Source organism: Pelobates fuscus, chromosome 3, assembly GCF_036172605.1.
Source record: "Pelobates fuscus isolate aPelFus1 chromosome 3, aPelFus1.pri, whole genome shotgun sequence".
NCBI lineage: Eukaryota > Metazoa > Chordata > Amphibia > Anura > Pelobatidae > Pelobates > Pelobates fuscus.
Window position 1 is genome coordinate 168,121,725 of NC_086319.1, and position 72,089 is coordinate 168,193,813.

The 72,089-nt window shown below is 44.4% G+C and overlaps 1 protein-coding gene across 1 annotated transcript; it reads left to right on the forward strand.

Annotated features, from left to right (window-relative positions):
• Nucleotides 1-34,659: 34,659 nt before the first annotated feature.
• Nucleotides 34,660-36,543, forward strand: LOC134601689 (tubulin polyglutamylase TTLL5-like). Its single transcript, XM_063446204.1, has one exon. It carries the CDS (start codon nucleotides 34,660-34,662, stop codon nucleotides 36,541-36,543), a length of 1,884 nt encoding a protein of 627 aa, XP_063302274.1.
• The last annotated feature ends 35,546 nt before the right edge of the window (nucleotides 36,544-72,089 follow it).

Below are 72,089 nucleotides of genomic sequence, written 5' to 3' on the forward strand. Positions count from 1 at the left end.
TAATTGGGTGAACTATAATATGTATATTTCGTACAAAGCATTACAGTTTTTTTCATCTGGGGTTCAGAGCTAGCGTGGCAATAAATCAGAATTATACGTGGTTACCATATATGTTATGGCCAGTTTATAAGAGGAAATATAGTACTAAATATAAAATATATTACTCATACTTTAAACCAGCGTAGAGTAATTAGCAGACACTCATTTACCACAGGGCAAAAAAGGTGGCTGCCCTGGGCCTAATATTTACAGGGACCCTTGGCATCTATCACTTGGGCCCTTTGACAAACATTTCATTCCCTTAAAGGGACACTATAATCACCAGAACAACTATAGCTTATTCCATATGTTCTGGTGAGTATAATCGTTTTGCTGTAAACACTATCTTTTCAGGGAAAATGCATTGTTTACATTACAGCCTAGTAATAACTCCACTGGCCACTCCTCAGATGGCTGCTAGAGATGTTTTCAGGGGCAGTGCTGCACAATGAGCAGCACTGCCATTCAGTGTCTCTACCCTCTGCATGCAAACACTGAACTTTCCTCATAGAAATGCATTGATTAAAATTCATCTCTATGAGGAGATGCGGATTGGCCAGGGGTGTGTTTAAATTGTGCTGGCTCTGCCCCTGATCTGCCTCCTTGCCAATCCTGTGGGGAAGCACTGTGATTGTCTCAGACCACCACTTCTGATGATGTCAGCAGACAGCAGGCAGGTCAGTGGCAGACAGGGGCATAGCAGGCAGCTGCTGACTTGAATTCAAGTAAGTTTCTATATTTAGGGAGGCAAGAGGGCTAGATGGTGGTTTTAACACTATAGGACCTGAAATACAGACTTGTGTTCCTGACCCTGCAGTGTATCTTTAATAATAATAATAAAACACTCCTTTTGCGATTGCAACCTTGATCTGACTACCTATCAGTATGAGCCAAGCACAGGCTCACAGCTCTATTTTCAGTTCACTGATCTTCATAGTAGTCAGTGATGCTCAGTGGCCAGAGTACCTTCCAATCAGCAAGGTACTGATTTAGGTGGATTTAGATGCACCATATGGCTATATTGTGTTACGTCCAACACTATGTCACAGTCAGGGCCGGCGCTACCATAAGGCGGCTCAGGCGGCCGCCTTAGGGCGCACCGGCCCTGGGGGCGCAAAATCTGGCTGACCGGAAGGAGGGAAGCGCACTGCGCTCCCCTCCAACCGACGACCTATTGTAGCGTGGCCGAGTGCCCAGTTCTGCGGGTGCGCGAGGGAGCACTCTCCCATGTGTGCTTCCTCTTCAGCTCCCTCGCGCGCCGCATACTGATACCGGAGCCGGAAGATGACGTCATCTTCCGGCGCCGGCATCCCTACGCAGTGCGCGAGGGAGCTGAAGAGGAAGCACACATGGGGGAGTGCTCCCTCGCACGCGCGTGCCGCCAGCCTGCCTACCCGCCCGCCCAGGAGCCCAGCAGCACCACTGGACCCCAGGGAATCCCTTCAGCACTCCAAAAGGTAAGGAGGCTGGGGGATTAAATAAAATAAAAAAACATGTGTTAGTGTGTGTGTCTGCTAGTGAGTGTCAGTGTGTGTCTGCTAGTGAGTGTCAGTGAGTGTGTCTGCTAGTGAGTGTCAGTGTGTGTGTCTGCTAGTGAGTGTCAGTGTGTGTGTCTGCTAGTGAGTGTCAGTGAGTATGTCTGCTAGTGAGTGTCAGTGTGTGTGTCTGCTAGTGAGTGTCAGTGTGTGTGTCTGCTAGTGAGTGTCAATGAGTGTCTGCTAGTGAGTGTCAGTGTGTGTATCTGCTAGTGAGTGTCAGTGAGTGTGTCTGCTAGTGTCAGTGAGTGTCAATGAGTGTCTGCTAGTGAGTGTCAGTGTGTGTGTCTGCTAGTGTCAGTGTGTGTGTCTGCTAGTGAGTGTCAGTGTGTGTGTCTGCTAGTGAGTGTCAGTGAGTGTGTTACTGTGTGTCTCTTACTGAGTGTGTTTGTGTGTGTATTAGTGAGTCTGTTTGATGTCTGTTAGTGAGTGTGTGTTTGTCATTGAGAGTGTAGGTTTTGTAAGTGAGTGTGTATGTATGTCTGTCGCTGAGTGTGTCTGTCAGTAAATGTGTATGTCTGTTAGCTGGTGTGTATGCATCTGTTCATGAGAGTGTGTGTGTGTCTTCAGCACTTACCTTTCTCTAGCGCCGGACTCCCTTGGCGCTGGGGATCCCTCCGCCTCTCAGCTCCAAATGCTCTTGCCGCGCACGCATTCAAACCGCCCATAGGAAAGCATTACTCAATGGTTTCCTATGGACGTTCAGTGTTTTAGAATAGCGGAAGCTCCTCTAGCGGCTGTCAGTGAGACATCCACTAGAGGCTGGATTAACCCTCGGTGAAACATAGCAGTTTCTCTGAAACTGCTATGTTTTCAGCTGCAGGGTTAAAACTAGAGGGACCTGACACCCAGACCACTTCACTTCGCAGAGTAAGCGCGAGAGGTGGGGGGGGTCACGGATCAATTTGCGCACAGGGGCCCAATGGGTCATGTGTACGCCGCTGCAAATACCCTGGTGTCTGCCGCAGGCTGTGTGGAGGGGGCGAGGATATGAATGACATCATATCCCTGCTCCTTGTGTACCACACAGCGCGGCTGGCGCCCTGTGATGGGGCTGGGCTGCAGGAGCCAGACAGCATGCATCCAGGGGACAAGATTGAACTGATGTAAGTATGTAATTGTGTCTCTGTATGTATGTATGTCTCTGTATGTATGTATGTATGTATGTATGTATGTAGGTCTCTGTATGCCTGTATGTCTTTGTATGTATGTTTCTGTATGCCTGTATGTCTCTGTATGCCTGTATGTCTCTGTACAAAATGTATGTGTCTGTATGTTTCTGTATGTACAAATGTATGTGTCCGTATGCCTGTATGTCTCTGTATGTACAAATGTATGTGTCTGTATGCCTGTATGTCTCTGTATACCTGTATATATGTATGTGTCTGTATGACGGTATGTCTCTGTATGCATGTATGTCTTTGTATGCCTGTATGTATGTATGTGTCTGTATGCCTGGATGTCTCTGTATGTATGTTTCTGTATGTATGTTTCTGTATGACGGTATGCCTCTGTATGTATGTCTTTATATGCCTGCATGTCTCTGTATGCATGTATGTCTCTGTCTGTGTCTGTATGTCTCTGTATGATTATTTCTGTGTTTGTATGAACCTTATTTTAAACGAGGGTGGGGGGCACCAAAATGCATCTTCGCCTGTGTAACTAAAAATCCTAGCACCGGTCCTGGTCACAGTACCCCAATATTGGTGGGTCTTACAGTAATTTTAACGTAGGAGTTGATTTTGCTTAAAGCAATATTTACTGCTTAAATTGCTTCTAGAGACCCTCCTCAATTTATGATTTCCTGTGGTCACCTTGAAAGGGGCACCTACAGTGGATGGGTAGGTGCTCGGCCCAAAAGGAATCTGGTCTGGATTCCAAATCTACACAGATTAAAAGGGAATTGGGGGAACACCTAAAATAGGCATTTCTAAGTAGTGTATTAACACGGGGCTATAGCATTAGGAATACAGGTTTGTATGCCTTTAAAAAAAACATAAAGCCCTTACGATAGCTAGTTTGATAAATGTAAATAATTATGCTGGATGTCATGTATAATTGTATAGACACATCTATATATTCTCTAAAATGTTATAACATTTTCTCTTTAGATTTCCACTGATCAAATTTTCCTGTCTCACAGTCCTCCACAGAGTTTCTCTCATTTGCATGACAAGTAAGTGCTAATATGTGGTCACGGACCGGAGTAGGATATAAATCAGTGTCAGTTAAGGCATAACTAGGTGATCTATTATATGTATATTTCTTATAAAGCATTACAGTTTTTTCCATCTGAGGTTCAGAACTAGCAAGGCACTACATCAGAATTAGATGCGGTGACCATCTATGTTATATTCTGTTTACAAGAGGAAATATAGTATAAAATCAGAAATGTATTACTCGTATTTCATACCAGGGTTGGCCAAATGGCAGACACGCTTTTCTTGAAGATCTACAGCTATTCAGTGATTCAGTGGTCAAAATTCTTCAGTGGTGCAGCTTTTACCTCTGGGCAAAAAAGGCGGCTGCCCTGGGCCCCATAATTTACAGGGACCCTCAGCAAATGTCCATTGGGCCCTTTGTCAAACAGTCCATTCCCTTACTGAAAGCACTCCTTTTTTTAATTAATTTTTTTCTGTACTTTATTTTTGCAGTGCATAAAGATACAAAAAAGGCCTGCAATGCCCCAACAGCATCATAGTGTCATAGTGTACATAAGAGAACAGTTTGAGTGGCATTTGATTGTGATGTACCATTTTTTATATATTATTGCATGTATTTAACTCACTAGTGTGAGGAGTTCAAGGCAGTGCATACAGCAATAATACAGTTGTCCCAAAAATGAACCTGTGAGTCGAGTTTTTAACCCCTCGTGCTGGGCAGATTATTTACCAGCCTTGTACAAGGTTATCCTAAAGGAAAGCTGCTCTGCGATAACAAATACTGGGGTTAGTAATGGTATCTCGATGAGCAAAGTGATGAGCGAAGACCAGCATGTGGAAAGTAATTAGAATGGGCAGTAGGAAGGAGGAGAAATAAGAGAGTGACTAGAATGATTATGGAGCAGACCACTCAGGAGTACACCGGCCAATCAGCTATTCTATACTGTAGAATCTTGGCCTTAAAATGAAGATTAGGATTAACGCCTCCAGGTTTCGTTAGAGTATGTGTCAGAGTGATGCGTAGGTATTTAATCCTGGTATAAATGGCAACAAGTGCATTTTAAGTCATGTTCTAAATTAAACATAAGTGAACTTCGAACCATTAATAACATACAATCCCCGTTATGGGGGTCTTGGAAACAAAATGTCTCGGGTGGTGACTGTGGCATAAGTGTCCGAGAGGACCTTCCGTGGTGTGAACAGCGTGACTTTTGCTGGATCCCATATGGGAGCTACTGCAGTCCCGGAATGTCCATGTCGTGGCATAGAGTCTTCTGGTAGACCCAAGGTTCCCAGGAGCGTCTCATTGCTTCTTGCAGGTCATGCACTGAGTGGGTGGCCTCTACTTGCTGGATTTGTAGGGAATGTGTCAAGCGCCATCGGTATCGCAGGCCATTGTAATGCTCAATTGTTGACAAGATGGAAACAACTGCAGATTTCTGAACTTGATATTGTTTATTGCTTTTAAATAAAAAAGATAATCAATTTGAACTGTCTCTTTAATTCCTGGCAGGTTATAAACAGCAGCGGAGTTGAAGTTGTTTTAAGATAAGGCAAATTTAACACAACCAGCGAGAAGTTCCAAATTAGGATGCAGATGATTAATTAGTAGGTGTTGAAAACAAGGTTAGGAGTTTAGGTGGAGCAGATAGCGAACCACTTAGAATTAGGATGGTTATATATTAAGCTTGAGCCAATCTGGTTTACTTAACTTATGAAGGAGCAATAATCCAAATTGGTGATAGAGATTCCACAGAGAATCGAGGTTGCAGCAGGCAAGAGAATATCCAAAAACAGTCCGAGGTCGTAGGAGAGGAGAAGGAGGGTAAACGATTAAACAGTCCGGGTCCGATACACAGTAGAAGTAGTAAATATTCAGTTTGAAGTTCGCGGGAGCTTTCGAGTTGATCCAGCACTGTGGTGTTGACGCGGTCTCTCTATGAATCCTGGGAACGACCGCGTCATAGGAGGGGGAGTGGCCGCGCTCCGAGAACCCGGAAGTCCACGGTTAGCGAATGCCGGAAGGTCTGACAGAACCCCCCTCATAAGAAGCAGCCACCGGATGCTGTCAACGAGGTCTGGATGGGTAGCGAGCATGGTACGCATTGACAAGTCGACGAGCATGCACCGCGGAGGACGACACCCATGAATCTTCGTCAACTCCGTAGCCCTTCCACCGGACAAGATATTGTAAGGAACCACGATGGATTCGTGAATCGAGAATCCTCTGGACCTCGTATTCCTCTTCACCTTGTACCAGAATGGGATCAGGAGTGGTAAGAACATCCCTCATGAAAGGGTCGGAGTGGTGTGGTTTAAGCAATGACACATGGAAGACTGGATGTAGTTTCATGGTAGGTGGAAGTTTCAATCTAACCACGTTTTCGTTGATAAGCGACAATATACGGAAAGGGCCAAGGAAGAGTGAGCTCAGTTTCTTTGAGGGACGGTTGGTGACAATGTTTTTTGAAGAGAGCCATACTAGATCACCAACCTTGTAAGTAGGGGAAGGTCGTCTACTAGTATCGAAAAACTTTTTCTGAGCAGATGATGCATTTTTAAGGTTATCACGTAACCTGAGGAAGAGGGCAGACATGAACGAGTTATGGTTGGAGACGTATGGATTAGAAGAAGGAAGTCCTTGATCAGGGAATGAAGAAGGATGGAATCCAAAATTTGAGAAGAATGGAGTCATTTTGCTACTAGCGTGTACCGAGTTGTTGTATGAGAACTCTGCCATTGGTAACCACGTGATCCAATCATCTTGTAAGTGAGAGCAATAACACCGCAAGTATTGTTCAACACATTGATTAACTCTCTCTGTTTGTCCGTTGGTTTGGGGATGATAGGCTGAAGATAATTTACGTTGAATGTTGAGGGAGGAACACATCTCATTCCAGAATTTGGAGGTGAACTGTGTTCCTCTGTCTGATATGATTTCTTCAGGAAGACCATGGAGTTTCACGATGTTGTTGATGAATATTTTTGCAAGTTCAGATGAAGAGGGTAATTTCTTCAAAGGAATAAAATGGGACATCTTGGTGAAACGGTCTACCACTACCAGAATGGTGGTATGATGTTGCGAAGGAGGGAGTTCTACCAAGAAGTCCATTGAGATGGACTGCCAAGGTCTTTCTGGAACAGGTAGGCTCAGTAATTGACCGAATGGTGGATGATGGTCAGATTTTGATCTCAGACAGGTTGGGCAGTTTTTGACATAAGATTCTATGGTTCTGTCCTGGCGAGGCCACCAGTAATATCTTTTAGACAGCTCCAGTGTTTTCCTTGTACCAGGATGACCAGCCAGAGGGGAATCATGAATCAAGGAGAGTATTTTATTCCTAAGCAAGGGAGGAATGTATAACCTGTCTTTGAAGTAGTACATACCGTCCTTTTTTGATAGATTGCTTTGTTTGGGAAGTTCAAGATCTTCTTCTTTAAGATGTTTAATATCATCAATTAATGACGAAATAATACCTATGATTTTAGGAGGTTGAGTTTCGTTTACAGGAAGATCTTGGTGAATTCTGGACAGGGCATCTGCCTTTTTGTTTCTGGATCCAGGTCTGTAGATGATTTGAAAATTGAAACGGGAAAAGAAAAGATTCCAGCGTACTTGTCTGGCAGAGAGTGTTTTGTTGGAATGAAGATATTCAAGGTTCCTGTGGTCTGTATAAACAATTACAGGAGTGCGTGTGTCTTCAAGTATGTGACGCCAGTTTTCGAATGCAGCTTTAATACTTAATAATTCTTTTTCTCCTACAGGATAATTTCGTTCAGCAGGAGACAAAGATCGTGAAAAAAAAGCTACTGGATGGAGAGGATCTTGAGGCGTTTGGTGTTGAGAGAGGACAGCCCCGATAGCTGTGTCAGAAGCATCCGTTTCCATGACGTAGAGAAAAGCAGGATTAGGTAGTTGAAGAATGGGAGCACTTGTGAATCTCCGTTTTAATTCATCAAAGGCTGCTTGAGCCTTATCGTTCCAAGCAAAGGACCGTTTACTGCTATTGAGCAGGTTGAGGGGATGAGCAACCTTGGAGTAATTTTTAATGAACTTCCTATAGAAGTTGGCAAATCCCAGAAAACGTTGTAAGTCTTTAGTATTAGTAGGAGTAGACCAGTTGACAATGCAATCTATTTTGGAGGTATCCATACTTATTGAATGAGGGGAGATAACGTATCCCAAAAAAGTGATTTCATTGACTTCAAATATACATTTTTCTGGTTTTGCGTATAATTTGTGTGTTCTTAATCTGGATAATACCCATCTCACGTGTTTTCTGTGTTCTTCAAGGTTGTTGGAGTAGATGAGAATATCATCTAAGTAAATGATGACACAAACGTCTAGGAGATCTCGGAAGATATCGTTAATGAAATGCTGAAAGGTTGCAGGGGCGTTACATAGCCCGAAGGGCATGACAAGATATTCGTAAAGACCATATCGGGTCCTGAACGCCGTTTTCCATTCATCATTGGCCTTGATTCTAACAAGGTTATATGCCCCACGAAGGTCAAGTTTAGTGTAGATGGTAGCTGTTCTTAATCTTTCAATCAACTCATTGATCAGGGGAAGAGGGTAACGATTCTTGATAGTTATTTTATTTAAAGACCTGTAATCGATGATTGGCCGTATAGTCTGGTCCTTGTTTCTTACAAAAAACATGCTGGAAGCGGCTGGTGAACAGGAAGGTCTAATGAACCCCTTACGGAGGTTTTCATCCAGGTATTCCTTGAGGGTTTTTAACTCTGATTCAGAGAGAGGATAAATATGTCCAAAAGGGATAGGAGCACCAGGAACAAGGTCAATCGGACAATCATAGGGTCGATGAGGAGGAAGTGTCTCTGCTTCCTTTTTACTGAACACATCAGCGAACTCTGAATAGCTGGAAGGTATAGTGGATTCCCCAGTAACATGCAAAATGGGGATGTGTTGTAGACATGTTCCCTGGCAATATGCAGAGTTAAACGTGAGAGAGAAAGGAGCCCATGTAATAAGTGGGTTGTGAGTCCGTAACCAGTCTATCCCTAATATTATTGGATAAAGAGGAGAATTTATGACATCAAAAACAAGAAATTCAGAATGGATATAATTAGTAGTAGTCCTTAAAGGGACAGTTTCAAGGCGAATGGGCCCCGAGGAGATTAAGGAGCCATCAATAACTCTGACAGAGACGGAATTACGTTTTTGAACACAAGGAATTTTATTTTTTGTAACAAAGGATGAGTCCAGGAACACCCCATTAGCACCGGAATCAATAATGGCCTTAGTCGTAATTCTTTCTTTGTCCCACTGTAATATGAGAGAAACAGAGGAGAAATGAGAGATTGGTTTAGAGGGAAGCACACTCATAACAATTGTGGTGGAACCATGCTTACCACCTCGGGGACGTTTCAATAGGGGACAGTCTGGGACCACATGTTCTTGCGAAGCACAGTACATGCAGAGGTTCATTTGTCTTCTTCTGGTTCTCTCTTCTGGAGTAAGAGGACTTCTCACAACCCCTATTTCCATAGGTTCAGCGGGAGTTATAGGTTTCTCCGGTGCCTTTGAAGAGGTGAAGGGTTTTTTCCATAGAGAGCTAGTGAGTGATTTCTCAGCTTTTCTTTCCCTAAGTCTTCTGTCGATACTGATTGACAGTTGGATAAGTGTATTTAGTGTAGTAGGTAGTTCAGTTCTGGAGAGCTCATCCTTGACAGCTTCAGATAACCCAATACGGAACTGGTTACGTAGAGTTATGTCATTCCACTGAGTTTCTGGTGCCCATCGTTTGAATTCAGCAATGTAATCTTCGACAGGCCGGTTTCTTTGCTGCAGTGTTCTAATGGTTAAATCTGCAGTCGCTTGTTTGTTTGGGTCTTCGTAAAGAAGAGACATGGCTTCAAAGAATTCATCCAGAGAATCCAATATGGGATCATCATTCTCAAGAAAGGAATGAGCCCAGGCCATGGGTTCACCTCTCAAAAATGAAATAACAGAACAAACTTTAGATCTTTCAGTGGGATATGATCGGGGTTTTAATGCAATCAACAACTTGCAAGAATTGATAAACTCTCGGTATTGGGACCTGTCTCCAGAGAATTTTTCGGGGTTGGAGACAGCAGGGTCACTAGCCGAGTGTGTAACTGTGTGAGGAGTATGTGTTTGCAAGTCCCTTACATAAGTAAGGATTCTTTCATTGGTGATCTGTAGATCTTGCATGCCTTGAGTAAGCGTATCCACTCTTTGGTTTAATCTGGTGATTTCAGAAGTGAGATCTGCTGTATCCATTAATTAGGCTGGATCAATCTGTAATGCTCAATTGTTGACAAGATGGAAACAACTGCAGATTTCTGAACTTGATATTGTTTATTGCTTTTAAATAAAAAAGATAATCAATTTGAACTGTCTCTTTAATTCCTGGCAGGTTATAAACAGCAGCGGAGTTGAAGTTGTTTTAAGATAAGGCAAATTTAACACAACCAGCGAGAAGTTCCAAATTAGGATGCAGATGATTAATTAGTAGGTGTTGAAAACAAGGTTAGGAGTTTAGGTGGAGCAGATAGCGAACCACTTAGAATTAGGATGGTTATATATTAAGCTTGAGCCAATCTGGTTTACTTAACTTATGAAGGAGCGATAATCCAAATTGGTGATAGAGATTCCACAGAGAATCGAGGTTGCAGCAGGCAAGAGAATATCCAAAAACAGTCCGAGGTCGTAGGAGAGGAGAAGGAGGGTAAACGATTAAACAGTCCGGGTCCGATACACAGTAGAAGTAGTAAATATTCAGTTTGAAGTTCGCGGGAGCTTTCGAGTTGATCCAGCACTGTGGTGTTGACGCGGTCTCTCTATGAATCCTGGGAACGACCGCGTCATAGGAGGGGGAGTGGCCGCGCTCCGAGAACCCGGAAGTCCACGGTTAGCGAATGCCGGAAGGTCTGACAGCCATTGGCCCAGTGAAGGGCTGCATAGATTTGCTCCATAATAGGGTTTCTCCAGAGAGATCCTAGTAGAATGCGAGGGTCATATTCTCAAATGTGAACGGGGCTCTACCCCTGAGAGCAGCCTGAACCGTTATCTTATCAGCCATGTTCTGATATCACACCACTAAGTCACTAGGTGCTGTTGTCGGCGCCCTTTGGGCTTTAGGAATTCTAAAGACTCCGTTGAAGGTAAGGTTCTTTGGGTGCCAGCAGGACCCCCATCATCCGTCTCAATAAGTGTGGGAGTTGCGCCACAGGAGTATCCTCTGGTATGCCCCGGAGATTAAAATTTTTGCGGCGCCGCATATCCTTGGCGAAACGCTGGTCAGTGAATGCCTGCTGTTTCTTCAGTGCTTGTACTTCCAGCTTGCTTCTCTGCGGAGGTTTCCACCACTCCCAGGTGGCCCACAAGGTGAGTCAGGTCAGTGCGGAGCTGCGCCACGTCCACCTGGATGCTTTTTTGGAGGGCTCTCAACATATCTCTGAGCCGCTCTGCTGTCACAGGGACAGAGTCTTCACTCCTTGGGGCAGGTGTAGGCTGCATGGGTGTTGGCAGCTCCATGCTCTCACTGTCCGAGGAGTCGGAGAAGTCCTCAAGGTCGGCGGCCAGCTTGGGCTCATAGGTTCCCTGCGCTTGTCGGAACAGATCTCCGATATGCATGCTCGATCTGAGTTTGTCTGCTTTTTGTTTTTCGACCCATTTTGGTCTTATGCTTGAGATCTGCCGTTTCCAAGCTCTGATATAGGTATATGTCGTGTTTAAAGTGGGCCAAAGTACAGAGCCCATGAAACATGCGTCTTTCCAAGTCAACCGCTTAGCTCCGCCCCGAAAGCATTCCTTTTGCGATAGTAATTTTGCTAATAGTAATACTTACTGCTTAAACTGCTTCCAGAGACTTCCCAGACAAATAGAAATCAGGTATGGATTCCAAATCGAAAAAGAAAAAAAGATGGAATTGGGGGGGCACAGCCAGAACATGTATTTTTAAGTAGTGGAGCTGCTATAAAGACCAAACTATATACAAATTATACCTATTGAAAAACACAGCTAAGGAACATCACGTTATTCACTACATAGCATAGCGTGAGGACGTCCAGCGTCGTTTAAAACACTTTTCGTGTTCTAAGAACACGGAAGTCACTTTAGTGGCTGTCTAATAGACAGCCACCAGAGGAGGACTTAACCCTGCAAGGTAATTATTGCAGTTGATAAAAAATGCAATAATTACACTTGCATGGTTAACAGTGATGAGAGTTGGCCTGAAGTGTCCCTGTAAGTAAGTGTAAATTTGGCATGTCACACATTTATATTTCATATGACTGAACTCTCCAACTTCCTATAAGTTGACTACCAATTGTTTAATATTACTGCAGATGTGTGAATAAAGAACAATATAAAAATCCTGTTTTAGAAAATGTTGTTTCATGTAACCAATGTTCCTTTTAAACAACTGTTATTTTCTGTGTTTTATTACAGTGCTTTGTCCCAAAAGGGAAAACAACGAGTATATGGAAAAACTGGCCATGATAACTTGGATATCTAAATATTAGCGATGGGCTTCAGACTTACATGGACCCTTATTCAGCATAATATGAAGCTGACTTAATTAAAAAAATGTAAAACTTAAAACAGTTTTTCACAAGGTTTTGTATTGATTTTAAACTGAAGTATGTACGTTGAGTACATAAAAAAAATAAAGGGTGTATATAAGACATCAATGCGCAGTTGAAGAATAACAATGAAATGGTTCTGTTTTACATTCAAATTCCATATGGAAATATGCACATTATACCTGTGAGAAGGCATTTCTAATAGTGCTTATTGATAGGCAACCAAGTAGCACAGGTAATAAAACATAGAGCCTAAATTTGCTGTGAGTCATTATGTCTATGAGATAAATCAATTCAGTGACATGGGCTATCAGGGTTTTCAACAAAAGTACAATGCTTCTGCCAAGGACTCCATGGAATCAGGCAAGTTAGGGCCAAGCTTGAGTGTTTAACCGAGAGAGATGTCACCAAATGCTACAGGCTATATGTTAGGTCATGAATATGTTTGCAATTTCAAATAATATAGGCTCTGTAACGGAATGCAGTACATTAGTCCACGATATCCGTTGGTATCCTCAGGAAATCCACAGTCAGAGCAGAAAGCACGGCAATATTCCCCATCCTCCCAATAACCGGACGAAACACAGTTTGGGAGTCAACTAACTCAGTTTATTCACAGGCTGGCATATTTAAGCAGTTCCCCATGCAAGGGGTTTCCTTACAGATAATCCAGGGGATTTCTCCCAACATGCATTGTTCTTTTCCCAGCAGGCATTGCTGCACGAGAGGGATACTCCCACTAAATTGGACGATTAAGTGGATTATCCCCTCGTGCAGCAGAACTGACAATTTACTTTAAAATACATATTTTCCACAATATTCGGTATTTTAAGATGACTGAACGTTCGGTAGATAGCTGGGGTCGAAGCGCATACTTCGTGGGAATACCGCTTCGATCCCAGCTGAATTGACCGAACGCCGCACAAAACACATTAAAACATTGAGTTCGGTTTAAAAGTACCGAACAGCTAGGGGGAACAGAATGTGCCGAACGCTCTGGAAGTCCAGCGGTGTTCGGATCATTGAGTAGCCGTTTTCAGTTCCAGGCTCTCGACGACCGAACACCGCTGCAGAGACAAAGGATCCAAGATGGCCGACCGCCGCATGGTCGGTAGCCGAACGGCGGCCACCTAGGAGAGCCCTTAATTACCGATTGCAACATTGTTGCAATCGGTTAATTGGTGCCACACGACTTGTGAATGGGTGGTCTACCTGGGGAGCCCGCATTCGTACGGCGAACGGCCGGGATAGCCGTGTTTCGTCGAACGAATGCTTTGTATGCTGGCAGCGTACGGCTGCCAGCATGCGAACGGCCATAACACAGCACATATACAGGTAAGGACACACAGTATGCATTCAGCCTATGGACAACCTACAGTAAATATAGTTCAGAAGTGGCTAGGTTTGCCACAATGCTCCCCCAGAACCAAGCCGGCATACACAGTCTGATCCCAACGGATCGGCTTGGGGATGTCCGGGAGAGTACTCACAGATCACTTCTCGAGTTCAGTCTGTCTGGATAACCCGTCAGCGTTACCGTTTTGTTTTCCTGGCCGGTAATGGATGGTAAAGTCAAAGGGCTGCAGCGCCAAACTCCAGCGCAGCAGCCTGGCATTGTCTCCAGACACACGGTTTAGCCACACCAACGGGTTGTGATCTGTGGGTAAGGAAAAAGGTTGTCCATACAAATACGGCTGTAACTTTTTAGGGGCCCACACCACGGCCAGGCATTCTTTCTCAATGGCGGCGTAGCTCACTTCACGGGGCAACAACTTGCGGCTTAAGTAGGCTACGGGATGTTCTCCGCCATCGGCTCCCACTTGACTCAGCACTGCCCCCAATCCAAACATTGAAGCGTCTGTGTGGACAACAAATCTTTTAGTTGGATCAGGAGCAGTTAACACAGGAGCATTAGTTAGGGCTGTCTTGAGTTGTTGGAATGCCTGCTCACACTCTGGGGCCCAGACAACCAGTCGGGGAAGGTTCTTTTTGGTCAGGTCCGTCAGGGGTTTGGCCAGGGTGCTGTAGTCGGGTACAAATTTCCTATAATACCCTGCAGTCCCTAGAAACGCTAGCACCTGAGTTTTGGTCCTTGGGGTAGGCCACTTAGCTACGGCCTCAATTTTGGCTGGCTCGGGTCTCTGCTGCCCACACCCTACTCGGTGTCCCAGATACTGCACCTCGGCCATACCTACGTGGCACTTACTAGGTTTTAAAGTTAACCCGGCTTCCCCAATACGGTCTAAGATCGCCCCTATATGGTGTAGGTGATCTTCCCAGGTCTGGCTGAAGATGGCTATGTCATCCAGATAGGCACAGGCATACTCCTGGAAGCCGTCCAGTAGCCGATCTACCATCCGCTGAAAAGTAGCCGGAGCGTTTTTCATTCCGAAGGGCATGACCTTAAACTGGTACAGGCCAAACGGAGTGACAAACGCCGACTTGGGGATGGCATCATCGGCTAGAGGAATTTGCCAGTATCCCTTACACAAGTCAATGGTAGTGAGATACTGACCCCGTGCCATCTTATCTAGCAGCTCGTCTATCCGAGGCATCGGGTAGGCATCAGACACTGTCTTATCATTCAGCCTCCGGTAGTCAACGCAGAATCGGGTAGTGCCGTCTTTTTTAGGCACCAGGACTACCGGCGATGCCCAGGGGCTATCTGAGGGTTCGATAACCCCTAGCTGCAGCATTTCATCTAGCTCGGCCTTCATATGGGTCCGGACTGATTCCGGAACCCTATATGGAGCCTGTCGCATAGGTAGCTGTCCCGGGGTTTCGACTCGGTGGGTGGCTAGCGGAGTGTACCCAGGTAAATTGGAGAAGGTAGCCCCTTTAGCTACGATCAGCGCCTGTACCTGGGCACGCTCGTGAGGGCTTAGCCGCTCCCCCAGCTGGACTCCCCGGGAGGGCTCTATCGGTTCTTCCGGTTCTAGTAGATCAGGTAGTGTCAGGTTCTCCTGATCTTCTAAGGCGGAGGCACAGATTGGCGTCACATCCTCTATCCTCTCATGGTAGGGTTTGAGCATGTTTACGTGGAGCATGCGTCTCTTCCCTACCCCTGAGCAGGGGCCGATCACATAGGTAGTGTCGCATCGCTGCTCTACTACCTGGTATGGGCCTTGCCAGATGGCCTGCAGCTTGTCTGTGCGGACAGGTTTTAAAATCAAAACCTTCTGTCCCACTTGAAAGCTGCGGTCCCTGGCTCCTCTATCGTACCAGCGTCGCTGACGTTGCTGCGCCGCCTGGAGGTTGGTGTGCACAGCCTGAGTTAGCGCCTCCAGACGGTCTCTGAACTCCAGTACATATGATACGATAGGGGTTTCGCTAGCCGTACTCTCCCCCTCCCAGTGTTCCCTAATCAAGTTCAAGGGTCCCCGTACCCTTCTCCCAAACAATAGTTCAAATGGGGAGAACCCGGTCGATTCTTGGGGAACCTCTCTATACGCAAAGGGCAGGTGAGGCAGGAACCTCTCCCAGTCTTTGTGGGTTTCCCCGAACGTCCGAAGCATCTGCTTCAGCGTCCCATTGAATCTCTCACATAGTCCATTGGACTGGGGGTGGTAGGCGGAATTGACTATTGGCTTAATGCCACATACCTTCCACATATGTTGGGTGACCTCGGCAGTAAATTGGGTGCCCCGGTCGGATATTATTTCTTGGGGGAATCCTACCCTGGAAAACACTTTCATTAAGGCTTCAGCTACGGTTTCAGCATGAATGTTAGTGAGGGCCACCGCTTCGGGGTACCTGGTGGCGTAGTCCACCACGGTTAAAAAATACTTTTTGCCAGAGGGACTGGGTTTTGGCAGGGGCCCTACTATGTCTACCGCTACCCTGCTGAAGGGTTCGGCAATAATGGGTAGGGGGCATAACTTGGCCTTGTGGCGATCCCCTCGTTTACCTACTCGCTGGCAAACGTCGCAGGAGGTGCAATACTGTCGCACATCCTGTGAGATTCCGGGCCAGAAAAACGCATGCGTCAGGCGGTATCGGGTGCGGGTCATCCCTAGGTGTCCCGACAAGGGGATATCATGAGCAATTCTAAGCAGCTCCTGCCTATACTTCTGTGGTACCACTAACTGTTTGTTAGTCAAGGTGACAGATCCCCCCACGTCCTTGGCCGTGACACGGTACAATAACCCTTTCTCCCACGTGTAATGCTCCCCCTCTAGCCCTGTCTGGTCAGCTTGTGCCCGGTCCCTATAGACTTGTAGAGTGGGATCGGTCTGTACTTCAGTGACAAAGGTAGTCGGGGTATCCCAGGACATGGGAGTTGGGTGGGGGTCATGGTTTCTTACCTGAGCCTCAGAGTGTATTGGTGTAGCCGTGGTGCGAGCCTGTTGCCGTGTGGTTACTGGATGGGCTTCCTGGTAGGGAGCCTGTGGAACAAAGGCAGAGGTCATCTGGCCCAAATCATTCCCTAGCACAACATCTGTTGGTAAGTTCTGCATTAGTCCCACTTCTACTGTCCCCTCTCCCGCACCCCAGTTCAAATGTACTTTCGCCGTGGGTAGTCGGTATACGGCTCCCCCGGCTACCCGAACGGCCACAGATCCACCAGTATGCGTGCCCTCCGATACCAAATGGGGTGCTATCAGGGTTAAGGTAGCTCCCGAATCCCGCAGTCCCTGAACCTCGTTCCCCTCAAGCGTTACCAGCTGCCGGTGATGTTGCCGGTTGTCGGTGGCTCGGACCGACATTACCTCGTGCAAGATACCCAGGGGCTCCTCCGCATGAACACTCCACAACTCCTGAGTGGCTGGTTCCCTCTGATAATGGTGAGCAGCCGCCCTGGGTACGGGGCTTGGACGCCCCTGATTCTAGGTGGGCCTGCCACGATTCTGGGTGCATTCTCGGGCCATATGCCCCCATTGTTTACAGGAATGGCACTGGATGTTGGCCCGCCCGTTGTATCTGGAAGGGGGCGGTACATGTCCTTGCGAAGGACGGAACGGGGTGGCTGTGGGCGCTAGAGGTGGTGGAGCGCTAGGTAGTCCTGTGGGTCGGGAGTAGCTTTTGGCTACAGGTCCCTGGTGCCTCCGGGCATCAAAGTGTTGATCGGCCAATCTAGCTGCTTCAGGTAGGGTGAGGGGTTTCCTGTCCCGCACCCATTCTTGAGTCTCCGGGGATAATCCATTAAAAAATTGCTCCAGCAACATCATCTGACGCAATTCCTCCATGGTGGTGGCGTTGCTGGCCTGTATCCACCCTTGGGAGGCCTGATCCAGTTTGTGTGCCCATTCGGCATGCGAATCTCGCTCTGGTTTGCGTAAGTGTCTGAACTTGCGCCGGTATGCCTCTGGGGTAATGGCATACCTCTCCAAGATTGCGCGCTTTACTTTTTCGTAATCTTTGCTGTCCTCACTGGGCACAGCACGGTAAGCTTCAGCTGCCCGACCTGCTAGTTTGCTTGCTAGCAGTTGCACCCATACTGACCGTTCTAGCTCATGTAGATCACACAGTCTTTCAAAGTCCTGCAAGTACCCATCGATTTCGTCCTTTTCCTCGCAAAAGGCTCTGAAGGCCTGGTACGGGAGCTTGGGCTTTACCGGGTTGTAAAGGGACCCTGTGTTGGACTCGGTTCGAGTCAAGGCGTGCTGCGGGCTGTGTGCCATTACGTATTCCTGCACGTTGGCCATCACCATATTCAACATGGCATCCGATATCGGCTGCGGCAAAAATGCTAGCCTGGTCCTCATCTCTCTTTCATAGAGCGTTTCTTCCATAACTACTGGGGGTGTAGCGCTGCGGGCTTGGTCTCCCTCCATCAGCTCGGCAATTAGTACCGCCTTGGTTTTGCTGCTGGCTACTTTCCCCCTGGCTTCCAGTAGTTCTTTTAAAGTCTGTCGTTTCAGTATGGTATAATCAATCTCCATACGAATTGCCCTTGCTTTCCTTGTTCGGTAGTTCCAGTTACACGAACTCTGCTTTTCGGCTGTAAGGTTCGGATCCCGTCGCTTGCCACCAATTGTAACGGAATGCAGTACATTAGTCCACGATATCCGTTGGTATCCTCAGGAAATCCACAGTCAGAGCAGAAAGCACGGCAATATTCCCCATACTCCCAATAACCGGACGAAACACAGTTTGGGAGTCAACTAACTCAGTTTATTCACAGGCTGGCATATTTAAGCAGTTCCTCATGCAAGGGGTTTCCTTACAGATAATCCAGGGGATTTCTCCCAACATGCATTGTTCTTTTCCCAGCAGGCATTGCTGCACGAGAGGGATACTCCCACTAAAATGGACGATTAAGTGGATTATCCCCTCGTGCAGCAGAACTGACAATTTACTTTAAAATACATATTTTCCACAATATTCGGTATTTTAAGATGACTGAACGTTCGGTAGATAGCTGGGGTCGAAGCGCATACTTCGTGGGAATACCGCTTCGATCCCAGCTGAATTGACCGAACGCCGCACAAAACACATTAAAACATTGAGTTCGGTTTAAAAGTACCGAACAGCTAGGGGGAACAGAATGTGCCGAACGCGGAACTCCCGAACGCTCTGGAAGTCCAGCGGTGTTCGGATCATTGAGTAGCCGTTTTCAGTTCCAGGCTCTCGACGACCGAACACCGCTGCAGAGACAAAGGATCCAAGATGGCCGACCGCCGCATGGTCGGCAGCCGAACGGCGGCCACCTAGGAGAGCCCTTAATTACCGATTGCAACATTGTTGCAATCGGTTAATTGGTGCCACACGACTTGTGAATGGGTGGTCTACCTGGGGAGCCCGCATTCGTACGGCGAACGGCCGGGATAGCCGTGTTTCGTCGAACGAATGCTTTGTATGCTGGCAGCGTACGGCTGCCAGCATGCGAACGGCCATAACACAGCACATATACAGGTAAGGACACACAGTATGCATTCAGCCTATGGACAACCTACAGTAAATATAGTTCAGAAGTGGCTAGGTTTGCCACAATGCTCCCCCAGAACCAAGCCGGCATACACAGTCTGATCCCAACGGATCGGCTTGGGGATGTCCGGGAGAGTACTCACAGATCACTTCTCGAGTTCAGTCTGTCTGGATAACCCGTCAGCGTTACCGTTTTGTTTTCCTGGCCGGTAATGGATGGTAAAGTCAAAGGGCTGCAGCGCCAAACTCCAGCGCAGCAGCCTGGCATTGTCTCCAGACACACGGTTTAGCCACACCAACGGGTTGTGATCTGTAGGTAAGGAAAAAGGTTGTCCATACAAATACGGCTGTAACTTTTTAAGGGCCCACACCACGGCCAGGCATTCTTTCTCAATGGCGGCGTAGCTCACTTCACGGGCAACAACTTGCGGCTTAAGTAGGCTACGGGATGTTCTCCGCCATCGGCTCCCACTTGACTCAGCACTGCCCCCAATCCAAACATTGAAGCGTCTGTGTGGACAACAAATCTTTTAGTTGGATCAGGAGCAGTTAACACAGGAGCATTAGTTAGGGCTGTCTTGAGTTGTTGGAATGCCTGCTCACACTCTGGGGCCCAGACAACCAGTCGGGGAAGGTTCTTTTTGGTCAGGTCCGTCAGGGGTTTGGCCAGGGTGCTGTAGTCGGGTACAAATTTCCTATAATACCCTGCAGTCCCTAGAAACGCTAGCACCTGAGTTTTGGTCCTTGGGGTAGGCCACTTAGCTACGGCCTCAATTTTGGCTGGCTCGGGTCTCTGTTGCCCACACCCTACTCGGTGTCCCAGATACTGCACCTCGGCCATACCTACGTGGCACTTACTAGGTTTTAAAGTTAACCTGGCTTCCCCAATACGGTCTAAGATCGCCCCTATATGGTGTAGGTGATCTTCCCAGGTCTGGCTGAAGATGGCTATGTCATCCAGATAGGCACAGGCATACTCCTGGAAGCCGTCCAGTAGCCGATCTACCATCCGCTGAAAAGTAGCCGGAGCGTTTTTCATTCCGAAGGGCATGACCTTAAACTGGTACAGGCCAAACGGAGTGACAAACGCCGACTTGGGGATGGCATCATCGGCTAGAGGAATTTGCCAGTTTCCCTTACACAAGTCAATGGTAGTGAGATACTGACCCCGTGCCATCTTATCTAGCAGCTCGTCTATCCGAGGCATCGGGTAGGCATCAGACACTGTCTTGTCATTCAGCCTCCGGTAGTCAACGCAGAATCGGGTAGTGCCGTCTTTTTTAGGCACCAGGACTACCGGCGATGCCCAGGGGCTATCTGAGGGTTCGATAACCCCTAGCTGCAGCATTTCATCTAGCTCGGCCTTCATATGGGTCCGGACTGATTCCGGAACCCTATATGGAGCCTGTCGCATAGGTAGCTGTCCCGGGGTTTCGACTCGGTGGGTGGCTAGCGGAGTGTACCCAGGTAAATTGGAGAAGGTAGCCCCTTTAGCTACGATCAGTGCCTGTACCTGGGCACGCTCGTGAGGGCTTAGCCGCTCCCCCAGCTGGACTCCCCGGGAGGGCTCTATCGGTTCTTCCGGTTCTAGTAGATCAGGTAGTGTCAGGTTCTCCTGATCTTCTAAGGCGGAGGCACAGATTGGCGTCACATCTTCTATCCTCTCATGGTAGGGTTTGAGCATGTTTACGTGGAGCATGCGTCTCTTCCCTACCCCTGAGCAGGGGCCGATCACATAGGTAGTGTCGCATCGCTGCTCTACTACCTGGTATGGGCCTTGCCAGATGGCCTGCAGCTTGTCTGTGCGGACAGGTTTTAAAATCAAAACCTTCTGTCCCACTTGAAAGCTGCGGTCCCTGGCTCCTCTATCGTACCAGCGTCGCTGACGTTGCTGCGCCGCCTGGAGGTTGGTGTGCACAGCCTGAGTTAGCGCCTCCAGACGGTCTCTGAACTCCAGTACATATGATACGATAGGGGTTTCGCTAGCCGTACTCTCCCCCTCCCAGTGTTCCCTAATCAAGTTCAAGGGTCCCCGTACCCTTCTCCCAAACAATAGTTCAAATGGGGAGAACCCGGTCGATTCTTGGGGAACCTCTCTATACGCAAAGGGCAGGTGAGGCAGGAACCTCTCCCAGTCTTTGTGGGTTTCCCCGAACGTCCGAAGCATCTGCTTCAGCGTCCCATTGAATCTCTCACATAGTCCATTGGACATGCCACATACCTTCCACATATGTTGGGTGACCTCGGCAGTAAATTGGGTGCCCCGGTCGGATATTATTTCTTGGGGGAATCCTACCCTGGAAAACACTTTCATTAAGGCTTCAGCTACGGTTTCAGCATGAATGTTAGTGAGGGCCACCGCTTCGGGGTACCTGGTGGCGTAGTCCACCACGGTTAAAATATACTTTTTGCCAGAGGGACTGGGTTTTGGCAGGGGCCCTACTATGTCTACCGCTACCCTGCTGAAGGGTTCGGCAATAATGGGTAGGGGGCATAACTTGGCCTTGTGGCGATCCCCTCGTTTACCTACTCGCTGGCAAACGTTGCAGGAGGTGCAATACTGTCGCACATCCTGTGAGATTCCGGGCCAGAAAAACGCATGCGTCAGGCGGTATCGGGTGCGGGTCATCCCTAGGTGTCCCGACAAGGGGATATCATGAGCAATTCTAAGCAGCTCCTGCCTATACTTCTGTGGTACCACTAACTGTTTGTTAGTCAAGGTGACAGATCCCCCCACTTCCTTGGCCGTGACACGGTACAATAACCCTTTCTCCCACGTGTAATGCTCCCCCTCTAGCCCTGTCTGGTCAGCTTGTGCCCGGTCCCTATAGACTTGTAGAGTGGGATCGGTCTGTACTTCAGTGACAAAGGTAGTCGGGGTATCCCAGGACATGGGAGTTGGGTGGGGGTCATGGTTTCTTACCTGAGCCTCAGAGTGTATTGGTGTAGCCGTGGTGCGAGCCTGTTGCCGTGTGGTTACTGGATGGGCTTCCTGGTAGGGAGCCTGTGGAACAAAGGCAGAGGTCATCTGGCCCAAATCATTCCCTAGCACAACATCTGCTGGTAAGTTCTGCATTAGTCCCACTTCTACTGTCCCCTCTCTTGCACCCCAGTTCAAATGTACTTTCGCCGTGGGTAGTCGGTATACGGCTCCCCCGGCTACCCGAACGGCCACAGATCCACCAGTATGCGTGCCCTCCGATACCAAATGGGGTGCTATCAGGGTTAAGGTAGCTCCCGAATCCCGCAGTCCCTGAACCTCGTTCCCCTCAAGCGTTACCAGCTGCCGGTGATGTTGCCGGTTGTCGGTGGCTCGGACCGACATTACCTCGTGCAAGATACCCAGGGGCTCCTCCGCATGAACACTCCACAACTCCTGAGTGGCTGGTTCCCTCTGGTAATGGTGAGCAGCCGCCCTGGGTACGGGGCTTGGACGCCCCTGATTCCAGGTGGGCCTGCCACGATTCTGGGTGCATTCTCGGGCCATATGCCCCCATAGTTTACAGGAATGGCACTGGATGTTGGCCCGCCCGTTGTATCTGGAAGGGGGCGGTACATGTCCTTGCGAAGGACGGAACGGGGTGGCTGTGGGCGCTAGAGGTGGTGGAGCGCTAGGTAGTCCTGTGGGTCGGGAGTAGCTTTTGGCTACAGGTCCCTGGTGCCTCCGGGCATCAAAGTGTTGATCGGCCAATCTAGCTGCTTCAGGTAGGGTGAGGGGTTTCCTGTCCCGCACCCATTCTTGAGTCTCCGGGGATAATCCATTAAAAAATTGCTCCAGCAACATCATCTGACGCAATTCCTCCATGGTGGTGGCGTTGCTGGCCTGTATCCACCCTTGGGAGGCCTGATCCAGTTTGTGTAACCATTCGGCATGCGAATCTCGCTCTGGTTTGCGTAAGTGTCTGAACTTGCGCCGGTATGCCTCTGTGGTAATGGCATACCTCTCCAAGATTGCGCGCTTTACTTTTTCGTAATCTTTGCTGTCCTCACTGGGCACAGCACGGTAAGCTTCAGCTGCCCGACCTGCTAGTTTGCTTGCTAGCAGTTGCACCCATACTGACCGTTCTAGCTCATGTAGATCACACAGTCTTTCAAAGTCCTGCAAGTACCCATCGATTTCGTCCTTTTCCTCGCAAAAGGCTCTGAAGGCCTGGTACGGGAGCTTGGGCTTTACCGGGTTGTAAAGGGACCCTGTGTTGGACTCGGTTCGAGTCAAGGCGTGCTGCGGGCTGTGTGCCATTACGTATTCCTGCATGTTGGCCATCACCATATTCAACATGGCATCCGATATCGGCTGCGGCAAAAATGCTAGCCTGGTCCTCATCTCTCTTTCATAGAGCGTTTCTTCCATAACTACTGGGGGTGTAGCGCTGCGGGCTTGGTCTCCCTCCATCAGCTCGGCAATTAGTACCGCCTTGGTTTTGCTGCTGGCTACTTTCCCCCTGGCTTCCAGTAGTTCTTTTAAAGTCTGTCGTTTCAGTATGGTATAATCAATCTCCATACGAATTGCCCTTGCTTTCCTTGTTCGGTAGTTCCAGTTACACGAACTCTGCTTTTCGGCTGTAAGGTTCGGATCCCGTCGCTTGCCACCAATTGTAACGGAATGCAGTACATTAGTCCACGATATCCGTTGGTATCCTCAGGAAATCCACAGTCAGAGCAGAAAGCACGGCAATATTCCCCATCCTCCCAATAACCGGACGAAACACAGTTTGGGAGTCAACTAACTCAGTTTATTCACAGGCTGGCATATTTAAGCAGTTCCTCATGCAAGGGGTTTCCTTACAGATAATCCAGGGGATTTCTCCCAACATGCATTGTTCTTTTCCCAGCAGGCATTGCTGCACGAGAGGGATACTCCCACTAAAATGGACGATTAAGTGGATTATCCCCTCGTGCAGCAGAACTGACAATTTACTTTAAAATACATATTTTCCACAATATTCGGTATTTTAAGATGACTGAACGTTCGGTAGATAGCTGGGGTCGAAGCGCATACTTCGTGGGAATACCGCTTCGATCCCAGCTGAATTGACCGAACGCCGCACAAAACACATTAAAACATTGAGTTCGGTTTAAAAGTACCGAACAGCTAGGGGGAACAGAATGTGCCGAACGCGGAACTCCCGAACGCTCTGGAAGTCCAGCGGTGTTCGGATCATTGAGTAGCCGTTTTCAGTTCCAGGCTTTCGACGACCGAACACCGCTGCAGAGACAAAGGATCCAAGATGGCCGACCGCCGCATGGTCGGCAGCCGAACGGCGGCCACCTAGGAGAGCCCTTAATTACCGATTGCAACATTGTTGCAATCGGTTAATTGGTGCCACACGACTTGTGAATGGGTGGTCTACCTGGGGAGCCCGCATTCGTACGGCGAACGGCCGGGATAGCCGTGTTTCGTCGAACGAATGCTTTGTATGCTGGCAGCGTACGGCTGCCAGCATGCGAACGGCCATAACACAGCACATATACAGGTAAGGACAAACAGTATGCATTCAGCCTATGGACAACCTACAGTAAATATAGTTCAGAAGTGGCTAGGTTTGCCACAGGCTCTAAAAAGGTGTCTAGTGGGCAGGAAGCACTAAACTTGCTATTGACTGTTACCTGTATGGCACTGAATTATATAAGCAATTTGTATGAATGATCAGAACTCTCAATAAGGGTAAATGTGACATGAAGTGTCTTATAACATGAAATAAAACATGCATAAATAAGTCACCATCTCCTATATGGGGAATTGTTGTATCATCATAACCTTCTTAATCGTATTTAATATAAAACTGGCCTCCAGGTCAATGGTATGTATAAAGGATAGATCATCAGCTATTATAGTGAGCAAAAGGATTAGATTATCGAAGGAGAAAGATCAGGAGATGATTAAACACACAGCCAATTTCCCATTTGAACTAGTGGGCTATGTTCAAGGCTGTATGTGAACATAAAACTTAAACAAGAGTCCCTTTACAAGTCTTGGCATATTGTATATGTGGCGAAACAGATAGCCTGAAACTCTGTCCTCCATCTTTTGTAATTATGATACTGGTTGTTTTTTGTTTTTTTTCTTATATATTTCTAGTCAAAACATATGGATGCGTCATATAAAATTATATTTTAGTTTTATTCCTTTCATGCTGCTGTAGGTCTGTGTGGCAAGATGGTCTGATGGCTTCAGGAGACTCACTGCTGCTCTAAGTGCCTGCGAGGTGGTGTAATGGGGAGCAGACCTGTGGGTAGGCTAAGGGGTGGGCTATGTATGTGGATGGCAGCTGTATAAGGAACCCTGATGGTTTTGATACACCTATTACCTAAGTCCAGACATTCTAAAGGTCTAGTAAGAATTCTTTATATGCCTTTGTCTTCACCTTCCATTAGGGTTAGATTTTACCAGCGTTTACAATTCTTGAACTTCAATTTGTTCCAGGTGTGGCTCAGCCTCTAATGACCTCACCAAGGCAGACATATAAAGCGATGTTGGTGAATCTTGAGGACAGGTTTGAAGAATACTGACCACTGATATAGGTAATAAAAATGTATGAGAAGCAAAGAGAGAACTATACTACTCAAGAAAGAAAACAAAAGAAGGTATAAATGAACCAAGAGAGGGTCAGAGTACCAGAGGGGTTATTGGATAATGATTGGAGGTGAGGATGCTGGATTTGGAGGTAAAATAAAATAAATACTGTGAGTCTTATTCCAGATGTGCAAATTGTCACATATAAAATGTTCTCTTATTCGGAAGGTAGGTTCGACTGAGGTTCCTAGGTTCTTTATACCTGGAGGGTATACTCCGTATGTGAGTAAAGAAGAGACAGAATAACCTGATGCAGTAAGTCAGGTATAATCCCCACTTATGGGTTATGGTGAGGGTTGGTTTCAGCTCGTAGTTGTCTAAGTGCTCGGAGAGAAAATAAGAATAGCCACAGGTAGTGCTCTCAGTAAGACAATAATAGTTGTGTTGAATATAAAAAATCGTACTTGCAAGTGTAAGGCTCACTGCTTTGTGGTGACAGAGTTGGTGGTATAATCCCCACCTAGGATTTGCTTGGGAGTAGTAGTAGATGAAGTGAAAGAATAAAAGGTAAATAAAATAAAAATAAGTAAAATATGCTAGTCTTAAAAAAGGCAGACGGGGCTAAACATCTCTGAAAAAAAGAATATTAAGCCACAGAAACTGCATTAATATGCCAAACAAAGGCCACCAAGCAACAGAAGTAACCGGGACACACACGGAGATACCCGTCTAGCAACAATTGAACTGGTATACACCTGACACTATGATGAAGCCTACCAGCATGGCAGGCGCAGGAGAGACGGCCGCTCTCTCGTCGCCAAGAATGGCTGACAACCTGACCTGAAGCCCTCATCCCCCCCCCATAAGATCCCTATGCACAGCAGGGAGAACATGACGGTGCCATGAAGGCCCAAGCCTGCCACCAAGAAAGCGCACAAAATGGCGGATGCCTCCCACACCACAGACTTAGACAGTGCAGGATGAGCAACGGAGCTCCGGCTGAACAAAATTTTTGCCTCCTTCTGGAGGAAATTGGAGGCTCGCGTGCGACCCCGGGTGCCTGAGTCTATGTCCTATAACTTACCACAGAGCTCACACCGGGTAGACAAGCAAGGTGAAGCAATAACCACCCCTACCTACACGCACACAAGTGGCCAGCACCAGCAAAGAGCTGTCTGGGGCCTCGCTCCTGGACCCTTAAGGAGAGCAGCAGTAAACCGGGGTCGGCGCCCTGCAGGCGCGTAAGAGACATCGCCCAAGGCCACTTCACTTGGAAGCTGAGGCAAGACATAAGACCCGGAGGGGCATAGCTATCCAGAAACGACCAGAGAAATGGCAGGGCAAGAGACCCGATAAGGAGCACACCTCAAAACAGGCTGTGAACAGGCTTACTCTGCGTATACGAAAAGCAAGCCCTAAGAGTTCCAAGCGACCAGCAGCCAGAGCTACCCAGAGGAACACCCATAAACTGGGATACCTGAGGATCCGAAATCCTGCTTATCCTAATGGGGGGTCCCATTGCCACTGGGCACTGCTTACCACCATGGCCTGGAGCCGCAACTCCGGGGAGCGGAGGCACTGCAACTCACGTTACACCCAGAAGCTGGACTCTCGGCACACCATACATTGTCCGCTCATAGAGAAGAGGGTTAATCACAGGCATCTTCCTACTAGGATCGGCTGAGATAAGCTCCAGTCTCATCACCCATGTGGTCCTCCAGTGTATAGCTAGCAAATCGTAATTCAAGATTTTCCTAGTCTTGACGTCAGAAAATATAGATTTTATTAAAGACAGGAGGCGAGTATTAAGCATTAACTTTCTTTACTTAACTCCAGCAGCAAAGAAATTTTTTCAATAAAGTTTAGTGAATAAAAAAGGTAAAACAACAGAGTAACTGAAATGGAACGTTGGTAGCCAATCAGCATCCAGCATAGTGAATGATCCCCCAATATTCTCCCTCTTTCGAGCTGCGAATGTAGAAGAAGTGTCTAGTAGAGTAACTCCAAGGATAGAATGATGAAACTCCAAACAGGATTAAGCTGAAATATAAATATCAGGGTGGGTTAATGGGAGGGATAATACTCGCCTCCTGTCTTTAATAAAATCTATATTTTCTGACGTCAAGACTAGGAAAATCTTGAATTTTATAACAAGACAGGAGGCTTGTATTATGCATGTTCAAAGCTATGTAGTCATAATATAACATACATCAGAAGTTATTACAATATTATTTTTGAAACATGTTGGCTAGGTCTAAAATAAAACTGTTTAAATATAGATTCTGAAGACCAATCTGCCGTTTTTAATAGATCTGATAAAGAGCCTCCTGCTTCAAACACTTTAGTAGTCATAGCTCCTCCTGATGAGTGAGCTCCAAACATTGAAATATTAATACCTGCCATAGACATAGTTTGTTGTACCCATCTAGCTAAGATGTAGAGGAGACAGGCAGAAAAGGTTTACGAAAGGAGATTAGTAATTGTGAGAAATTAGAATTTCGAATCAAAGAGGTTTTAAACTCATATGTTTGAAGACAACTAACAACACATAGAAGAGGATGGTCAGAAAATGAAGGATAGAATACAGTACGGAGATTAGTTTTGGTACGTCTAACAATAAAAAATTTAACACCATCAGGAGTATATTGTCTATTATTTAAGTCTAAAGCCTTAACGTCAGAAACTCTTTTGAAAGAGATGAGACATAGTAAAGTGGTAAGTTTAACCCCTTAAGGACACATGACATGTGTGACATGTCATGATTCCCTTTTATTCCAGAAGTAAAAGCAATTTTAAGGATAATGAATCATTGCCCCCCCATGACTCTATCAACTGGAGTACCAAAGTAACATCCCAGGTGGAATTATATTTAGGGCATGGAGGACGTTTAAATCTTATACCCTTCATAAGTCTGCAGACTAGAAGATGTTTACCCACAGGGAAAAATTCAATAGGGTCGTGATTCGCTGAGATAGCGGATCTATAGACATTAATGGTGCGATAAGCTTTACCTGAGTCAAAAGAGGCTGACAAAAAAATTTAGAATGTTTGCTAAATCTGAATGTATGAGATCCACTGCCCGTTCCATGCACCAATTAAGCCAAATTTTCCAGGCTGATCTGTAATTTGCACAGGTTCCCGGTGCCCATGCTTCTGAGAGAATGTTTCTAGTAGTGTTTGAAAATTCACTATGAGATTCGAATGACCCGAAATGAGGGATGCAATCAAGGGTAGTTGGCACCAGGAAAGTTATTTTCTTGTCTCTGAAGTTAGAGAAATCTCGTCTGAATAAAGGAGACCATTGTTTAGATGTTCTCTTTTCAATCTTTGAAGAGCCCGATAGTGAAGGGGGGCTGGAAAGATAGCCTGGATCGAGGCTGATAAAAGTCCTACAATGCTTGCTAACGACCTGATGGAAATTAATTCCTTCTTTAGAACTGAACTGATCTCTTTTCGAATTGTTTTCAACTTTCGTGATGGAAGGCTGAGAGTGGCTAAATTGGAGTTTACTATAAATCCTAAAATTATATCTCCTGAGAGGGAGTTAAAATCGATTTTCCGTAATTGAAAGGGATTTGGGGGATAAATTGAAAGGGAGGGGGTGAAATTAAAAGGGGGGGGGGAATTGACAGGGAGGGGAATTGATGGGGGAGGAAGGCAGAATAAGAGTGGAGAGGGGAGAAGAGAGTGACAACAGGGGGAGAAGAGAGTGACAAGGGAGGGGGAGAAGAGAGTGACAAGGGAGGGGGGAGAAGAGAGGGACAAGGGAGGGGGGAGAAGAGAGGGACAAGGGAGGGGGGAGAATAGAGTGACAAAGGAGGGGGGGAGAAGAGAGTGACAAGGGAGGGAGAGGGGGGAGAAGAGAGTGACAAGGGAGGGGGGAGAGATTGACACCCATCACACACACAATGCACCCCTTACACACAGAAAAATACACAATGCATTACACACACAGACACACACACACACACGCAATGCATCCCTTACACACACAGAAACACACAATGCATTCCTTACACAGACTCAATGCACCCCTTACACAGACTCAATGCACCCCTTACAGACGCACACACTGCATCCCGTACATACACAGAAACACACCTTGCAGCCCTTACACATACAAACACAGATTCATACAATGCATTCCTTACACATATCAGGACATCCCCTACACACTCCACCCCCTGTGAACAAACTCATTGGTGGAACATGAAGGTGGACCCTGGGACACAGACCTTGAGCGGTGTAAAGGGCCCCCAAAAAATGGAGCTGCTTCCCGTTCTCCCAGAACATTGATTTTTGTGACCACAGTTACAAACAGCCTCCAGAGATAGACGTAAGTCTTCAGCAGATCGTAAGGGCCTAGACGGGACATACTTGTGTATAAGGGAGGATAGATAGGTGGCAGCAGCATTATGTAGAGATTTGAAAGCAAGAACCAGAATTTTAAATTGAGCTCTATATTTTATAGGAAGCCAATGTAGGGACTGACAGAAGGGTGAGGCATGGGAGGTGTGGGCGGACAGGAAGATGAGCCTCGCCGCCGCATTCATTATGGACTGTAACGGCGCAAGTTGGAAGCACGTAAGACCACTGAGAAGCGGATTACAGTAGTCAAGGCGAGAAAGGACAGTGGAATGGACCAACACCTTAGTCGCATCTGGTGTTAACTAGGGGCGGATGCGCACAATGTTTTTGAGATGGAAATGACAGGATTTGGCGATAGATTGAACATGAGGCTTGAAGGAGAGGTCAGAGTCAAAGAGAACACCTAGGCAGCGAGCCAGCGTGGTGGAGCTGATGGTAGCACCGTTGACTTGGAGGGAGGCAGACACAGGAGTAACAACACTTGAGGGAGGAAAGACCAGAATTTCAGTTTTGATCAAGTTTAGTTTAACCCCTTAAGGACCAAACTTCTGGAATAAAAGGGAATCATGACGTGTCACACACGTCATGTGTCCTTAAGGGGTTAAGGAAGTGGGCAGCCATCCAGTTAGAAACAGCAGAGAGGCAGTCAGAGACACTAGTCAAGAGCGACGGGGAGAGATCAGGAGAGGACAGGTAGATTTGCGTGTCATCTGCATAGAAATGATATTGGAAGCCAAAGGAGCTAATGAGTTTACCAAGGGAGGCAGTATAGATGGAGAACAGTAGGGGACCAAGGACTGAACCTTGGGGGACACCAACAGAGAGGAGTTGGGGAGAAGAAGCAGAGCCAGAGAAAGAAACACTGAAAGAGCGCTGGGAGAGGTAGGAGGAGCACCAGGAGAGAGCAATATCTTGTAGACCGATATTGCGGAGGATGAGAAGAAGCTGTTGATGATCAACAGTGTCAAAAGCCGCAAACAGGTCAAGGAGAATTAGGATAGAGTAGTGACCACGAGATTTTGCAGCGAGTAGATCATTGGATACTTTGGTTACTTTGAGATCTCAACAAATCCAATAATTTCCATTAGGAAAGCATTGGGGCGCTATTGCGCATGTGTGGCTGAAATTGTCAATTTCTGTTTAGCTAAATCATAAGATAAGCAACCTTGTAAATTACAAGGACGTCATATACGGTGGTGTACAGACAATCCATGGGGACCTGGTGCGAAACTGATCGGTGGGTCCCCCCCCTCCGATCCGTGGCTGCCACCCCCCAACACATACATACATACAGACACACATACATACATACAGACACACACACACACAGACACACATACAGAGACACATACACACAGACAGACATACACATACATACATACAGACACACACACACACCCGGCAGACACATACACACATACAGACAGACAAACAGGCACATACAGACACACACACAGACACATACACACATACAGAGACACATACACACAGACAGACACACACACACACACACACACATACAGACAGACACACAAACACACACAATGTTTAAGTCACCCTCCTGTTTCCTACCTTTTTGGTGCAGGAGGGTGACTTTCCCTGGGGTCCAGTGGGGGCTCAGGCTGATGGGAGTCAGAGTTCCCACACTGACTCCCTTCTCCTTCCTCCTGCGCGGCTCTCGGATAGCTGGGAGGAGTGACCAGCGCAGTCACTTCCTCCCAGCTCTGTGTGACCGGGGCCCCCCGGAAATCCATACCCCCCTGGAGTGACGGGCGCAGTCACAGCTGCGATCCTTGCGACCGCGGTATGAACGCCAGTGGTCATATACGTAGTTTCTTCTTTGCACATAACCATCTTTTCTCCCCTTTATTCTAAGAAGACCCTATATCTACACTCTGCTATTCTAAGAAGTCCCTACATACTAATGTCCCCTAGATATGTTGTGGATCAATGATTTTTTACATGCTTGCACCATGTTGCTTGCAGAAGCTGTCCATTATGTTAGTTAATTGTTGTCAATATTTGATTGGTAATTAATGATACTTCCCTAGAGTCCCCTTTATCCCATGTTATTATAAAATAAAGAGAGCAGACATTTTCTAAAACTGACTCCCTTGTATGTCTTCTAAAATGTCCAAGTGCTTGAAGGGCGTGGCTCGAGCTAGATAGAACTGTAAGACCATGGTAGGTTATTGTGACAGGACAATGTTCCAATAGTGTCAAAACGCTGTACCAATCTGCATCTCCTCAAAGAGATGAATTGAATCAATGCATCTCTATGAGAAGCATTGAGCACCACCATGCAGAGCGTAAAGATGCTGTACAAAGGTCCTGCAAAGATTGCACAATCTAACCCAGGAAGTCCCTCTAGAGGCTGTATACCAATTGAAAAAGCCTGCACGGCAAAATTACTTTTACCGGTACTTTGAGTTTTAGATTTTATGCTCTGTTTTAATCCCGTTTTTATTTGGAAATAAAATTCCTTTACAAGTCCCACTCTACATCTTTATTTCATCAGTTCCTACAGGGAAGTGTCACCATACAAATTGACACTACACACAAAGTTGGGAGCCAATTATATTAACAGGCTCCTAAAAAGGTGAGCACATTTACTGCCATATTTGATTATCTCTACCTACTGGGTTCAAACTATCTGCACCTAGATTGCTGTATCTCTTCTATTTTTCATATATACCTGTGAAAGAAAATCGATATAGAAGAAGGTCTGGGAGCCACCTTAAAAGGCCCTAAAAGCTACAGTGTTTAGAGCCTATACCCCCCAAAAAGGCTCTAAAAAAATGTGAGTGTGACTATACATAGATTTATTCACTCTCACTGCATATTTATAAATCATATTGCACAATTTTGTATATTTTTCTCTTTTATTACATGTTATTCTACCCCATACAATTTGAAGGGGTAAGTAAAAATTTGTACAGCGCTGCACTCGCACTTTTATGTTTAGGTGGTGGGACATATCACCTAAACAACTAGAGTGTTTGTTTTAGAACTGTAAGACCATGGCAGATAATTCTGGTGACATGACAATGTTCCAACAGAGCCAAAATGCTGTACCAATCTGCATCTCCTCAAAGAAATGAATTGAATCAATGCATCTCTATGGGGAGCATTCAGCACCACCATGCAGAGCGTAAAGATGCTGAACAAAGGTCCTGCAAAGATTGCACAATCTAACCCAAGAAGTCCCTCTATAGGCTGTCTAAATGACAATTGCTAGAGGTGTTAGAAGTGTAATAAGGCAGCAATGTAATGAGACACTTTAGTGTTAGTAATACACCAAAAAAACTTTAGTTTAAAGAAGCAGTTTTGGTGTATACATCAATCCCCTGCACTCTAACAGCCTAATTCTCTACCATTTTAGAGTTGAAGAGACACTAAGGGCACCAAAAAAACTTTAGTTTAATGAAGCAGTTTTGGTGTATAATCCATGACCCTGCAGTCTTACTGCTCAATTCTCTGCCATTTAGGAGGTAAATCACTTTGTTTATGCAGCCCTAGAACCACCTCATGTGACTCACTCAGCCTTCCAAAACACTTCCTGCAACTCTAATGTTTAAACTATCTTTATTGCATGGTCTGATTACTTTAGCATTTATCTCCTGCTCTGTTAATAGCCTGCTAGACCCTACATAAACCTCCTGTGCGCTATTCAAGTTCAGTCTACAGAGCAGGAGATAAGAACTTCTAATGGAAAATTAATATTGTGTGTGGCAAGGGCTGCATGGACAGAAAGAAAAAGGGAAATAACTGTAGACTGAGCAGTGAGACAGCAGGCAGAGCTAATCATAGGGCATGTGGACCACCCAGGTGCTCTGTATATATGCAGGTTGTACAGCACTATGCTCCGACACACAGATAGACATGCTATCATTAGGCCCTACCCCCTCTGATACATGCACCGATCTGGGTGCAGAGCCTAACGAGAGGGGTGGAGTCTACCTATGGTGGCCGAGCCTAGCGCTGTACACCCTGCCTATCTACAGAGCTCATGGGCGGTCCGCACTCCACCAGGATTGACCCTGACTGCAGGAGCATAATCTATACACCCAAACTGCGTCATTAAAGGGTTACTTGAACCACCATGATCACTTCTGCTTTTTTAAGTGGTCATGGTGGTAGGAGTCTGGATGTGCGGTATTTCAGCTTGAAACACTGCACATCCAAAGTTATTTGGAATTATGTGCCAGGGCTATTTACAGTAATTCTTTTTTGGTAGTAATTCTTTTTTGGTTGTTATATTTGACAGTACAATAAACTGCTTTATTATATACTTTGGTGTGATTCCTTTTGTATTTACACCATTTTAAACTTAACTCATTGGTGATAACTAGGTAAATCTGTTTTTATGTGCTTGCTATGCCCCTCCCACTCAAAAAACTCCCACAAAATAGCCCCTCCCACCTAAACTATGCAGCACTGACATCACAATCAACCTCACAATTGAAAGTGCTGCTCCTGCTCCAGTAAGTCATTGTACTGCATAGCAGGATAAGCAGCAGGTGGCTAACACAGCAGCACTATATTTAATATATCAAATAATTTATAACTATAACCTAAACTTATACCAGCCAAACATAACATGGATATAGAGCAGACTAATAGTGAAGAGACACCTGAGTCCCAGGAGATTGAGGACCAGGAGAAACCTCCCTGCATCCTTTGGACTGGGAGTTTGAAGAAAACACCAATTGTAAGATTTAGAGCAGAAGCCTTAACTAATGATCCACATCTGCACAAGGTGGGGACTAAGTACAAAATGTGCTTTAAGATGGTTGATGCTGGATCTTCCCTTGTTCGCACCATCCTCTCTTCTCATGGATTTCAAGAGGTCCATCCCATCAGCAGAAACTTCAATGTGATGTGGACAGGTCCCCTCAGAAGCACATCTGTTTTGACTAATCTGACCAAGTTCCAGAGAATCAACCACTTTCCTAAATCCTCTGTACTAGGCCAGAAGGATCTCCTGTACAAGAATATTCAGAACCTGCAGCTCAAGCACAGGAACCACAGGTTTGACTTTATACCACCAAGCTTTGTTCTTCCTGATGAATACAATCAGTTTAGCAGAGTTATTTCCAAAGATCAAGGCCCTTGGATTGTAAAACCGGTGTCATCCTCTCAAGGTCAAGGAATACAGCTGATTAATTCACTGTCTCAAATAACCAGAAAAGATAAGCTCCTGGTATCAAGGTACATCCAAAATCCTCTTCTAATTGATGGGTTAAAATTCGACATTCGCCTCTATGTGTTGGTAACTTCCTATGATCCATTAACTATTTATTTATTTAAAGAAGGGATCACCAGGTTTGCCACAAGAAAATATAAATTGACAAAAGAGAACTTGAACAACAGATTCGTTCACTTGACCAACTACAGTGTAAACAAGAAAAGTGCATCTTTTGTGAGCTGTCATAATCCACACGTGGAGGACTATGGCAGCAAATGGAGTATGAGTGCTTTGCTGAATTATTTAAAGAAAAATGGAAAAGACACAGCAACACTCATGTCTAAGATTGAGGATGTTATCATCAAAACTATTATTTCAGCAGAAGGCACTATTGCCTTAGCAAGTAAATCAATGCTTGCGCACAGAAAAAATTGCTTCGAAATATATGGGTTTGACATCCTCATTGATGAGAACATGAAGCCTTGGATGCTGGAGGTTAATTTATCTCCATCCCTCACTTGTGATGCACCACTTGATTTGAAAATAAAGGCTAATGTGGTGGCAGACGCTCTCACTATAACTGGTGTGGAGTGTAAGGATCCCTGTGAGAGGCAGATCAAAGGAGGCTGCACAACATCTGAGTCCAGACCTTGCCAGACAAGAAACAGATCACTTGCAGAGAGATTGGAAATCTTTGAAGGGGTCAAGGATGAAGAAGAGAGGAGTGGGGGTTACATACGGATATTCCCCAGGGAAGACACCTGGAAGCGGTATGGTTCCCTCCTGACTAATACATCCTTGAATCAAGCCCTGGCTTCACATCTTTACCCAGAGAAGCCAGTGGTACGAGAAAGCAGCACTTATGAACCTCAGCAGCAAGTACCTGCATATGAGTGCCAGCTGCCTCCCTTGAAACAAACCGTACGTAAATACCAGGAGATGACACGCAAAGTGTCCAGAGTTGCCAGAGAGGTGCGCCAGAAAATTGAAAAACCTGTCCTGGTAGCAGGGAGCGGTAGACCTTCCAATACTACTGAAAAATGCCACCACAGAAGAAGAGAACCCAGCCAGGACTTAAACAAACAACCCGATGATCTGCGGCCTAGGGTGTTATGCTCACACCATGGCTCTGCTGGCAGTGTACAGGTGTCAGAGGATTTACTGAAAGCTAGGTTTGAATCCATGAAACAGCAGGAGGAGGCATTAATAAAAAGACGTTCCATTGAAGTTTCAAATATAGTTGCTGGCTTCTCCAGTATTTACAAACAGGCTTTCGGTGAAACAAAACTCTTATAGTGCAGGATGCAGGTAGCTCTCTATTAACTGAAAAACAGGATGCACACTATCCCAATGTTATGGCTGAGCAGTTTGTAAGACAAATTAATGGAAAACTTTAATTCAAGGTACGTACCCATCTCATGTATTTTTTTCAATGGGAAACCAGTAATAGGTTAAGAGTGTCAGATGAATCCGAGTGGATGGGCTCAGTCTGGATCACTTTGGAGTTTAACCGTTTGGCCCTATAACCATTTCATCCGATTTAATTAGTTATAGTGCTTCTAATTCCCTGGTACTCTCTCTTTAGTGACTAAAGAGTCAGTTGACTAGTAAGTGTCAACCCATTGTGACTAGTCAGTGTCAACCCATTTTTGAGTGCCCTGCCACCAACAGATTGCCCCCTATGGCATAGGCAGAGCTTACACACCATCAATACCAATTCATGCCAGCAATGGATTCTGTGATAGACTGAAAGCGGTAAGCTGGTACTGTCAGCCACTCACAGCCACACAGTGCTTCTCAAGCTAACTCTTGTTTAGCATTCAGAGGGTTATATGCTAAAATTTTAAATGTACCGTCAAAGCAATCGATCTGAAAGCATCGCTGACTTACAGAAATTTTCCACTTTGGCTATTTTACCTTACATTTGAAATTTACTTTGAATCCTAATTTTAGGGAATAACCGTGTAAAACACGATACATGGTGTAATGCCAAATACAGAGATAGCCCAGGGTTCTCCAGACTCTATAACCACTCCAATGATATGAAGGAGTTGCAGTGCCTCTTTGTCCCAGTCACCCAATACTTCCAGGCACCATAACAACTAAATTTAGATACTTGACTGTCTTATATTTGGCAAGTATGCTAGTCTTCACAAGGTGTATTCCCTTTATATAATATATAAAATCTTGGACAGGGTTAATTTTAACTTAACTCCTTGACTGTAAGAAGTGAGAGAGGCTCAAAACCCTTACTTTTACCCTAAATGTCCCATTACTTTAGTGAAGGGCAGACTTGGTTCACAGGGTTATTATGCCTAGCATTGTGCCAGCTGTGGTTTAGTTGGCTGGATTTATCGTTACAGGTGCCAGCCCAAACAAGCATAAACACCAATATAATTTGGATCCCCCGATGCCACCCATTGCCTGTGCCGACTGCTGTCCCCTCCATTATGCTGAGCTAGCTCTACATGTTACAGTCTCTGTGCTCCCTCTTCCAATCACTTACTGGTGCAGGAAGTGACGTCATTTCCTGTCTCGCTTCACACCAGTGCAGTGGACCAGTCGCCTCCTGTATGTGGGAAGTACAATAAGTCATTAGATGGCACCATGTCCCTACATTGGGCTGCCAGGGACTTCCTGCTATTCCAGTAAAGCAGACAAGAGCAGGGAAGACAGAAAACTGACAATTAGATCACATTTTCTGTGTCTATGTGTATAAGGCAAAAGGAGGGAGAAAACCATTAACAGGGATGACAATTTGGGACTTTGGAGGGATTTATTGCTAGGAATGTGAATGACTAAGATAGGGGTACATTCTAAGGAAATCAGAGGTTGTTTTAATTTGGGAGGGCTTAATTGCAGAGTTTGTGGGGATCTACATTGGGGAAAGATGGGGTTGATTGGCAGAAAAGTATATTGCTCTAGTTTGGGAAGCAAGGGGTTAATTTTCTTGGGTCTTACATTGAGTAATAATCATTAATTAGCAATTAATATTGGATGGGAACATTTGGGAGAATAAATGATTAGCAGTGAGTGTCTTTATACTGTACACAGCAAATTGTAAACCTTATGGTTGTGTGATGTAATTCCAGTAAAATACAAGTTTAGCAGGCTAAGATTGCCACAAGGCATATGTATGTATATGTGTTTGTAGTATCAGTTGGTTAATTACACGTAGCTAAGATACTGTCATCACTGTACTGACCAGGTGCAGGAATGTAAGAACTGGAATTACGCGTCCCTCTCCTTTGTATCAGATGAGCCACGTGGTTAGACCGGATGGATGAGTTTAGACTCTATTCATTAAATAGGTTAAGGGTATGTGTGGGTGTAGTTAATTGTGGGAGGAGCTACAGTGCTATATAAGGAATGTACTCCATGTATTCAGTACTCAGACTTTGCTGTATTTTGGTGACGCTAGTCCCTCTGAGTCCCGATCGGTGATCCAATAAAGAATCTCTTCCTTCCTGAAGAAACCTGTGTCCATCTCTCTGTGCTTGGCTTCCGTCAGTTTCTCCGGTATCATTTGGTGCATTGGCCGGGAAGCTCATCGTTCAACGGTAGCTGAGAGGCAGAGGCGTGAGACGGTCTATCTTTGCCCACGTTCTCTACGGCTGCACCCCTGAACTTCTGCGTGGACCTCCCTTCGTCTCGGCGCCACTGGTCTGTTGTCCAGGAGATCATCGGCCTCTACGTGAGAAGTGCTGGGGTGTCCCCGTCGATGAGTGTGAACTCAGGTTCAGGAACGAGGAGGTAAGATAACTGCTGTTTTAGACGGCAGGACCCGCTAGGGGTATACCGATTGTGCGGTAGGCCCAAAGGGGTTTTTGAATCTGTATCTGCCCCCTCTGTCGGAGGGAAGGAGCGAAGGCGCACCGCTCGATCGAACGCTCTTTAGTCAGACCGTTTGATTTGGTTAGTCAGGCGGGGTCCTGGTGTAAATAGCCCTAGCCGGACACCGGTGTCTTGTCTAGACTAGCGTTCTAGGGTGTATATTACGTTCGCTAGGTCGGAGGGACCGGGAGACTAAGCGGCGCCTGTGTAAATTCGGTTCGCTAGTTCTCATCCTATCTGGGCTAAGTGGGAAGGCGTGTAAATTTGGAACCCACTAGACTTTTGATAGTACGACTAAGAGGCGCCTGTGTAAATTCGGATCTCTAGCTCGTTGTATAGTGCGACTAAGAGGCGCCTGTGTAAATTCGGTTCTCTAGCTCGCTATGTATATGTGGTGATTGGGCAGTGTGGCTAACCAAAACGGGTGTATATAGTTTTAGGTAGTCCATTCAAGGTACTGGCCAATAGTTTAGTTGGGAATTGTAAATGTGTTAATGATTGTTTAGTAAAGTGTATATCTTGTTAGATAGCGCGAGCTCAGCCGTCTAGCGAGAGTGTTAATAGTGTGTTGCTGTATTATAGTGCACGGTACCATAACCCTGTATATTTACTGACACTGTATAATAAGTACTAATCATTGTCGTCCATTGCATGTTTAACACCATAACCACTAATAATTGTATTGTGACCTTAACTTGTGCTTTGACCTATGCTAACCGTACTGTAACCGCTATTTGTAAAAGACGATGTTACTGGGGTGTGTTATAGACGGGTAATTCGTATATAGAGAATTATAGCGTGGGTGACTGTGTAGTTACGCCAAAGGGCATAATATTGATTATATAGTGACTGGTGTAGCAGCTGTGTGTGTACGGGAATTCCCTGAGTGTTTATTGTTATTGTGTACGTTTCACTTGGTAACCGTACCACGTGGTGCTGTTGCCAGAGGAAACGGGTGTGACTGTTGAATAGTACGCGTGTATAGTAATCGTTGTCGACGACGTTCCACTGTTAAATATGGGTGCGTCGCAGTCAACGATTCCGGATCCCTTAGGATGTATGGTTAAGAATTTTAAAAAGGGATTCAAAGTTTGTGATTTTGGGGTTAAGATGTCCCCTGTACGTTTGGTCACTTTGTGCACTAGGGAGTGGCCTACTTTGGTTGCGGCATGGCCGCCACGTGGCAGTTTGGATCCAACTCTGGTACAGCGCTTACACGTGGCTGTATCAGGTAGGCCTGAACTTTACGGCCAGTTTCCTTATATTGATTGTTGGAGACAGGCCGTAAATGACTCGCCAAAATGGCTCCGGACATGCCACGAGGAACAGTGTCGCCTCATGGTAGCTAGGACTTGTTCGTCCACTAGGGCTGGTGTTAGGCCCATTTTGGACACGCCCCCTGAGTCCGAGATCCCTTTGCCGCCCCCTTACTTTCCGGTAAGAGGAAGTGACGCAAATACAGGAAGTCCTGTAACCCTTCCCTCATTACCCTCATCCACTTCCGCTTCCTCCTCCAGTACAGGATCCACCCCCCCTCATACTAAATCTCCCCTTCCGGAACCAGATAGACCAACCTCCATTAAAAATGAATATCCTGATTTGGCGCCACTTCAGACTTCCGGTCAAGCTTCATCTAGCTCGGCCCGAAGTGTTCTATTCACTACCTTTTCCCAAAACCAACCTCCCACATCCCCATACCCTATATCTCCCCGACCGGAACCCATGACTGACGCTTCCCTACGTAGCCCCATCCAAACCCGACAGTTGACTGGTGCCCAACAATTAAAGCACTATCAGATGCCTCTTCGCTTAAATCCCGGGTCAGCTTATATCGATGCCGCAGGTCAAATGGCACACGCTGACCCTGTCTTCGTATATGTCCCTTTCACCACTACCGACCTTTTAAACTGGAAGACCCATAATTCCTCGTATACTGAGAAACCACAAGCCATGACTGATCTGTTCACCTCAATAGTACAGACACATAATCCGACATGGGCTGATTGCCAGCAGTTATTAATGACTTTATTTAACAATGAGGAAAGGACAAGAATAAATCAAGCAGCCATTAAAGCATTAGAGGATAGAGCCCGTGCTTTGAACCAAGCTAATCCAGCAGCATGGGCCGCAACACATTATCCCAAAACTGATCCCGATTGGAACGTAAATGGTGCTGATATGGTTCAACTCAGAGCCTATAGAGACGCTATAATTGCTGGCATGAAAGCCGGAGGAAAGAAAGCCATTAACATGTCGAAGACAGTTGAGGTGATCCAGAAAAGCGATGAAGCGCCCAGTGTCTTTTATGACCGATTATTGGAGGCGTACCGCTTGTACACCCCCTTTAATCCGGAAGACGCAGACAATTCCCGAATGGTTAACTCCGCCTTTGTCAGCCAAGCTTACGGAGATATTAAGCGCAAGCTACAAAAGTTAGAAGGGTTTGCAGGTATGTCAATCTCCCAACTAATGGAGGTAGCTAATAAGGTCTATATGAATAGGGAAACAGAAAGCAAGAAAGAGGAGGAGCGCAAGATGCGTAAAAAGGCTGATATGCTAGCGGTAGCGATCGCAGGCGTAGATAAACGGGGCCCAGATAGAGGCAATAATAGATGGAGTAGGGAGCCTTTGAGTAGGGATCAGTGTGCGTATTGCAAGGAAGAAGGGCATTGGAGGAACGAATGTCCGCAAAGAGAGCAGTACGAGAGAGACCAACCCAGGGCAGGTTACGGAAACTTTAGAGGCAGAGCGAGAGGTAGAGGAGGTCCCGGAGGGAGTAATGGTTATAGAGGGAGTAATGGGAACAGAGGAAGTGTTAGGGAAGACAGGTATATTCCAGCAGCGCAAAGGTCTCGCGATAGAGAAGGTAGGGACTTTGTAGGATTGGCTGACACGGTCATGGAGGACTATTGATACCGACCGGGCTCCATCCCCCTTGGTCGAGCGGAGCCTATGGTCGATGTATCAATAGGGGGGAAAAGGAGTGCGTTCATGATCGACACTGGTGCTGAACATTCAGTGGTGACTAATCTAGTTGCTCCTCCATCTGGAAGGACTATTACTGTGATAGGAGCAACTGGAAGAAGTGCTGAAAGACCGGTTCTTAAAAGTCGACTCTGTACATTGGGAGGCCACGTAGTAAAACACCAATTCCTTTATATGCCTGAATGTCCAGTCCAATTGCTGGGACGTGATATGCTATCCAAATTACAAGCGCAGATTACGTTCCTACCAGATGGAACAACATCTTTAAAGTTTAATGGACCTTCAGGTATTATGACTTTATCCGTACCAAAGGAAGAAGAGTGGCGACTTTATACAGTGTTGACTAGCCAAAACCCTAGGAGTGATGAGACATTGTTTAACATACCAGGAGTTTGGGCAGAGAACAACCCACCAGGACTGGCCCGCAATATTCCACCAATAAAAATTGAACTGAAACATGGGGTTTATCCAGTGAGCCTAAGACAATATCACATTCCGCAGAAGGCTAAGAAGAACATCCAATCCTATCTGGATAAGTTCATACGGTATGGTATCCTAAAATTCTGTACTTCCCCCTGGAACACCCCATTGCTGCCTGTTCAAAAGCCCGGCACAGATGAGTATCGACCTGTGCAGGACTTAAGAGCAGTCAATGATGCGGTTGTTAGCATACATCCAGTTGTACCCAATCCATATAACCTGCTTGCTTTAATTCCGGGCGGGGCTACTTACTTCACAGTTTTAGACCTCAAAGATGCCTTCTTTTGCCTCCGAATTGCCGCAGAAAGTCAATGTATTTTCGCTTTCCAATGGGAGAACGCTGTAACGGGCTCAAAACGCCAAATGACTTGGACAAGACTGCCCCAAGGGTTTAAAAATTCACCTACCCTATTTGGTTCAGCCCTAAGTCAAGATCTATTGGATTTCGAGTCCATCCCAGGAGAGTGTGTATTGTTACAATATGTAGATGACTTGTTGATAGCAGCAGTTACAAAAGAAATCTGTCAGCAAGCAACGCACGATCTACTACACATTCTCTGGAAGGCAGGATACAAGGTGTCTAGAAAGAAGGCTCAGTTGTGTTTGCCAACTGTCAAGTATCTAGGATTCCATATCTCTGAAGGTCAAAGAATTATGGGGCCAGAGAGAAAAGAGGCTGTCTGCCAAATACCAATACCCAAGAATAGAAGACAAGTGCGAGAATTCTTGGGGGCAGCAGGCTTCTGTAGGATATGGATTCCCAGCTATGCGATACTGGCAAAACCTCTGTACGCAGCTATCAAAGGTACAGAGCACGACCCCTTCCTATGGACCCAAGAACAGCAAACGGCATTTGAAGATGTGAAGAAGGCTTTGATGAGTGCCCCAGCATTAGGTCTACCTGATCACACACGACCATTCTACCTGTATGTACACGAGCAAAGAAGAATGGCTGTGGGAGTATTGACACAGTACTTGGGATCATGGCAAAGACCTGTTGCCTACATGTCTAAACAATTGGATGCAGTGGCCAGCGGACTTCCACCTTGTCTAAGAGCCGTAGCTGCAGCCGCCCTGCTAGTAGCTGAAGCCGATAAACTCACTCTGGGTCAAGAACTTTATGTACGAGTCCCACATGCAGTACAGACGTTGTTGGATTACAAAGGAAATCATTGGTTTAGTAATAGCCGTATGACCAAGTATCAAGCAATGTTGTGTGAAAACCCAAGAGTGCATTTAGAGACTGTAAACACCTTAAATCCAGCTACCCTTTTGCCACAACCTACTGAAAGTCAACATGATTGTTTGGAAGTAATGGATGAAGTATTCTCAAGTAGACCAGATCTTCGTGATTTTCCCATCCAGAACCCCGATGTTCAATATTACACCGACGGCAGTAGTTATGTGAAAGAAGGGATCCGCTATGCAGGATATGCAGTAACAACCATAGACAAGGTGATAGAAGCTCGGCCACTGGCGAAAGGAACATCAGCACAAAAGGCAGAATTAATAGCACTAACACGAGCGTTACAATTGGCTGAAGGTTTAAGAGTAAATATCTATACGGACTCTAAGTATGCGTTTTTAACCACTCATGCCCACGGAGCTTTGTATAAAGAAAGAGGACTACTGAATTCAGAAGGCAAAGAAATCAAGTACGCAGCCGAAATCCTACAACTATTGGAAGCAGTGTGGGAGCCGAAAGAAGTCGGTATCATACATTGTCGAGCGCATCTGAGAGGAGATGGTGATGTAACCAAGGGAAATCGGATGGCAGATAGTGCAGCTAAGCGTGCTGCTGAATCAGGAAGACAGGAGTATGTAGGGCATATAGCTGCTCTTATACCAACTCCACTGTCCCAATGGACTCCAGTTTATACAGCTCAAGAAGAGGAGTGGTTAAAGACTGAACCGGGAAAGTATCTGGAGAACAAGTGGTATCAGCTAGAAGATGGAAGAATAGTTATACCAGCATCGCTAGCGGTAGAAATTGTCCAAAATTATCACAACGGGACACATTCTGGGAGAGACAGTACTGAAGAATCTCTTAGAAAACATTTCTACATACCAAGATTGTCCAACTTGACTCAGGCCATTGTACGCAGATGTGTAACGTGTGCTAAGAATAATGCAAGACAAGGACCAGTAAAGCCACCAGGAGTTCAGTTTATGGGGGGACTCCCCATGTCCGATCTACAAATAGACTTTACAGTGATGCCTAAATCGGGTGGACATCGTTACCTGCTGGTAATTGTGTGCACCTATTCAGGCTGGGTAGAAGCATGTCCTACTCGTACAGAGAAAGCAGGAGAAGTTGTGAGATTCCTGCTACGAGAAATAATACCCCGATATGGACTACCCTGTTCTATAGGATCGGACAATGGTCCAGCTTTTGTTCACCAGTGCCTACAACAACTGACTCATATGCTTGGTATAAAGTGGAGGCTTCATACTGCATATAGACCCCAGAGTTCTGGTAAGGTAGAGAGAATGAATAGAACTATAAAGAACCAGTTGGCTAAAATGTGTCAGGAAACCCAACTTAAGTGGAACGTTCTCTTACCCATAGCTTTATTGCGAATCCGCAGTACCCCTACCAGAAGGATGGGCCTCTCTCCTTTTGAAATCATGTATGGGCGACCACCTCCCGTACTTGGTAACTTAAGGGGGGACTTGAGTCAGTTGGGAGAAGGAATTACCCGGCAGCAGGTTGTAGAGTTGGGTAAGACTATGGAGGAGGTACAGAAATGGGTACAAGATAGATTACCTGTGAATATTTATCCCCCTGTTCATAGTTATCATCCAGGAGATCAAGTGTGGATTAAAGAGTGGAATAATGTACCGTTAGGGCCCAAGTGGAGAGGTCCTTATGTTGTTCTTTTGTCTACCCCTACAGCAATAAAAGTAGCAGAAGTGACTCCGTGGATACATCACTCCAGGGTTAAACCAGCAGCAGTCGATTCTTGGCAAGTTACAGCAGATCCAGAGAATCCCTGCAAGATCCGGTTAAAACGCACTACTCAGTCGGAGTAACGAGGAATTATTGTGGATTACAAATTTTATTGTTACAGGTGTGAGTGAGAAGGCCATAATAAAGCCTGTCCGCTTACCATCACATAGTGTATAAGCCAGGAAAGTCTCGAAGGGACACCTGTGAAGATGAGCAGAACTCCATTCCCTGCAGCCCCTCACATCCTGGAAGCTGAGGCGCCATCGCACGGACGAAGACTGAGGATGACGGCGAAAGATGTGCTTTTGATAGTGTTTATTTATATGTGTTTTTATATTCAGGAAGGTAGAGGTACCGACACTCCTAGCTGTGAGGTATGCATTAAGACTACGAGAACAGGTAACCATATTTCCCAAACCCTAATTTGGCATTCACAATACGAGTGTAAAGGAGATGTATCGAGATGTAGATACTTAAATATAGACTATAGTGTGTGCCATTTAGGAGTAGGAGAACCTAAGTGCTTCAGTCCGGAGTATCAACCTCGTACAATTTGGTTGACTCTCAGGAATGGAGATCCTCAGGGGACCCTAATTAATAAAACGGTGTTAGAATCCGTACATTCTTCGGGTGTTCTGCTATTTGATGCGTGTAAAGCGATATCGAGTGGTAGAAAGCCGTGGAATGTATGTGGGGATCTTAGATGGGAGAGGACGTATGGGTCTAACGATAAATATATTTGTCCCAGTAGCAAAAATAAATATGTAAGTCCTAGATGCCCAAATAGAGATTATAACTTTTGCCCATATTGGTCTTGTGTGGGGTGGGCAACTTGGGGACAGACAGTAAACAAAGACATGATAGTGACTAAGTTGCCGACTAGCCCTTATTGTAAGTCTATGGAATGCAACCCAGTCCATATACTCATTAATAACCCCGACAAGTTCTTAGATAAGTATGGAAATTTATTTGGGTTTCAAATATACGGGACGGGTTTAGATCCTGGGACATTATTGTTTATAGGAATAGAGACTGATACGGTATCCTCCCAGACTCATCAAGTATACCATTCCTTTTACGAAGAGATGAGTATAGATAATAAGATCCCCCATAATGCTAAAAACCTGTTCATTGATCTAGCTGAAAGTATTGCCGGTAGTCTTAATGTTACCAACTGCTATGTGTGTGGAGGTACTAACATGGGAGACCAATGGCCTTGGGAAGCAAAGGAGGTAATGTCCGGTTCTGAGGCAGTTGACCAATTAATATCTACACAAGCCGATTATCATATGAGTGTTAGAGGTAAATCTGAGTGGAGATTAAAGACCTCCATCATAGGTTATGTTTGCATAGCAAGGAAAGGAATAATGTATAATACTTCTGTAGGAGAATTAACTTGTCTAGGGCAAAAAGCTTATGATGATGATACAAAGAATACAACTTGGTGGTCGGCTTCAAATGTCTCAGAACCATCTAACCCGTTTGCTAGATATGCCAATTTAAAGGATGTGTGGTTTGATCTATCCATCACATCTATTTGGAGAGCCCCAGCAAATTTGTACTGGATCTGTGGTAAGAAAGCCTATTCGGAGCTGCCACAGGACTGGGAAGGGGCATGTGTGTTGGGTATGCTCAAACCATCCTTCTTCTTGTTACCGATTGAAACAGGTGAGACTTTAGGTGTTAAAGTGTATGATGTGAATCATAGGAAGAAAAGGGGACCCATAGAGATAGGCGCCTGGGAAGATGATGAATGGCCTCCCCAGCGTATCATAGATTATTATGGGCCAGCCACGTGGGCTGAGGATGGTACCTTTGGTTATAGAACCCCTATTTATATGCTCAACCGTATTATAAGATTACAGGCGGTGGTTGAGATTATCACAAATGAGACATCACAAGCGCTCAATCTTCTAGCGAAGCATAACACCAGGATGAGGACAGCAGTCTACCAAAATAGATTAGCCTTGGATTACCTTTTGGCAGTAGAGGGAGGTGTATGTGGGAAGTTTAACCTAAGCAATTGCTGTCTTCAAATAGATGACGAAGGGCAAGCAATAGCTGAGCTTACTAGCCATATGGTTAAACTAGCGCATGTGCCTACTCAGGTATGGAAAGGGTACAATCCAAGTAGTTGGTTTGGTAGCTGGTATGAGTGGTTTGGAGGGCTTAAGGCAGTGGTAGGTGGAGTCCTACTGATTTTACTGTTGTGTCTACTCCTACCGTGTCTTATACCCTTAGTAGTTAGGTCTGTGCAAAGCCTGATAGGAAGTATAGCAGAGAGGAAGGCTGCTGCACAGATAATGGCGATATATAAGTATAAGGCTCTAGATCAGGGAGAACCAATGCAAGAAGATGAATGTTGAAGATTCACATCATAAGATAAGTCTGGTCTGGTTCATGGTAACCTGAGGTATATGCAAACCAAGGTTAAGTGATGCCTCAAGTAATTGTGAAATATCAGAGGCATCAAAGGGGGGAATGTGATGTAATTCCAGTAAAATACAAGTTTAGCAGGCTAAGATTGCCACAAGGCATATGTATGTATATGTGTTTGTAGTATCAGTTGGTTAATTACACGTAGCTAAGATACTGTCATCACTGTACTGACCAGGTGCAGGAATGTAAGAACTGGAATTACGCGTCCCTCTCCTTTGTATCAGATGAGCCACGTGGTTAGACCGGATGGATGAGTTTAGACTCTATTCATTAAATAGGTTAAGGGTATGTGTGGGTGTAGTTAATTGTGGGAGGAGCTACAGTGCTATATAAGGAATGTACTCCATGTATTCAGTACTCAGACTTTGCTGTATTTTGGTGACGCTAGTCCCTCTGAGTCCCGATCGGTGATCCAATAAAGAATCTCTTCCTTCCTGAAGAAACCTGTGTCCATCTCTCTGTGCTTGGCTTCCGTCAGTTTCTCCGGTATCAGTTGCACTAATACTGATTCCTTCTATTAGCAATCTTCTCATCAAAGATTATGCCAAGCAGTGACACAAAAATATATAATCACCTTAAGGTGTGTTATTATAGATGTTATTTGTAGATGTGTGTTGGAATATTCAAAGAAAAATGATTCATAATATCAGCCATTATGTGTTTTTTGAAATCCAAGTGGAATTTACAGAAAGGGTCTGTAGTGAACATGCTGAATATCCTGTTATTGTCCATAAATAAAAGTTCTAAAGTTATACCAGCCAAACATAAGTTCTTTATCTGTGTGAAGTGGTCTGGGTGCGGTGCCCCTGTCCTTTTAACCCTGAAATGAACAACATTGCACTTTTTATTTAGAAACTGCAATGTTTACATTGCTGGATTAAATCCTAAAAGCCACTAGGCTCCTGCCGCACTGACTGAGTAAAACGGGGAAGCCCATAGAAAAGCATTTAATACTCTTCTATGGAGAAGCTTGTATACGTATACGTGCGGGACTATGGGTATTAGCCTAGGTGCTCTACGAGGAGCTTTGCATTGGACCATTGTAAAAGGGGACATGTCTCTTGAAAACCATGACCGTAAGCAGTGAGGTGAGCAGAGCTGAGGGAGCTGTATAGAACAAGGGACACGGTGCTATAGCGCTATGAATACAGGCTTGTATCCCTAATGCTATAGAGTTCCTTAAAAACAACATGGAGCCCATATGATAGGTAGTTTGATAAATGTAAATGTAGTAATTATGCTGGGTGCTGTGTAGGTTTCCCATGTATAATTGTAAAGACAAATCTAAATGTTCTCTAAAATGTTATTAAACTTTCTCTTTAGATTTCTGCTGATAACATTTTCCGGTCTCACAGTCCTCTATGGAGTTTCTCTCATTTGCGTGACATGTCCCTGGTCAGGGACTGGAGTAGGATAATGTAAAGGAGTGTCATTTAAGCTGGGTGTTCCTTTTTAAAAAATAGGCCCATATGAAAGATATGTTGATAACGTTAAATGTAGTAATTATACTGGATGCTGTAGGTTTCTCATTCAAATCTATATATTCTCTAAAATGTTATTAAACTTTCTGTTTAGGTTTCCGATGATCATATTTTCCTATCTCACAGTCCTCAACGGAGTTTCTCTCATTTGCGTGACACGTAAGTGCTTATATCTGGTCAGGGACCCATGTAGGATATTGTAAAGGAGTGTCATTTATTTTAAGCCATAACTGGGTGATCTATTATATGTATATTTCTTATAAAGCATTCCAGTTTATTCCATCTGGGGTTCAGAACTAGCAAAGCACTACATTAGAATTAGACGAGATTACCATCTATGTTATGGCCAGTTTACAAGAGAAAAAATTGTACTAAATATAAAATATAGTACTCATACTTGAAACCAGGGTTGGCCAAATAGCAGACACTCTTTTCTTGAAGAACTACAGTTCTTAAGATTCTTCAGTTTCTACCACAGGGCTACATCTGGTCTGGATTTCAAATCTACACAGAAAAAAAAGGGAATTGGGGGCACACCCGGAAGATGCATTTCTTAGTAGACCTATATAGACCTAGGGAAACTGGTGGTGTAGCGTTAGGAATACAGGTTTGTATCCCTAACGCTATAGTATTCCTTTAAAAATAAATAAATCATGAAGCCAATACAATAGGTAGTTTTATCAATTTAAATGTAGTAATTATGCTGGGTGCTGTGTAGGTTTCCCTCGTATAATTATATAGACAAATTTATATATTCTCTAAAATGTTATTAAACTTTCTCTTTAGATTTCCGCTGAACACATTTTCCTGTCTCACAGTCTTCTACAAAGTTTCTCTAATTTGCATGGCAAGTAAGTGCTTATATCTGGTTAGGGACCGGTGTAGGATATTGTAAAGGAGTGTCATTTAAGGCATAACTAGGTGATCTATATATTTCTTATAAAACATTACGGTTTATTCCATCTGGGGTTCAGGACTAGCAAGACACTACATTAGAATTAGACGCAGTGACCATCTATGTCAAGCATGTCAAACTCAAAGGCTAACACGGGCCAAATAAAAAAGGTTTAAGTTTATAAGGGCCGTAAAAAAAAAAAAAACTTCAGTTTCCATAGAAACATAGGTTTATTTAGAAAAGTACAGTATAAAAAAAGTTGCCTAACTGACATGTATGCTGTTACAAAAAAAAAAAAAACGATGGTATCAACGATAAACGATGATCTCAGCCAATCCAATGCTTTCCCATAGGAAATCATTGGGAGCCTATTGTGCACGTGTGGCAAAAAGCTGTTCAGCTAATCAGCATCAGCATCTCCATGGGGAGCGTTCATACCCAATCTAATACACTGCCCCCTACCCCCATTCTAATACACTGCCCACAAATCCAATACATTGCACCCAAATCCAATACATCCCCTCCCCCTGCCCCCATTCTAATATACCGCCCCTAAATCCAATACATTGCCTCCAAATCCAATACACTGGCCCACTCCCTCCACTCTAATACACTGCCCCCTCCACCCAAACTAATACAATACCCCTTAAACTAACACACTGCCCCTCGTTCCTCCACTCTAATTGAATACACTGCCTCCCCCTCCCACCACTCTAATACACTGCCTCCCCCTCCCACCACTCTAATACACTCTTCCCACTCCCTCCCTCAATTTAATACACTGCCCCCTCCTTCCACTAAATTAATACACTGTCCCGCTCACTCAAATTAATACATTGATCCCCCTCCCCAATTTAATACAGTGCCCCCCCCACACATAATATTAATACACTGTCCACTCCCTCAAATCAATACTCCCCCCCCCCCCTCCGCTCTCCAAATTTAACATACTACATAGGAAGGACCCCCAAGCACCTCTTCCACTACCTTAAGATGAGCTGCCCGTCCTTCAGTTCCAGCCCTGTTCTTCTCAGGAGTGGCTGACCTGCAGGAGCATGCGAGACAGACAAGAAATATCTTTTCTATCTTGTGGCTGGTTGCAGCTACAGCACAAAGTGGCGCAAGTTTGACATGTTATGTTGACATCTATGTTATGGTCAGTTTACAAGATGATATATTGTATTAAATAGGAAATATATCACTAATACTTCAAACCAGGGTTGGCCACATGGCAGACACTTATTTCTTCTTTTACAGAAGCCCTCAGCAGCTGTCCCTTGGGCCTTTTGTCAAACAGTCCATTCTCTTAATACAAACACTCCTTTCGCGATCACAACCCTTAAATGACTTTTTATCAATATGAGCCAAGCACAGGCTAACAGCTCCATTTTCAGTTCACTGATCTTCACAGTATTCAGTGATGCTCAATGGCCAGAGCACCTTACAATCAGCAGCCAGCATACTTAGTCCAGGAGAATGGGTTGGTTGGGGTTTACTGAATGACTCTCTCCTAATAGAATGTCACAATAACTCACTCACTCTTCCTCCCTCTTTTTCTCACTTTTTCTCTGTCTCTTTCTCACCCTCCCTCTCGAGATCTCTTGCCGTGTCCTCTATTTTACTCTACCTGATCTCTTCTAACATTCTGTGCTACTACTTACCATACCACCCCTTATTCACAATATACAGATCAGGAAACAGTCCGGTGTAGGAAATTGTAAATGAGTGTCAGTTAAGGTATAACTGGGTGATCTATTATATGTATAGCCCTTTATTTCTGGACATTCCCACAAGATGTGTAAAAGAGTCCATGGCATTATGACACCTTTAGCAGGAGGACTAGGAGCCCAGAAATATTTGAGCTAGCCACTGAGGGGCTAATTACCACCTCAGTCAGTTTGCAATAGGCTTCCTAATAGATTAAACATTTAGACACTGTATGTGATTTATTAAGCAATTGATGCCATTGATGGTCAGAGAATTATGTTATGATATCTTGCTTCCATGCGGTCATATAGAGTTCATTATACTGTTATGTATTCTGAGAATTTTTTTTTTTTATTTAATTTTTTTTATTTATTGTGGAAAAAGTATGACAATACATATCAAGAATGACATTTCCATTTAGTATAACAATATAAGATAGCAGCACAGTTATATCTCTGTAACATTTTAACTAAAAGTATATTCATTGCCACTAAACTAAGCGCTGGGAAAAAAAAGTAAAAAATCTTAATGGTACAAAGCGTGTCTATTTGTGGGGATCAATTTAGTGATTAATGATTAATGTATATTTTCTGGTTTCGTAAATGTAGTCTGAAACGACTTAAACCATAACTGAATGAGGTGACCGCTCCTGCCTCGACTCAATCATCGGAGTTGTAAATTGGGGATTGACGACGAGGAAGGGAGTTCTTATCTACCAAAATGGGAAGGCGCAGCCTGGAGTTGTGGGCGGGGATGATCCGGCCTATATAAACATTAACTTACCTCTATACCGGGCCGACGTCGATTGGTCACTTCCTGTTCCGTTTTCGCCAGAAGAACACCCCACGTGGTTTTCCAGCAGCCACGAAGCTGTCCGGACAATTAAGCAGGCACTCAGACTACCTTCCTCAGCCTCAACGGGTCGGGTCGGCTACCGAACAGGGGTCACACATGCACGAACAGCTATACAGGCATAACGCCCCACTCATACGAAAGCGCTCGAACGCGGTAAAATTATACACTAATTCCTAACACACGGTTATTCTCTTACTAAACTTCGCACAGCTACCTTCACTTTGGTTCAATCTCTAGGCTATGTTACATACCAACAACGCCATCTACCGTCAAAAATTACTAACTACAATTAAGACCTAACCTTTATCACTACATAAGTAATCATGATCAATTGCTTCAACAGAGAAAGTAGAAGTTATTTCTGTAACATGATATGTTTAATTGACGTATTATGTTGCTTCACGTTAGTATACATGTTTTCTCGGGTCACACGGAAATCAAATAGTCAATTTTGGCGGGAAAATTCTACACAATCAATCAGCCCGAATCTTCTAATGAATACCCATGTACGTTTGCATATGTCACTTCATGTCCTTTCAGATTTCTGATCTATACTCTGTTGCTTATCAGTCACATTTGACGCTATTTCAGTATACATGGTACGTTAATGAAATTGTGTGATTCCAAATGAGGGGCTGGAAGGGGGTATGGGAGCTACAATACAAGCTAATACCCAAAAGCATGAACCCAGCCCATAAAATGTATTTTAAACGGTTAACCCGGTAAAGAATTCAGGAATGTCTCTATACGATTTCATTCCAGTTAGAACTACTGTCAACTTACAATACCTACCCAGACGGGTATGCTAACAATTATTCACACACGATCTGTTCAACAAGCAAATCCGTAAGTTACATTCAAGGTCATACCGGTTTCTGACCACAAACGTATAAGAACTACCAATACACTTAAAATCATACATAACACCCATCTCATAGAAGTCATAAGCACACATAGAAAATAGGTTAACATAAGCACGACAATATTATAATACAAACTTAAATATTAACCTTCACTTTGATCCCTCAATCTGCTAGTTTCAGAAGTAATACCACCATAATTACTACCCCTCAAGAAGAGGATCTAGATAGCCAGGTATGTACCACCTTTAGCAAATCCAAACGGTTATACAGTAGGGGTATAATACCAACCACAATTTTGGTTACCAACAGGCGATAAATACCACCCAATCAGATACTCTGTAAAGTAATAAAACCCTTTAAAAGAGCACAGGCTATTTCCTTTCGTAACTTCTGTCTATGCATGGTTAACTGGCAGGTAGGGTACCAGAACAGCCCCAAACTCAGGGTCATAATTTAGAATCACTGCTAGACCAATATCCATCCTCACATGGAGGTATTTTCGCAGATCGGCCCAAATCATAGCTAGAGATTCGCAATACTCGACAAAGTGGAGTAGTCATTGCGTCACTTTCCCTACCGACAGTCTTCTCAAGCTTTCCAGAGGTCTACACCCTGCCATCGATTTCATGTCTCACCTGTCAGACCAAGGAGAGGACTTCTCACTGCCCAGTACACCAGCTAGACCACCCGCACCAACCACAGCTCCTACTGCAGGCGAAATCCAAGACACGTCAAGTCCCTGTTCCATGAGGTCATGGACCATCCCTAATATCGCCTCAGAACTTAGGCGAAGAGGCATACCATACCCAGCCACCGCCAGGAAGGCGGAATTATATAGACTCATGATGGCCAATGCAGATAATCCACATCCAGGGACCAGCACAGAAGCCAATATAAACGACACCTTAACAGGGATACAGGCCAGAATATCTTCTATTTTGGCGTCCATAAACAATTTAAATCAAAGGATGGAGAAGCTGGAAACGTCAACACCAGCCACTGTAACCCCCTCAGATCTCTTACCCACATTAACCACCGAACAAACCGTCACACAGGGTAATGTCCCCACCACACCAACAACACAGGATTCAGCTACACATATCATCACACCCACATACATGGTCCCTTCCAACATTAAGAAGGACATTCTGGAGAGGAAGGATGTAAACCTAATGTCTCTACTGATGGCATCCCAACACATAGTCTAAAATAAGACATACAATTACGGCAACCTGTCAGTGGTGCTCAAAGCAAAATTTCGTAGACTAAACAAAAAACTGTCCATATCAGACTTTGTAATAGCATTCAGATTGTACAATGACATAATTTGCTTTAATTTCCCCCAGTGCAGAGAGGAACTAGACCTGTACATGCTCAAATTGGTAGGCCTGGGGAACAAGTACGGTGGCACCACGTTATACGATGATCACTAGTCATTTTCAGCCAAGGCGGCTGCAACATTTACACAGTTCAATATCAGGATAGACTGGAGCCACAAGGATACTGAATTGTTCTGTTGCCACTTTGATGTCACTGGCTTGTGCAATTTGCTCCTCCAACTCTCACGCTACCAATTTGTGCTCCAACGAACTTAGTTTACCTAACACTAGCTACACCACCCCTATCACAAGCATGTTTGAGCAAAGAGGATTGAAAGACAAATTAGGGAGACCGATAGTCTTTTTAGGTAAGGCTCAGATATGCAACAACTTCAAAGATTACAATTTTAGTGCCTGCAGGTTGTTGCATGTCTGCTCCATCTGTTTTAGAGCCCATGCCAAGACTATGTGCCCTAACCGTATCTTTTCCAAAAAATGACTGACGGAGGTACTGGTCGACACACTTTCTTTCTACCTCAACGCTCACCCATCACGAGATCTTGTTCAGTTCCTAATCACGTGTTTCATGGAAGGGTTCCACACAGGGTTAATTGCACTACCGATAGGCACCATAGAATGTAACAACTTTCAGTCAGCAACAATAGACCCTACAACATTAGACACACTCCTAAGCACAGAAGTGGGTAACGGCTTCATGATCGGGCCATTCCAAACACCACCATTCTCATGTAGGCGAACCAACCCGATAGGCATCGGAACCGGCAAATACAACAATAAAAAACACTTAATCATAGACCTTTCGGCTCCTCATTCTGTTGTCACTCCAAGCCTAAACTCACTCATACCTTCAGAGGAATTTTCCCTGCAGTATGCCACAATAGACAATGCCATACAGGCAATATTGGAGCCGGGGGAGACAGCTTGGTTGGGGAAAACTGACATATCCAACGCCTTCAAACTACTTCCAATACACCCGTCACTGTGGCATCTGCACAGAATAAAATGGAAAGGCCTCTACTATTTTGCCAACCGACTAACTTCCGGGGCAAAGAGTAGCTCAAAGTTATTTGACTTATTCGCAGAAACACTTTGCTGACTATTATTGAACGTCAGTAGCTGTCCAGTCGTAATTCACTACCTAGACGACTTTCTGACCATAGAAAACCGTGAATCCACACCACTAAGCATAACAAAAACAGTAGCACTCTTTTCAACATTAGGAGTACCGGTAGCCACGGACAAAACTTTAGGACCCATCACTAGATTGTCATTTCTCGGCATATGCCTAGACTCAGTATACATGCCGGCAAGTCTTTCCGTAGACAAAGTTCAGAGAATCAGGACAGAGGTAGAGTTGTTCCTCAGCAGAGGTACACCTACAATCCTACAATCCCTCAAGACCTACAATCCTACAAGACCTACAATCCCTCCTAGGGTCTCTGAACTTTGCCATGAGAATAATCCCTCAGGGACGCGCGTTTATATCCAGACTACTCAGTCTGTTACCTAAACTACCAATCGACCAAAGCATAGTCACACTGGACGGACAAGCCAGGGCAGATTTGTCTATGTGGAGTCAATTTGTGACTCACTGGAATGGCATTAATATGTTCATACCACCTTTTACAAGGAATTCCCCAGTAATATGGACAGATGCAGCGGCCCACTCAGGTAACGCAGCCATTTTCGGAAACAAATGGTTCAGAAACGCATGGCCAATAGAGACAGTAACTTTACCATCATTTAACAACACTTCTGCCCTTTTCGAGGTTTACCCAATAGTGGCAGCAGCCCAAGTGTGGGGACACCTTTGGAAAGGACAGGCAGTAAAGTGCTATACAGATAACACAGCAGTATGCGACATAATCAACAAGGGCAGGTCCTCAACGCTGACCATTATGAGGCTAGTCAGAAGACTTGGTTGGCAGCTACAAAACACTTCCACTTCACTTGCGAACATATCCTGGGCTACCACAACACAACAGCTGATGCCCTCTCTCGTTCTAACCTATAGGTGTTCTACCAAGTACATCCCACAACCAAGAAAACCCCATACAGACCACCACTATTCCAGGAACTCATCCTGGACTAACTATACTCATGGCACATGGGAGAATGCTGGCACAATCAGCACTCTCAGCAAACACCAGACGCTCGTACAATCGAGCCTTAACCACATTCAAAAGGTTCATTACAGAGTACAAGATCACAAACCCACTGTCATTAGATACTATGGTGGTGTTTACATCTTTTTGCCACCTGCATTTAAAACTAGCACACAGTACGATAAAGCTATATCTTACAGGTATACAATACCCTGTCATAAATACATACCCTTGTCACAGTACTCATGTCTTCAAACCCCATAAAAAACATCCTAAAAGGTATCCTACGATTAGAAGATCACAAACCCACAAAACGACAACCTATAGATGCTAACAAATTCAGAGCATTATCCGACACATTGGACACGTTATCATTCGAAATCGAAACAAACAACACCTTAAAAATCGCTACTTATCTGGCCTTCTACGGGTTCTTACTACCAAAATTCACCGTAGAAAATACCAATAATACCAGCAAAATGCTAAAAATGGCTGACCTAAACAAAATAGGGGACCACCATGTCCTGACACTTCGGCAATCAAAAACGAATCAAACAGGGCCGCCCATCGACATACCCATATACCCCACAGACAACAAGTGGTGCCCAGTACAATTATTTGACCAGCTTTATCCGAACTTAAGAGGTGAAGACAAAAACGCCCCCCTACTAAGCCTACACAGCAACCCTCTAACAACATCCAAATTCAGTCTACATACGAACTCTCTCTACATAAATAGGGTGCGACCCATCAGCTTTCACCGGTCATTAATTTCACATAGGCACAGCTACAGCCGCATCTAGTCAAAATATTCCAGTGCACATCATCAAAAGACTAGGACGATGGAAGTCGTCAGTATACAACCGGTATACGTCCACCATATGTGAACTACTGTACCCCCTGACTGGAGACACCTCCAGCAGCTGTCTGATTCCGTCAGGAAAAAGGCATGAATGCGTGATGGCGTGTAATGCCATCTGGCCACTTATATGTATATTTCTTACAAAGAATTAAATTTGATTTAATCTGGGGGAAATTTCCCTGAACATAGATTAGAGGGATTCCCTGCTCTATTGCGTTCGTCTATGTTTGGGGAAATATCCCTGAACATAGACGAACGGAGAAGAGCAGGGAATCCCTCTAATTCCCACGACCGCTCGCACTTACCACCTCGCGAGAGAGATGGTCGTAAGTGCGAGCCGTCGTAAAACAGGTAGGTCGCAAAACGAGGACCACCTGTAGTTACTGCTTAAACTACTTTCACAGACGTTTCTCAATTTATGCTTTCTTGTGGCCACATCCAAAGGGGCACCTATAATGGATGGGTAGGTGCTCAGATCAATAGGAATCTGGTCTTGCTTCCCAATCTAAACAGAAAAAAATGGGAATCTGGGGTATGCCCAGAATATGCATTTCTAAGTAGTGGAGATACTGTATAGAATTAGGTACCCAGTGCTATAGCGTTTGGAATATAGGTTTTGTATCCCTAACACTGTAGTGTTCGTTTAAAAAAAATAAAAAAAATTAAGCTCATACATTAGGTAGGTTGATAAATTTAAATGTAGTAAATATGCTGGATGCTGTATAGGTTTCTCTAGTTAATTTATATATACAAATCTATATATTCTCTAAAATGTTATTAAACTTTCTGTTTAGATTTCCTCTGATCACATTTTCCTGCCTCACAGTTCTCTATGGAGTTTCTTTCTTTTGAATGCTTATACCCTTGTCAAACAGTCCCCTAATGAAACCACTGCTTTCACGATCACAACCATGATCTGATTACTTATCAATATGAGCCAAGCACAGACTCACAACTCTATTTTCAGTTCACTGATCTTCACAGTATTCAGTGATGCCCAGTGGCCAGAATACAGATTTGTATTCCTAACACTATAGAATCCCTTTAAATGTAAAATTTAAAGGGATTTTTCATAGAGGTTCATTGTGGGAAAGCATTGAACTGGCAGAGATCATCTGTAATGATGATCACAGCCATGGGAGGAGCGGTAGCCGTGGTAAAAACGCTGAGCCAGGAGGCCAAAGATGATTACAACTCTTTCAGGGTTACACAGTAGTGAGAATTCAAAGTGAATTCCAAATTTCAGGTCAAAATAGCAGAACTGGAAGGATTCTGTAATTCAGCTATGCTTTTAGTTTAAATTTGAAATTCACTTTAAATTCACTTTGAATTCTCACTTCAGTAAATAACCCTGTCTAATTTACTATTTAAGGGAGGAGCACAGAAATCTAAATAGTTAACAGAACATGCAAAGGTTTACATATAATACACTACATGTATTCCTAACGTTGGTGTTCCTTCAATTTATTTTAAGTATTTGCAAATTTTTCATGTAATATCTATATATCGCATTAAAAAGGATAGTGGGGGTGTGGTAGGTTTTCATACCTGCCTGAACTTAAATCTTTCATTATTGTCTTTTGTGGGAGACAGGTTCTATCTTGTATTTGTCAATGGGTCTGAGAGATTTTTCCAGCCACTAACACACATGATCTTTCTTTGTCTTTCAGGTATTGCTAGCCTTGAATGACCTCCAGGAATCCTTTTGCAGTCATTCTGTTCACTGAAAGGTATCCTGTGAAGCTTTCACGGGTATCAGGGGCATATAAGATAATCTTGGCACCCTAGAACGGCTGGCTATAAATGATCAAGTAAGTGCAAATTTGGCATGGCACACATTTATATATTGTATGACTGAGCTCTCCAACATCCCATAAGTTGACTATCAATTGTTTAATATAACTGCAGATGTGTAAATAAAAACTTAAAAGGCGAGACATAAAATCCTGCATTGATAAAACGTTGTTTCACATAACCTTTTAAGCAGCTGTTCAAAAATTCAGACCTCTTGGATAAATGGTTACATAGATTTACACATTGCTGCTTGTAGTGCCATCTGTGGCATAGGTAGGAAAGGTCTGTGCCAACCAAAGCAAAACTCTGTTATAACACTGTGTCATTGTCTTTCATGGTGATCGTGACTGAGGATGCCAGGGAATTATAGAACACCCCTGGGCCCCAGTTACTGTATCTGGTATAAAATAAGAGAGCAGTGGGGAGTAGATTTTTATGCTTAACCCCTTAAGGACACATGACATGTCATGATTCCCTTTTATTCCAGAAGTTTGGTCCTTAAGGGGTTAAAGGCAAATACCTCTCCCACTCAGCTTTCTCTGGTGCAATAAGCCAATGGGGTGAGGAATTAAAGAGACACTATGGTCACCAGAACAACTACAGCTTAATGAAGTTGTTCTGGTGTGTATAGTATGTCCCTTCATGTTATGTAATGTAAGCACTGTATTTTCAGAGAAAAGACAGTGTTTACATTACTGTCTAGGAACACAAGTTTGATGATCTTAACCAAGGAGGTGGAGCCAGCTACAGTGAGACCAGACCGACACTGGAAAAAAGGTGAGTAAAGTCAACTTTTTAAAGGCGGAAAGGGAAGCGGACACCTACACAGTGTTTTTAAAACTATAGTGTCAGGAATACATGTTTGTAGTCGTCCTTTAAAACATACCAGCTCTTATTTACAAACTACAGAGTAGGGAACAGTACACACACACACACACACAAAAATAAAGATAAATATATCATTCAGTTATCAATTTTACAAGGTTACTTAAAATCACCTGTCTTAGCAAACAAATATAAAGATTCAGTTGGGCTATATGGCCATGTCGTGTTAAGCCCTCCACTATGTCACAGTACCCCAATATAGGTGGGTCCTACACATATTTTACCGTAGGAGATGTACTTGCTAATTGCAATACTTACTGCTTAAACTGCTTCTACAGACCCTTTTCAATTTATGCTTTCCTGTGGTCACCTCCAAAGGGGCACCTATAGTGGATGGGTGGGTGCTCGGCCCAATAGAAATCTGGTGTGGATTCCAAATTTACACCGAATATAAGGGAATTGGGGAATACATGGAACATGCATTTCTTAGTAGTGGGGAACCTTTATAGAACTAGGAACATGGTGCTATAGCGTTAGGAATACAGGTTTGTATTCCTTTTAAAAAAACATGAAGCCCTTAGGATAGGTTGTTTGATAAATTTAAAGGGACACTCCAGGCACCCAGACCACTTCTGCCCATTGGAGTGGTCTGGGTGCCAACTCCCACTACTCCTAACCCTGCAAGTGTAATTATTGCAGTTTTTTATAAACTGCAATAATTAACTTGCAGGGTTAACTCCACCTCTAGTGGCTGTCTACTAGACAGCCACTAGAGGTCACTTCCTGGTTCCTAGCACAGGAAACCTGTGCTAGAGCGTCGCTGGACGTCCTCACGCTGTGTGAGGACCTCCAGCGTCGCTCAAATCCCCAAAGGAAAGCATTGAAATTATTTTTCAATGCTTTCCTATGGGGAGCGCTAATGCGCATGCGCGGCATTGCCGCGCATGCACATTAGGTCTCCTCGGCCGGTGGGCGGGATCAGTCTGGCCCACCGGCCGACGCAATGGAGAGGAGGAGCGTCGCGGAGGAGTAGACAGCGGCGAGGGACATCGCCGCTGCCTCAGGTAAGTGACTGAAGGGGTTTTCACCCCTTCAGTACCTGGGGATTGGTGGGTTGGAGGGAGAGGGACCCTCCAGTGCCAGGAAAACAGATCTTTTTCCTGGCACTGGAGATTCCCTTTAAATGTAGTAATTATGCTGGATGCCGTGTACAATTGTATAGACAAATCTATATATTCTCTAAAATGTTATTACATTTTCTCCTTAGATCTCAGCTGATCAAATTTTCCTGTCTCACAGTCCTCTACAGAGTTTCTTTCATTTGCGTGACACGTAAGTGCTTATATCTGGTCAGGGACCCGTATAGGATATTGTAAAGGAGTGTCATTTAAGACATAACTGGGCGATCTCTTATATATACATTTTTTTATAAAGCATTACAGTTTATTCCATCTGGGGTTCAGAGCTAGCAAGGCATTACATCAGAATTAGTTGCAGTGACCATCTATGTTATGGTCAGTTTACAAGAGGAATTATAGTATTAAAGATGAAAATATATCACTGATACTTGAAACCAGGGTTGGCCAAATGGCAGACACTTGTTTCTTAAAGAATTACAGCTCTAAACGTTTACCACTGGGCAAAAGAGGCGGCTGCCCTGGGCCCCATAATTGACAGTGACCCTCAGCAGCTGCCTCTTGGGCCCCTAGTCAAACAGGGCGTTCACTTAATGAAACACTCCTTTTTAAGATCACAAACGTGATCTGACTACTTCTCAGTATGAGCCAAGCATGGGCTCACAACTCTATTTTTAATTCACTGATCTTCACAGTATTCAGTGATGCTCAGTGGCCAGAGTCCAAAAATAATAATAAATATATAAAGAATGCAGTTTTCAATTTTACAACGCTACTTAAAGTCAATGGTACTAGCATACAAATATAGGGATTTAGTTATACTATATGGCCAAAATGTGTTGTTCCCATCTCTATGTCACAGTACCCCAATAACAGTGCGTCCTACACTAATTTTAACATGGGAGATGAACATGCAAATTGCAATACTTACTGCTTTAATTGCTTCTAAAGACTCATCTTGCAATTATTCTCAAGTTATGCATTCCTGTGGTCACCTCCAAAGGCACCTATAGTGGATGGGTGGGTGCTCAGGTAAATAGGAATCTGGTCTGGATTCCAAATCTGCCCAGAAAAAAACAGGAATTTGGGGTACATCTGGAGCATGAATTTCTAAGTAGTAGGGATACTGCATAGAATTAGGGACCTGGTGCTATAGTATAAGGAACACAGGTTTGCATCTGCAACGCTATAGTGTTCCTTTTTTTAAAATATATATATATATTTATTTATTTTTTAAATGAAGCCAATACAGTAGGTAGTTTGATACATTTAATGTTGTAATTATGCTGGATGCTGTATAGGTTTTAGTATAATTGTATAGACAAATCTATATATTCTCTAAACTGTCATTAAACTTTCTGTTTAGGTTTCCGCTGATCATATTTTCCTATCTCACAGTCCTCTATGGAGTTTCTCTCATTTGCGTGACAAGTACCGTAAGTGTTTTTTTTTTGGCCAGGGACTGGAGTAGGATATTGTAATAGAATGTCATTTAAGGCATAACCGGGTGATTATTATTATTATATGTTCATTGTTTATAAAGCATTACAGTTTATTCCATCTGGGGTTCAGAGCTAGCAAAGCATTGCATCAGAATTAGACACGGTAACCATCTATGTTATGATCAGTTTACAAAAGGAAATATAGTATTAAATATAAAATATATTACTCATAATTCAAACCAGGGTTGGCCAAATGACAGACACTCATCACTTGAAGAACTACAGCTCTTAAGAGTCTTCAGCAGGGCAATGACCCTTGGGCTCTTTGTCCAACAGACCCTTAATGAAAACAATGCTTTCACAATCTCAACCGTGATCTGATTACTTATCAGGATGAGCCAAGCACAGGCTTCAAGCTCTATATTCAGTTCACCTGTCTTCACAGTATTGAGTGATGATCAGTGGATAGAGCCCCTTTCAATCAGCAGCCAGCATAATTTGTCCAGGACGAGGGGTTGGTTGGGGCTTACTGAATGACTCTTTCCTTCTCGAGATATCTTGACCTGTCCCCCTCTCTCTCTTTTTTACTCTCCTTTATCTCTTTCAATATGCTGTGCCACTAGTATCCTGCTGTGCTACTAGTTATTCACAAAATGGATATTAGGGAACAGCACACACACACAAAAAATATATATAGTACAATTTTAAAGTTTACAAGGTTACTTAAAATCACCTGTCTTTGAAAAAAAATATGGAGTTTCGGTTACACTATATGGCCATGTTGCGTTAATCCCATCACTACAGTACCCCAATATTGGTGGGTCCTACACTAATTTTAACATGGGAGATGCTTAAATTGCTTCTAGAAAGTCTCCTAACTGTATGCTTTCATGTGGTCACCTCCAAAGAGACACCTATAGTGGATGGGTGGGTGCTTAGCCCAATAGGAATCTAGTCTAGATTCCAAACCTAAACAGAAAAAATGGGAATTAGGGGTAGAGCGAGAACATGCATTTGTAAGTCGCGGGGATACTGTATAGAATCAGGGACACAGTGCTATAGCATTAGGAATACAGGATTGTATCCCTAACACTAGAGTGTTCCTTTGAAAAAAATGAAGCCAATTTACAGTTGGTAGGTTGATAAATTTAAATGTAGTAATTATGCTGGCTACTGTATAGGTTTATCTTGTATAATTGTATAGACACATCTATATATTCTCTAAACTGTTATTAAACTTCTCTTTAGATTTCCGCTGATAATATTTTCCTTTACAAAGTTTCTCTCATTTGCGTGACAAGTAAGTGTTTATATCTGGTCAGGGACCGGTGTACGATATTGTAAAGAAGTGTCATAACTGGATGGTCTATTATATGTATATTTCTCATAAAACATTACAGTTTATTCAATCTGGGGTTCAGAACTAGCAAAGCTCTAAATCAGAATTAGACACTGTGACCATCTATGCAATGGCCAGTTTACGAAAATATAGTGTTAAATATGAAATATATTAATCATAATTCAAACCAGGGGCGACTAAATGACAGACACTCATTTTTTTAAGAACTACAACTCTTAAAGACTCTTTATCACAACCGTTTTTTTACTATAGGGCAAATAAGGCAGCTGTCCCGACCCCCAGAATTTACAGGGACCCTCAGCAGCTGCCCATTGGGCCCTTAATGAAAACACTCCTTTCGCGATCGCAACCGTAATTTGACTACTCTGCGCGGGCCGGGGCCGCAACACATGGTGGCGGGCACCGCAGTATGTACACCAGTGCATGCAGATACACATACACTTAAATGGCCACTACAGACACCCAGATCACATCAGCTCAATGAAGTGGTCTGGGTGCCAGGTCCCTCTAGTTTTAACCCTGCAGCTGAAAACATAGCAGTTTCAGAGAAACTGCTATGTTTCACTGAGGGTTAATCCAGCCTCCAGTGGCTGTCTCATTGACAGGCGCTAGAGGAGCTTCCGCGATTCTCACTGTGAAAATCACGCTGAAGGTCCATAGGAAAGCATTGAGCAATGCTTTCCTATGGGCAGTTTGAATGCGCGTGCGTCTCTTGCCGCGCATGCGCATTCGGAGCTGAGAGGCGGATCGGGGCGGAGAGATCCCCAGCGCCAAGGGAGTCCGGCGCTGGAGAAAGGTAAGTGCTGAAGACAACACACTCTCACGAACAGACGCATACACACTAGCTAACAGACACACACATTTACTGACAGACACACACATTTACTGACAGACACACACTCACTGACAGACAGACACATATACACTCACTTACAAAACACACACTCACTAACAGACACCAAACAGACTCACTAACAGACACACACAGTGACACACTCTGACACTAACACACACTCTAACACTCTAATACTAACACACACTCACACTCTGATACTAACACACACACACTCTAACACTAACACACGCACTCTAACTCTAACACACACACTCTAACACTAACCCACACTCTAACACACACACACACACTCTAATACACACACACACACTGTAACACTAACACACACTCTAACACTAACACACACACTCTAACACACACACACACTCTAACATACGTTGTTTTTTTTAAATTTAATCCCCTCAGCCTCCCTACCTTTGGGAGCGCTGAGGGGATTCCCTGGGGTCCAGTCGTGTGACCTGCCGGGCTGGCGGGCGCGCGAGGGAGCACTCTCCCTTGAGTGCTCCCTCTTCAACTCCCTCGCGCGTCGCGTACTGATACCGGAGCCGGAAGATGACGTCATCTTCCGGCTCCGGTATCAGTGCGGTGTGCGAGGGAGCTGAAGAGGGACCACTCAGGGGAGAGTGCTCCCTCGCGCGCCAGCCTGCCCGCCGAGTGATACCAGGGCCAGCCTTGGGGGGCCCTGAGGTGGCCGGCTCCTGGGCCCCTCAGGAGAAGAGGCTGGCCACTGTGGGTACATACCAGGTCGCAGGGCGGACCCCGGTATGTACGCCACTGGGTGGGGTGCTCAGCCCGATAGGAATCTGGTCTGGATTCCAAATCTACACAGAAAAGAGGGAAATTGGGGGTTCACCCGTATCATTTCTAAGCAGCGGGGAACCTGTATAGAATGTGGGACAGGTTTGTATCTCTAACACAAACATGAAGCTCTTTTGAAAAAAAGATAAAGCTCTACAATAGGTAGTTTGATTAATTTAAATGTAATTATGCTGGATGCTGTGTCGATTTCTCTGGTATAATTGTATAGACAAATCTATATAAACTCTAAACTGTTATTAAACTTTCTCTTTAGATTTCCGCTGATCAAATTCTTGTGTCTCACAGTCCTCTACAGAGTGTCTCTCATTTGCGTGACAAGTAAGTGCTTATATCTGGTCAGGGACCGGTGTAGGAAATTGTAAAGGAGTGTCATTTTAGGCATAATTGGGTGAACTATAATATGTATATTTCGTACAAAGCATTACAGTTTTTTTCATCTGGGGTTCAGAGCTAGCGAGGCAATAAATCAGAATTATACGTGGTTACCATATATGTTATGGCCAGTTTATAAGAGGAAATATAGTACTAAATATAAAATATATTACTCATACTTTAAACCAGCGTAGAGTAATTAGCAGACACTCATTTACCACAGGGCAAAAAAGGTGGCTGCCCTGGGCCTAATATTTACAGGGACCCTTGGCATCTATCACTTGGGCCCTTTGACAAACATTTAATTCCCTTAAAGGGACACAATAATCACCAGAACAACTATAGCTTATTCCATATGTTCTGGTGAGTATAATCGTTTTGCTGTAAACACTATCTTTTCAGGTAAAATGCATTGTTTACATTACAGCCTAGTAATAACTCCACTGGCCACTCCTCAGATGGCTGCTAGAGATGTTTTCAGGGGCAGTGCTGCACAATGAGCAGCACTGCCATTCAGTGTCTCTACTCTCTGCATGCAAACACTGAACTTTCCTCATAGAAATGCATTGATTAAAATTCATCTCTATGAGGAGATGCGGATTGGCCAGGGGTGTGTTTAAATTGTGCTGGCTCTGCCCCTGATCTGCCTCCTTGCCAATCCTGTGGGGAAGCACTGTGATTGTCTCAGACCACCACTTCTGATGATGTCAGCAGACAGCAGGCAGGTCAGTGGCAGACAGGGGCATAGCAGGCAGCTGCTGACTTGAATTCAAGTAAGTTTCTATATTTAGGGAGGCAAGAGGGCTAGATGGTGGTTTTAACACTATAGGACCTGAAATACAGACTTGTGTTCCTGACCCTGCAGTGTATCTTTAATAATAATAATAAAACACTCCTTTTGCGATTGCAACCTTGATCTGACTACCTATCAGTATGAGCCAAGCACAGGCTCACAGCTCTATTTTCAGTTCACTGATCTTCATAGTAGTCAGTGATGCTCAGTGGCCAGAGTACCTTCCAATCAGCAAGGTACTGATTTAGGTGGATTTAGATGCACCATATGGCTATATTGTGTTACGTCCAACACTATGTCACAGTACCCCAATATTGGTGGGTCTTACAGTAATTTTAACGTAGGAGTTGATTTTGCTTAAAGCAATATTTACTGCTTAAATTGCTTCTAGAGACCCTCCTCAATTTATGATTTCCTGTGGTCACCTTGAAAGGGGCACCTACAGTGGATGGGATGGCTCGGCCCAAAAGGAATCTGGTCTGGATTCCAAATCTACACAGATTAAAAGGGAATTGGGGGAACACCTAAAATAGGCATTTCTAAGTAGTGTATGAACACGGGGCTATAGCATTAGGAATACAGGTTTGTATGCCTTTAAAAAAAACATAAAGCCCTTACGATAGCTAGTTTGATAAATGTAAATAATTATGCTGGATGTCATGTATAATTGTATAGACACATCTATATATTCTCTAAAATGTTATAACATTTTCTCTTTAGATTTCCACTGATCAAATTTTCCTGTCTCACAGTCCTCCACAGAGTTTCTCTCATTTGCATGACAAGTAAGTGCTAATATGTTGTCACGGACCGTAGTAGGATATAAATCAGTGTCAGTTAAGGCATAACTAGGTGATCTATTATATGTATATTTCTTATAAAGCATTACAGTTTTTTCCATCTGAGGTTCAGAACTAGCAAGGCACTACATCAGAATTAGATGCGGTGACCATCTATGTTATATTCTGTTTACAAGAGGAAATATAGTATAAAATCAGAAATGTATTACTCGTATTTCATACCAGGGTTGGCCAAATGGCAGACACGCTTTTCTTGAAGATCTACAGCTCTTCAGTGATTCAGTGGTCAAAATTCTTCAGTGGTGCAGCTTTTACCTCTGGGCAAAAAAGGCGGCTGCCCTGGGCCCCATAATTTACAGGGACCCTCAGCAACTGTCCATTGGGCCCTTTGTCAAACAGTCCATTCCCTTACTGAAAGCACTCCTTTTTTTTTATTAATTTTTTTCTGTACTTTATTTTTGCAGTGCATAAAGATACAAAAAAGGCCTGCAATGCCCCAACAGCGTCATAGTGTACATAAGAGAACAGTTTGAGTGGCATTTGATTGTGATGTACCATTTTTTATATATTCTTGCATGTATTTAACTCACTAGTGTGAGGAGTTCAAGGCAGTGCATACAGCAATAATACAGTTGTCCCAAAAATTAACCTGTGAGTCGAGTTTTTAACCCCTCGTGCTGGGCAGATTATTTACCAGCCTTGTACAAGGTTATCCTAAAGGAAAGCTGCTCTGCGATAACAAATACTGGGGTTAGTAATGGTATCTCGATGAGCAAAGTGATGAGCGAAGACCAGCATGTGGAAAGTAATTAGAATGGGCAGTAGGAAGGAGGAGAAATAAGAGAGTGACTAGAATGATTATGGAGCAGACCACTCAGGAGTACACCGGCCAATCAGCTATTCTATACTGTAGAATCTTGGCCTTAAAATGAAGATTAGGATTAACGCCTCCAGGTTTCGTTAGAGTATGTGTCAGAGTGATGCGTAGGTATTTAATCCTGGTATAAATGGCAACAAGTGCATTTTAAGTTATGTTCTAAATTAAACATAAGTGAACTTCGAACCATTAATAACATACAATCCCCGTTATGGTGGTCTTGGAAACAAAATGTCTTGGGTGGTGACTGTGGCATAAGTGTCCGAGAGGACCTTCCGTGGTGTGAACAGCGTGACTTTTGCTGGATCCCATATGGGAGCTACTGCAGTCCCGGAATGTCCATGTCGTGGCATAGAGTCTTCTGGTAGACCCAAGGTTCCCAGGAGCGTCTCATTGCTTCTTGCAGGTCATGCACTGAGTGGGTGGCCTCTCCTTGCTGGATTTGTAGGGAATGTGTCAAGCGCCATCGGTATCGCAGGCCATTGGCCCAGTGAAGGGCTGCATAGATTTGCTCCATAATAGGGTTTCTCCAGAGAGATCCTAGTAGAATGCGAGGGTCATATTCTCAAATGTGAACGGGGCTCTACCCCTGAGAGCAGCCTGAACCGTTATCTTATCAGCCATGTTCTGATATCACACCACTAAGTCACTAGGTGCTGTTGTCGGCGCCCTTTGGGCTTTAGGAATTCTAAAGACTCCGTTGAAGGTAAGGTTCTTTGGGTGCCAGCAGGACCCCCATCATCCGTCTCAATAAGTGTGGGATTTGCGCCACAGGAGTATCCTCTGGTATGCCCCGGAGATTAAAATTTTTGCGGCGCCGCATATCCTTGGCGAAACGCTGGTCAGTGAATGCCTGCTGTTTCTTCAGTGCTTGTACTTCCAGCTTGCTTCTCTGCGGAGGTTTCCACCACTACGAGGTGGCCCACAAGGTGAGTCAGGTCAGTGCGGAGCTGCGCCACGTCCACCTGGATGCTTTTTTGGAGGGCTCTCAACATATCTCTGAGCCGCTCTGCTGTCACAGGGACAGAGTCTTCACTCCTTGGGGCAGGTGTAGGCTGCATGGGTGTTGGCAGCTCCATGCTCTCACTGTCCGAGGAGTCGGAGAAGTCCTCAAGGTCGGCGGCCAGCTTGGGCTCATAGGTTCCCTGCGCTTGTCGGAACAGATCTCCGATATGCATGCTCGATCTGAGTTTGTCTGCTTTTTGTTTTTCGACCCATTTTGGTCTTATGCTTGAGATCTGCCGTTTCCAAGCTCTGATATAGGTATATGTCGTGTTTAAAGTGGGCCAAAGTACAGAGCCCATGAAACATGCGTCTTTCCAAGTCAACCGCTTAGCTCCGCCCCGAAAGCATTCCTTTTGCGATAGTAATTTTGCTAATAGTAATACTTACTGCTTAAACTGCTTCCAGACACTTCCCAGACAAATAGAAATCAGGTATGGATTCTGAAATGGATTAATGACACAATTGATTAAGTAATGTCAGGATGCTCTATTATAACAGCTGGCCTTTGATCCTGATTTCTTGTTTTCCCCCCCTGCACTGGATATCCTGTTAACACCTTGCCTTTATGACTATTGGGAAGTGTTTGAGTAATCAAGTAACACCTTTGGACCAGCTAATGCCAAATGTGATTTAAGTTCTTTGAATATGCAATTGACAGGAGATGACTGTATTATGTAAAGACAACCCCTTTTTGATGTGTACAGAATTGTTATAAGATCTGTGTTTTCTCCATTAAAATTAGGAGCAGTATTTTGTCATACACTTGTGTGATGGAGTACTGCCCTCCAAGCTTGTATTTCTGCTGTGTCCATTCCTTGTCTTCATACCTGAGAGAAAACATTGCTGTCTGCTGAATTTAAACCACAACAGATTCCAAATCGAAAAAGAAAAAAAGATGGAATTGGGGGGGGCACAGCCAGAACATGTATTTTTAAGTAGTGGAGCTGCTATAAAGACCAAACTATATACAAATTATACCTATTGAAAAACACAGCTAAGGAACATCAGGTTATTCACTACATAGCATAGCGTGAGGACGTCCAGCGTCGTTTAAAACACTTTTCGTGTTCTAAGAACACGGAAGTCACTTTAGTGGCTGTCTAATAGACAGCCACCAGAGGAGGACTTAACCCTGCAAGGTAATTATTGCAGTTGATAAAAAATGCAATAATTACACTTGCATGGTTAACAGTGATGAGAGTTGGCCTGAAGTGTCCCTGTAAGTAAGTGTAAATTTGGCATGGCACACATTTATATTTCATATGACTGAACTCTCCAACTTCCTATAAGTTGACTACCAATTGTTTAATATTACTGCAGATGTGTGAATAAAGAACAATATAAAAATCCTGTTTTGAGAAAATGTTGTTTCATGTAACCAATGTTCCTTTTAAACAACTGTTATTTTCTGTGTTTTATTACAGTGCTTTGTCCCAAAAGGGAAAACAACGAGTATATGGAAAAACTGGCCATGATAACTTGGATATCTAAATATTAGCGATGAGCTTCAGACTTACATGGACCCTTATTCAGCATAATATGAAGCTGACTTAATAAAAAAAATGTAAAACTTAAAACAGTTTTTCACAAGGTTTTGTATTGATTTTAAACTGAAGTATGTACGTTGAGTACATAAAAAAAAAATAAAGGGTGTATATAAGACATCAATGCGCAGTTGAAGAATAACAATGAAATGGTTCTGTTTTACATTCAAATTCCATATGGAAATATGCACATTATACCTGTGAGAAGGCATTTCTAATAGTGCTTATTGATAGGCAACCAAGTAGCACAGGTAATAAAACATAGAGCCTAAATTTGCTGTGAGTCATTATGTCTATGAGATAAATCAATTCAGTGACATGGGTTATCAGGGTTTTCAACAAAAGTACAATGCTTCTGCCAAGGACTCCATGGAATCAGGCAAGTTAGGGCCAAGCTTGAGTGTTTAACCGAGAGAGATGTCA

Coding starts and splice junctions, on each gene's coding strand:
- LOC134601689 (XM_063446204.1), top strand. CDS start 34,660: ATGGATATAGAGCAGACTAATAGTGAAGAGACACCTGAGTCCCAGGAG.